The sequence below is a fragment of the Phyllostomus hastatus genome, unplaced genomic scaffold (assembly GCF_019186645.2).
Source record: "Phyllostomus hastatus isolate PE091 unplaced genomic scaffold, TTU_PhHast_1.1 phas_contig_118, whole genome shotgun sequence".
Taxonomy (NCBI): Eukaryota; Metazoa; Chordata; class Mammalia; order Chiroptera; family Phyllostomidae; genus Phyllostomus; species Phyllostomus hastatus.
Genome location: NW_025333543.1, coordinates 4924284 through 4996372, shown reverse-complemented (window position 1 = coordinate 4996372; position 72089 = coordinate 4924284). Strand labels below are relative to the sequence as shown.

The 72089-nt window shown below is 36.3% G+C and overlaps 1 protein-coding gene and 1 pseudogene across 1 annotated transcript; one reads left to right on the top strand and one right to left on the bottom strand.

Moving 5' to 3' along the window:
• The first annotated feature begins 32740 nt into the window (after window positions 1–32740).
• On the top strand, window positions 32741–33318 carry LOC123824191 (60S ribosomal protein L24-like). Its single transcript, XM_045847320.1, has one exon. The coding sequence runs from the start codon at window positions 32741–32743 to the stop codon at window positions 33272–33274; it is 534 nt and encodes a 177-aa protein (XP_045703276.1). The 3' UTR covers window positions 33275–33318.
• A 5284-nt stretch (window positions 33319–38602) lies between these two features.
• On the bottom strand, window positions 38603–40125 carry LOC123824183 (annotated as a pseudogene).
• Window positions 40126–72089: the final 31964 nt, after the last annotated feature.

Below are 72089 nucleotides of genomic sequence, written 5' to 3'. Positions count from 1 at the left end.
TCACATGTCATTCACATGTGAAAGTAGGAAGTTATTGGTTCTCAGTTCTTTTTTTGTTACAATTTCAATGACTGTTCCTCAGCCTTTTCTAGTTTGCTGTGCTTTAGGAAGTAGAGCATTCTAATTCCAAGCTTATTTTTGTTACCTCTTTTTTCTTTCACAAACACCAAGATTGCTTTTTTAACCTTTTAATGTAAACACTTTGCTGAGGTTGTGTAGAATAAATATTTATCTCTTCTATTAAAATTGCCCAACAGGTTAAGTCATTTTAGTCTGCAGTTTTTCTTTAGTTCAGGAAAGTATTCTAGTAAAATTGATTTGATTATCTCTTTTCTATTTGTTTTTATATATGAAAGGAAGATGTTTCCTGATCAACAATAAAATTACCCTTATCAAGTTCTGAATTTCTTCTGAGATCCTCAGGAGGCTATTTTATTATTAGTTATCTCTTTTCTTCTTTTTTTATCTTATCTATGCTAACTTTGTATTCATCATGTACATGTGCTTATGATTTGCACCATCAAATTATGCTTTAATGTATTTTATCATTTGCATACAAAAGTCATCTCCCTCATATTTCTGATCCCATTCAATGTACCTCAATTTCATTTCTAAAATAGCTTTCTTTGTTTTCTCAATGTTTTAAGAATTTTTCTTGACACTACTTTATTACTTCTTGTAAATCCACTATTTTTTTTATTCCTCTAGAAATCAATGGTAAATTTGTCCTAACTTCCTATGCAGTTCCTTTTCCTTCACTTCACTCAGCTGGTTTCCAAAATATATAAAGAATTCACATGACTTCCAGACTATTGGGTTTTCCAGAGTATTATTTTTAATTTTTTTCTTCTCTACACTTTAAAGTTTTCTTGGATGAGTGTATTTAATGGCATAGTTTTAAGTATAAAACAACTTCCAACTTAATAGGTCACTTAGCATGAATTAGTTGAGCTCCAACAGCCTCTTAAAATATCTCTGTGTGCAATTGAAAATAACTGTTGAAATGACACCTACAACCTTATCTTTGAAATCTGCTCACCTCTTTCATTCTAAATATTGAAGACTAATACTTATCTGAAGCTAATTTTCTGAACAATCACCTGGCTCCATTCTAGATATTCCTGTTTCAATAGCCTCACATCTAAACAACATCATATTATGCTGATTTCTACTTAATTAATAATATTTAACACCTTCCACTCTTTCAAAACATATCTCTAATGCCTTAGCTCACCTGGAATAAAGTAACATGGTAAAGTTAGCCTTTCAGTTTTTACTGTTGCTCTCTTTCAATCCATGCCACACACCAACTCCAGGATAACATTTGTACAACACAAAACTGATCATATCAATCTGTAAAACCTTGCTCAGTTGTCACTATTTTCTTCAGGTTAAAAAAATCTGAATTCTTTAGTATACTATACAAGTCCCTGTCAATTATGTTTACTGCCAATCTCTTTCAGTCCCATATCTTTCCACCCCACCTCTCAAAAGTCATTTCTCTTCATATTAAACATCCAGAATGGGCCATGTTTACTCTTGTTTTCATGTCATTGAACCTGGTGTTACATCTACCTGGAATTTTTTGTCCTTTTCTTTGCTTGGGTATCTCCCATTTATCCTTCATAATGGAGTGTGAAAACACCTTATCCAGGAAGAATTCCCTGATATCTCTTACCTTCTTACCTTCATTTCCCACACTATTTTTTGGTTATCAATAACTATCTTGTATTTCCATGGTACCTCTAGGGCATTCATTATCGGAACATTTGTTGCATGAAATTCATTTTTGTTTTCTGTTAATGTTTCTGTTTCTCATTAGACACTGAACTGTGTAATGTTCGAACTATATCTTTTTTAAACAGTTTAGTTGGAGATAATTTTAGGTTTATGTAAGTGCTACAAAAGTTATTCCCTAGCTTCCTTTCATATTAACATCTTATGTATCTTAGCATATTTATCAAAACAAAGGAATTAACGTTAGTATAATACTCTTAATTAAACTTAAGGCTTTTTTCAAATTTCTCCAGTTCCACTAATGATTTTCAGTTTGCATCTCTCTACCGCAAACTCTCTCTAGCCTCCTAGACAGTCGCCAGGTGAAAGCGTCTTCTGTCTCCTTCGATGTTCTTTCACCCACACTCAGTCTTTCAAATGTGTTTACATTGCCTTTCTACTGTTAGCCTTTTCCTGTTATGTTTTTCTTTCCTGATTTATAGAGTTTTATTCCTATATAATATCTTATTTGTGTTTCTATAAAGAAGGTAAATTGCCACATAGGATCAATCCACTATGCATAGCTAGTGGTGAAACTATGTAGAATATTGCAGAATAAAAATGAATTTGGCTAGGTAAGAAGGTATATAAAATAGGATAGAGCTAATTTGCTGATTGGGTAAGTTACTGAAGCAACGTAGATCTAGTCATGCCTAGGAACTCCATGCCCATATGAAGCTGAGGACATAGGAGTACATAACTAAATCTGTTATTTACTTTCACATGTAACAGTGAATGGAAATAGAGAAAGCCTTTCTGAATCTGACCCCTGCTTGGTATTTTTTTCTCCAAACAGTATGTAAATCAGAAAATAACAGGTAATAGAGAAAAAGCAAATGACCCAATCCATAAGGGAACCAAATTAAAATCATTTAGCATAAGAATGGCAATTTTTTTCTATAAAAACTCAGACAGTAAATATTTTAGGCTTTGCAGGCTATGCAGTATCTGTTACAACTATTTTACTTTGTCCTGCAGCAGAAAGCAGCTAGACAGTACCTAAACAGATGGGCGTTATTGTGTTTTAATAAAACTTTGTTTACAAACCAGGCAAAAGCTAGATTTAGCCCAAGGGTGGTAGTTTGCCAATTTGTAATATAGCAAATAAAGAAGGTATATGTTAGAGGAAATAGTTTCAAAGGTGCACTGTAATTTCAGGACGATGTGCTGGATGCTAGAAGCACTTAAGGTACAAGTGCTCTATCACTTAATTGACTATTTGTCATTCCCTATCATAAAAACAAAAAGAAGCCAGTTATGTATAAGTCATGGGTTTAGGAATAATGTAAAGGACATAAAGGAATTTGAAAAGCCATGAGAAATACATTTGATATAATGATCTTGCTCTCTCCAGCAATTACTTAATTTGGGTCATTTGTCAATGACTGAAATTTGTCCCTATTCTCTTCCCATTTCTATTTATTACCTAGCACTTGGCTATAAAGGGAGGGCCAAAGAGAAATAGTTTGTCTTTTTATGCTTATATATACATACAAAATCCCAATATATATATCTTTATATGTATATAATATATATTTAAATATATATTATATACATATAAATATATCTTGCTCCCTAGTCCTTCCAGCAAGAAGGCCACTGCCATCAAATTGCTTTTAAAGAGAAAAAACAAGACAACCTATCAATAGAAATATTTTTCTGTATGTTACCATTGCTCAATATTGACAAAAATGTTAACCATAGTAGGGGTAGGTGTTGGGACTAAGTTAATCTAATTTGTGCTTGAAGTTTGAGGAAGAGGAGAGGAGACTAATATATAGTAGGGCTAAAACTGGCATAAAATCTTTTCCATCTTGATTACATAGGGCTGAGTGGAGGAGGGCCAAGGTGGAAGAAATTGGCACAACTGTAATAAAATAACAATAAAAATACATTTTATTCTTTCAAAAAAGAAAAAGAAAATAATAGTACGATAATATAACATGTTGAACTTATATGCTTTGAACAAAATTTTGAACATGGAAGTACTCAAGTAGCATTATTCATTAGGTGGAAGCTCTATATTTGTATAAGAATGAACGAATTTCCATTTCTAAACACCAACATTTTTTTCTATTACCAAGGCTTTGGCTGTATGAAAAACTGAAAATGTTTTGAAGAAAACTGTGTGATATGTGAATTAACTGTTGATAAACTTAGATTATACTTCAAAATTATCTGCAAAAGTGAAGCATCCAGCCGTTAATTAGTTTAGTACGTTATTTCCTGAAATTTGCTATTCAGTTTCCTGTATATGGTATAGTTGTGAAAATCTTTGGGAGGCTAGGCCATTCATACAAATAGAAACACTGTGAATTGGGCAGAACCCTTCAGGGATAGTAATAATGTAGATACAATTAATACTGGGACTAACTTGGAACGACTTGGGGAAACCTCTAAAAAGAAGATAATGACATATATTTTAAAACTAGTGTTAAATACTTTTATATGAACTTGAGAAAGTTGAAAAATATATTTGTTTGAGTTTTAATATCATAAATGGATACTGGGAATGTCATGATGCTATGAAATGGATAAAATACTTTTTTTCCAGCTAAGCCCCTAACCACAAGTGACTTTTCCATCATGTATGTAAAGCACCCCTGTTTATAGCAGCCAGCAGAGGGAATGCAACCACAGATAGTGTAACCAGCAAAGTAAAATTCATAACGATGGAGACACAAAATATTTTAGAATTGTGCAGCTATTTTCTTTAGTGAACACTATTTTGCAAGTGTTCTAAGTGTTAATAAGAAGCTACCCTCAGTAATAGCCATGATGTGTACTTTAGTTAAAAGCAACTTTAAATTGGTTAGAACAAACTCTACACAAGTAACAAGGAGTCAATAATAAATGACACAAAATGAAGGCCCCAGTCAACAGCAGGCAGATATGGTGAATGAACCACTTGAGATCTCCTAGAAAAGACTGGGGGAATCTGGAATTGAGATGAATTCAAATAAAGACTTTTTTGATTTTCATATTTCATAAGAGTTTACACCAATTTATTAGAGAGACATAGGAAATTTAAATCTTAGAAATTGTTAAAGCTGTTAAATAATTGTCTTATAAGAAAAGAGAAAAGAAGTAATAACAATAACAATACACAACACACCAAGATAATTTCAATGGAAAATTTTATTATTTTATTTTATTTATTTTTTAAATTTTATTTTAATTGTTGTTGCAGTACAATTTTCTGCTTTTACTCTCCCCTTCTTCCTCCCATTTCCACCCTCCCCTAGTTTTTATCCATGTGTCTTTTATACTTGTTCCTGTAAACTCTTCCCCTTTTCACCTGAATTTCCCCTGAAATTTCCTCTCCTCTCCCCTCTGAACTCTGTCAGTTTGTTCTCTATTTCAGTGTCTTTGGTTATATTTTGCTTGTTTTTTGTTTTGTTGTTTAGGTTCCTGTTAAAAGTGAGATCATATGGTATTTGTCTTTCACCACCCGGCTTATTTCGTTTAGCATAATGCTTCCCAGTTACATCCATGCTGTGGCAAAGGGTAGGAGCTCCTTTCTTTTTGCTTCATAGAATTCCACTGTGTAAATGTACCATAGTCGTTTGATCCATTCATTTACTGATGGGCATCTAGGTAGCTTCCAACACTTGGCTATTGTAAATTGTGCTGCTATGAACATTGGGGTACATAGGTTCTTTTGGATTGGTGTTTCAGGGTTCTTAGGATATAATCCTAGCAGTGGAATTGGTGGGTCAAATGGCAGATCCATTTTTAGTTTTCTGAGAAATTCCATACTGCTTTTTCTATAGTGGTTGTACCAGTCTACAATCCCACCAACAGTGTACTAGGGTCCCCTTTTCTGCACAACCTCTCCAACACTTGTTGTTTGTTGCTTTTTATATGATGGCCATTCTGAATGGTGTAAAATGGTATCTCATTGTGGTTTTAATTTGCATCTCTCTGATAGCTAGCGATATTGAGCATCTTTTCATGTGTCTCTGGATCCTCTGTATGTCCCCCTTGGAGAAGCATCTGTTCCAGTTCTTTGTCCACTTTTTAATCGGGTTGATTGTCTTCTTAGAGTGGAGTCATGTAAGTTCTTTATATATTTTGGAGATTAAACCCTTGTCTGATGTATCATTGGCAAATATGTTTTCCCATTCAGTTGGTTCTTTTTTTTTTTTTACTTTAATACTGTTTTCTTTAGTTGTGCAGAAGCTTTTTATTTTGATGAGATCCCATTTGTTCATTCTTTTCTTTATGTCCTTTGCTCTAGGGGACATATCAGTAAAAATGTTGCTGTGTGAAATACCTGAGATTTTCTTGCCTATGTTCTCTTCTAGGACTTTAACAGTGTCAAGGCTTATATTTAAATCTTTTATTCACCTTGAATTTATTTTTGTGTATGGTGTAAGTTGGTGCTCAAGTTTCATTTTTTTGCATGTAGCTGTCCAGTTTTCCCAACACCATTTGTAGAAGAGACCGTTTTTACTCCATTTTATGTTGCTGCCCCCTTTGTCAAATATTACTTGACTATAGAGACTTGGGTTTATTTCTGGGCTCTCTGTTCTGTTCTATTGGTCCATGTGCCTGTTTTTATGCCAGTACCAAGCTGTTTTGATTACAGTGGCCTCGTAAAACAGTTTGGTATCAAGTATTGTGATCCCTCCTACTTTGCTCTTCTTTCTCAAAATTACAGCAGCTATTCATGGTCATTTATGGTTCCATATGAATTTTTGAAGTGTTTGTTTTATGTCTGTGAAATATATTATTGGTACTTAAATAGGTATTGCATTGAATCTGTAAATTGCTTTGGGTAGTATGGACATTTTGATGATGTTAATTCTTCCAATCCATGAACATGGTACATGTTTCCATTTGTTTGTGTCTTCCTTGATTTCTTTCTTCAGTATTGTGTACTTTTCTGTATACAGGTCTTTTACTTCCTTGGTTAGATTTACTCCTAGGTATTTTATTTTTCTTTTTGCTATTTCAAATGGGATTTTTTTCCTGATTTCTGTTTCTGTGGTTTCATTGTTATCATACAAAAATGCCTTTGATTTCTGAATATTGGCTTTGTATATTGCAGTTTTGCCAAATTTGTTTATTGGGTCAAGCAGCTTTTTAGCAGAGTCTATAGGATTTTCTACGTACACTATCATGTCATCTGCAAACAATGACAGTTTTGTTTTCTCCTTTCTAATTCAGATGCCTTTTATTTGCTTTTCCTGTCTGATCACTGTGGCTAAAACTTCCAATACTATATTGAATAAAAGTGGTGAAAGTGGACAATCTTGTCTTGTTCCTGATCTTAATGGAAAAGATTTTAATTTTTGCCCATTGAGAATGATGTTGGCTGTAGGTCTCTCATATATGGCCTTTATTATGTTGAGGAATGCTCCCTCTATTCCCACTTTGCTGAGTGTTTTTATCAAAAATGGGTGCTGTAAATTATCAAATGCTTTTTCATCATCTATTGATATGATCATGTGATTTTTGTCTTTGCTTTTGTTCATGTGATGTATTACATTTACTGATTTGCAAATATTGAACCATCCTTGCATCCCTGGGATAAATCCCACTTGGTCATGGTGTATGATCTTTTTAATGTATTGTTGGATGCAATTTACCAATATTATGTCAAGGATTTTAGCGTCTATGTTCATCAGCGATATTGGCCTGAAGTTTTCTTTCTTTATTGTGTCTTTATTTGGTTTTGGAGTTAGGATGCGGGCTTCATAAAATGAGTTTGGGAGTCTTCCATCATTTTGGATTTTTTTGGAATAGTCTGTGAAGGATAGGGGTTAGCTCTTCCTTAAATGCTTTGTAGAATTCTCCTGTGAAACCATCTAGACCCAGACTTTTATGTGTCGGGAGTTTTTTGATTACTGCTTCAATTTCATCTGCTGTTATTGGTCTGTTCAGGCTTTCTGCTTTTTTTTATTGAGTTTTGGAAGATTATATTTTTCTAGAAATTTGTCCATTTCACCTAGGTTTTCAAATTTCTTGGCATATAGTTCTTCATAGTAATTTCTTACAATCCTTTGTATTTCTGTGGTGTCAGTTACAATCTCTCCTCTTTCTTTTCTGATTGTGTTTATTTGGATCCTTTCTCTTTTTTTCTTGGTGAGTCTGGTTAAAGGCTTGTTGCTTTGGTTTATCTTTTCAAAGAACCAGCTCTTGGATTCATTGATCCTTAAATTGTGCTTTTTGTCTCTATGTCATTTAATTCTGCTCTGATCTTGGTTATTTCCGTCCTTCTGCTTGCTCTGGGCTGTTGTTGTTGTTCCTCGAGTTCTTGTAGATGTAGGGTTAGGTTGTTTGTTTGAAATGTTTCTATCTTTTTTAGGTAGGTCTGTATCACTATGAACTTCCCTGTCAGGACTGCCTTGGCTGTGTCCCATAAGTTTTAGGTTGTTGTAAGTTCCTTTTCGTTTGTTTCCAGAAATTTTTTGCTTTCTTCCCTTATTTCATTTTTGACCCATTCATTGTTTAATAGCATGGTATTCAATCTCCATGATTTTGAGTGTTTCAGGTTTCTTCCCTTGGGGTTGGTTTCTAGTTTCAGTCCCTTGTGGTCAGAGAAAATGCATGGTATAATTTCAATTTTCTTAAATTTGTTGAGGCTTGCTTGTATCCTATCATGTGGTCTATCTTTGAAAATGTTCCATGTGTGTTTGAAAAGAATGTGTATTTAAATTTTGGGGAATGAAGGGCTCTCTATATATCAGTTTAGTCCATTTCCTCTAGGGCATTGTTCCATGCCACAATATCTTTGTTGATATTTTGTTTGGAAGATCTGTCCATTTTTGACAGTGGAGTGTTAAAATCCCCTACTCTAATTTTGTTGCTGTCAATATCTTTCTTGAAGTCCTCTAAGATTTTCTTTATGTATTTGGGTGCTTCTATGTTGGGTGCATATATATTTACAATGTTCATGTCTTCTTGGTGGATTCTTCCTTTGAGTATTATGAAGTGACCTTCTGGGTCTCTTTTTATGGCTTTTTTTTTTTGGAAGTCTATTTTGTCTGATATGACTATTGCTACCCTGGCTTTTTTTTTTCCTGTCCATTTGCTTGGAAAATTTGTTTCCAGCACTTCACTTTTAGTCTGTGTAGATCTTTTGTCCTGAGGTGGGTCTCTTGTAGGCAACATATGTGTGGGTCATGGTTTCTTATCCATTCAGCTATTCTATGTCTTTTGATTGGAGCATTTAATCTATTTACAGTTAAGGTTATTACTGATAGGTACTTATTCATTGCCATTTTCATGCCTGTGTTCCTCTTTCTTTCTCTCTCTTTTCTTTCTTTTCGTTAAAGCAGGCCCTTTAGCATCTCTCCCAGAGCTGGTTTGGTGGAGGTGTATTCTTTTAGACTTCTTTTGTCTGGGAAGATTCTTATTTGGCGTTCTATCTTGATTGAGAGCCTTGCTTGGTAAAATAGCCTTGGTTGCAGACCTCTGATTATCATTAATTGGAATATTTCTTGCCAATCCCTTCTGGCTTGGAGTGTTTCCATTGAGAAGTCAGCCACTAACCTTATTGGGGCTCCTTTGTATGGTACTTTCTGTTTCTCCCTTGCTGTTTTTAAGATTCTCTCTTTGTCATGGTATTTCGCCATTTTAATTATGATATGTCTTGAAGTGACCCTCTTTGGGTTGCTCTTGATTGGAACTCTCTGTGTTTCCTGGATTTGTGTGACTTTTTCTTTCATCAAATTAGGGAAGTTTTCCATCATTACTTTTTCAAATACGGTTTCTATCCCTTGCTCTTCCTCTTCTCCTTCTCCTTCTGGTATTTTCATTATACAGATATTATTACGTTTCATATTGTCTTGCATTTCTCTTAATCCCTCTTTATTCTTTCTGAGCCTCTTTTCCTTTTCTTGCTCTTTCTGGGTGTTTTTTTTTCTACTTTGTCTTCTAGCTTGCTGAGCCAATCTTCTGCTTCATCAATCCTGCTTTTCATTCCTTCTACTGTGTTCTTCAGTTCAGAAATTGTATTCTTCATTTCCTCTTGGCCCTTGTTGATAGTTTCTATTTCCTTTTTCTTATTGATATAGTTTTCAGCCAGTTCATTCTAGCTTCCCTGTAGTTTCTGGTGGCTCATTGTGAGCTCATTGAGCTTCCTGATAATCATTGCTTTGAACCCAGTATCTGATAGTTGTGTTGCCTCTATTTCATTTAGCATTCTTTCTGAGGCTTCCTCTTTTCCTTTCATTTGGGGATTGTTTCTCTGTCTTCCCATTTTTTGTGAGACTCTTCTTGTTAGTCCTGACTTATTAAATTGATCTGTTCTGGCTCCCTGGGTTTGTGGTGTGAACTTCTGTGGTAGAGTACCATTGAGTTTCAGTGATGCAGTTTACTTGATCTCCCGAGCTCACTGGTCTTGGGCTGTCATTTAAGTTGGCTTTGTGTTTGTCTTTGGGTTTTGATTGTTGTTGGGTCTTTGTTTGGTGGGTCCTTCCCACCAGCTGGTTATATGAGGGTCACTCTGTCCACCACCTCTTGTATTTTGTTGTCCTGGTGAGGGCAGGTTGTGTTGAAGCTGGTTCTTCCGTGTGTACAAGGTTTTGAGGATTCTCTCTTGCTATTGTTCAGTCGTTTGTATTGGGTACTATCTCTACTCTTTAGCTGTATTTCCAGATAGGTCCTGGATTGAGGTTTGTGTGGTTTCCACTCCCTCCTTCACCTTCTTCTGTTGTTATCTGTTAGTGGTTCCTTTGTTGTTGGGTTTCTTCTTCCAGTGGTTATTGTGGTGTTCACCCCTTCCACCTACTCTTTTTTATGATCTGTTGGAGGGGGAAGGCAAATGGTTTAATAAAGCAAGAGAGTATTCTATGATATTTACAGTAGCAGCCAGTAGAGAAGAGATAGGAGAGCCATTGGCTATGTATAGTGTAACTGTGATCTTCCACCCAGCTAGCTGATTTGTAGAAAGGATGGAAAGAAGATATGACTCTTGTTGGGGAAGGAAGGATTGTGAGTTGGATTTATAAAGCAGGGAGGTTTTAGGAGGTCAGATTCTGAGGTAAGGTGAGAGTAAAGGATAGTAAATAGGTGTAGTGTGTGAGAGAATAGAGTTAACCACTACAGTAATAGAGTTCAGGAAACTTTGAAATGGGCTAAGATCTGGGGGTGGGGGGGGGGCGGTTTGTGAAGTATTTACAATTGCATGGAACAACAATTATTTACAATAATATTAGAGCAACAATCATATGACAGAATCTATGAGATCTAGATAACAAGAATAGGGAGTATAGAACCTTGAGTAGCATGTTAATGGGACACAGGTGAGTTAAAGGACAATAAATAAGCAATACACTATGAAAGAGATATCAGAGGAAACCTGTCAGGTGATACAATATAACTAGCCTAGCAAAGCAGACTATACAGAAAGAAGAGGAATACAAAAATACTATTTAAAAAGATGTAAGAATAATGGAGAAATAATAATAATACAAATATGGAATAACTTGAAGTTTCTCTGTAATAGCAGAGTGAAATTTGTCTCACTGTCACAGCTGTTGTGATGCCCCTTCTTTGGGTGCAACTCTGGTCTTTTCACAGTTCCAGGTTTTTGTCTCACTTGTAAGTATTTAAAAAAAATGAAGGCAGATGAAGAAAGGAAGAAGAGATAAAATTGGAGGAAAGAAAGGAGGAAGGAATAAAACAAGAAAGCAGGAAAGAGAGGAAAAAGAAATTAAAGGGAATAAAAATAATAAAAATTAAAAATTTAAGAATTGTTTAAAAAATAGGATAAAATTAAAAAGTCTTTTGGTTTCAAAGTGGCCAAACTGGTTTTTCTGTTCTTGCTGGCTGCGGCAGGCTGAGGGGTGATTGGTATGGCTTTTCTTCCTGATCAGCTGCGGGCACTGTCTGGGAAGCTATGGTGGCTCCTCGGCCCTGCGCCCTGGGTGTGGGAATCAGGCCTTTCCCCAGGGTTACTGCTGTGGACTGGGGTGCGGGGATGCTCTCCCATGTGCGCATGCCCTCAGCCAGACTGCTTCACTTTTCCCAGTGCAAAGGGGGTGTGCAGGGTCCTCCACAGAAGCACAACCTTTTGTGCAACCTCGGGGTTGCTGCCCGGCTGGGTGGCTGGGAGGCCACAGTGACTGCTTTAGGAGAATTCCCCAAACAATGTCTGTCTTTTCACTCTTTTCTCTTGAGAAATTCCTCCTATTCAAGCGTGCTGCTCCATACAATGGCCTGGCTTCTCCCTCAGCCCAACTGTCCAGCCAGACTGGTGACCGTGGGGATCAGGGCCTGCTCTGCAACCCAACCCCACCAGTGTTCACAGCCTCTGAGGGTGCTCACAGCCCTTGTGTTTTTGCTAGCAACTGGGTTCCTCCCGGTGCCACTCAGACCTTATTTGGCTGGGGAGGGAGCAGTTGTCCCGGTTCTCCCCCAAAGACTCTGTGGCAAACCCGGGCAGCGGGCGCTAGGCCTGGACCTGCAGCCCCCCGGACCCCACACTGGTCCCTGGGACCCTACCGTGTTGCAGCACTCCTCTCATCGTCTGGTTTTTTGTTTCTGCCACAATACTTGGTCCCCTATTTTCACTTATGCTGAGGTATGTTGGTTGCTTACTCTTCCACTCTGTAGATCGGCCAGGATCTTCTCCTGTGTGTATAGAGAGAAGCTGAATCCATTGCCTCCTACTCTGACGCCATCTTCCTTCTCCCTGGAAAATTTTATTAAACTTAAAAGATCAGGTAATTTCAATGCTATATTTCAAATTATAGAAGAAAATGAAAATTTTAAAATAAATTTTATGAAAAACAATATAGCATTGATAATTCAAGCAAAGCACCAAAAATTTATAGATTAATTTCACTATAAAATATTTATGAAAAAAATTTAAATTCCTAAAAAAAAAAAGAGCAAACCGAACCCACTCTCTGCATTAAGAAACAATGAATCTTCACTAAGTGGAAAAAGATGTTGACCAAAATCCACATCTATTCCTGATAAAAATAGTAAGCAAAATAGGAATTATTGGATACTTCCACACACATGCACATGCACAGGCATGATTATTTAGTGGAGAAACACAAGAGGCAATCCCTGTAAAGTCAAGGAAAAGCCAACATACCCACAAACTCCTCTGCTATTAAACAGTTTTTGAGATATTACCTTTAAAGATATTTCTCTTTAAAGAGAAATCACTAAAACATAATAATTGAAAACAGAGTGAAATAAGTTATATATGCAAATGATAAAACAATACACCTAAAACTTCATGACTAGCTCTTATATATAATAATTTGTCTATGTGCTGTTATATAAAATATGCCTACACATATCACTAGAGAAGCAACAGGCACTCCTACTCACTGCTGTCTCCCACTTTGGATGACAGTTACACAGTTTTTTTCTAAAGCTAAATATAACTTAGCACATGACCCAGGAATCACACTATTACCTAAGTAAATTGTGAGCTATGTTTACACAAAACTCTGTTTGCTGATGTTTGCTACAGCTTTACTAATAATATTAAAAAGAAACAAACAAATGAACCAAAAACCCAGAAGCAACCAAGATGTTCTTAAATAGATTCAGCATGGGAATGGATAAACAAACTATGGTATATCCATATAATGGAATACTAAGCAAGTATAAAAAGGAATGAACCATTGATCATGTCGTAAGATAGGTGAATCTTCAAGGTATTTTGCTAAGAGAAAGAAAGCCAAAAAGCTACATATTGTATGATTCCATTCATATGATGTTTTGGAATAGGGAGATCTAGAGGGGTAGAAAATATTTGTAGCTGCCAGAGATTGAAGCAGTAAGGTGGTTCACACCAAAGTGAATGAAAAATAAAATTTTAGGGTGAAGGAACTAATCCATATATTGCTGGGGTAGTGAACACCATACATTTTTCAAAACCTATTGAAATGTAATTACAAAGGAGTGAATTTTAATATGTGCAATCTAAAATAACACATCAGCCAGGATGTCAAGGGATGCCTGAATGAAATGGAGACTTTGACAAATGGCTCTAAATATATTATAAATGTTTGATCTGAGTATAAGAGGTTGGGGTGAAAAGGCAACTGACCTAACTGTCTTTGTAACATATTGTTCAGAGCGTAAACAGTAAGTGTAAACACTAAATAAATTATATACCTATACTCTAATAAATAAGTTATAAATAAATTATATATCTATACTCTAGTTTGGGGGTGTCAAACTCATTTTCATTGGGGCCCACATCAGCCTTCAAAAGGCCAAATGTAATTTCAACTCTTTAACAGTTAAGGAGTAGTTACATTTATACAGTAGGGCTAAAATTATTTCAGCCCTTTGAAGGCAACCACAAGACTGATGTGGCTCCCAATGAAAATGAATTTGACATCCCTGCTCTAGTTGGTAAACGTTTTGATCATGGGACTATGAGTTAATAATTCTGAGCTGCCTTATCAGTATGCTGAAGTTAAAATATATATACAAATAAATGGAAAATGGTGTGAGCCAGGCTTTTTACTGTTAATGAGGGAAGTTACAGGTAAGCTTGAAGAAAGTCTAGAATAAAATTTGTGGTATTGGATATGAAAGATACAAGTATGCACTCACATTTAGTTGAACAATTAAATATGTGTGTGTGTACATATGTGTTAATATCCAGTGATAGGGATATTAAGCAATGAAATTTAAGTAGCAACAAGCAAACTCAGAGTTCTGATCTTGGTTTCTAAAACCATCCTATAAAAAATGTGAATCAGGTCCTTAGGAAAATGATTGATTCCAGCATGGAGGCAGAAAAGTAAGAAGTAAGCTTGGATTCTCCTTTTACATCAGAAATTTGGTTTGCAACTTACTTTGGAAAGTAAGGAAGTGCTTAAAAACAAGAGGTGTCATCTTGAAGAACCTACCTTCATTGGCTCAATGTGGAACAATTTTAGCATGAAAATGAATTATGATAATAATATATTTTAACATAATGAATTAAAATGGAGCCTTAACCCACATGGATAATTTTAAGAACATAAACCATGAGGCAAGAAGGGAAAACTATTGGAAAGTGGGTAACTAATTAATGTAGAAGGATAGGCAGATGGATACTGAAGCCATTTGCTACATTATACTGGGAGAATGGGCTAGTCTCAGAATATTACCCCAAAGATTACATGTTGGGTATACTGGGAAAGAGACTTTTACAATGGAGAAATTTGGTGGATACTACCTTAACTGTTTAAACTTCCATCACTAATAATGGGATAAAATTGACATGTAACATTTTGACCAACATTTAAAAAAATTCTATCAAATCACAAGGAGATCTAAACAGATCTAATTTGAGACTGATTTTATAAAATGACCTGCCTGAATTCTTAAAAATATATGAATGTTGCCCTTGCTGGTATGGCTCAGTGAATTGAGTGCCAGCCTGTGAACTGAAAGGGTGCCAGTTCAATTCCCAGTCAGAGTACATGCCTGGGTTGTAGGACAAGTCCCCAGCTGGGGGTGTGCTGTTTCTCTCCCTCTCTTTCTCCCTCCCTTCCTCTCTCTCTGAAAATGAATAAAAATATATCAATGTAGTGAGAGACAGATGAGAAAAACCTAGAACAGATGGTGAAGGGGTTAAGAAGTACAAAATGGCAGTTAGAAATTAGTCATGGGGATGTAAAGTATAGCACAAGGAATATAGTCAATAATATTGTTAGCCCTGGCTGGCATAGCTCAGTGGATTGAGTGCGGGCTGGGAACCAAAGTGTCCCAGGCACATGCATGGGTTGCAGGCCATAACCCCCAGCAACCGCACATTGATGTTTCTCTCTCTCTCTATCTCCCTCCCTTCCCTCTCTAAAAATAAATAAATAAAATTTTAAAAAATATTGTAATAACTATGTATGGTGCCCAGTGGGTACTAGAATAATTGGAGGGTTAATTTTTAAAATATATGCATATATAAGCACTATTCTATACACCTAAAAATAATATAATATTGACTGTAAACTATAATTGAAAAAGAATAAAAATAAAAATAAGCTAAGGGGCTGTGACAACTAAATGCAATACATTACTTGAATTTTCCATAAAACTTCATGAACATTATTGAGAAAACTGGGACATTTTGAAGGTCTTTGTAATAGATCACAATATGCTAACAATTTAAATATCTTGGGTATAATCACTGTATTGGACACAGAAGAATGGTATTGTTCTTAGGAGATAAGTGATGAAATATGTAGGGGATGAGCTGTCATAGTGAAATGGGGTGCAAAGCAAGGGTCCCCTAAAATAGGAGAAAACCCCTAGAAACCTCAATGGGGGGATAGGGAAAATGGATTATATGGCTTAAGAGACTTTGCATAACAAAAAGTTTAGTTAATTGCTGTGCTACCTTCCTGGGGAAAAGTTATCTATGTGACCCTACGAGAATTCAAGGATTCCTGACATAGCTAAGGGAGGTGAATGCTCTCACTGAAAGCCCTTGTGTCATGGGAACTCTTGCCCTGACTAAAGATGGCAGCTGAGAGAATGTAAATGATATGGAGAGACTGGCAAGTGTAGCACATTATGGGAAGAGCAGGATTAGAGGTCACGTAGCAATCTCCAGGTCAGGATTTAAACTAAGGGATGGCAGAGAGAGAGAGGCTGGTCCTCCATGGGGTAGTAAGAAAGCAACAGGCAGCTGCACTGGTCTGTAGTGAAAAGGGAAGCCATGTGAGAGATTCTGCCATGCTGCCAGTAGTGAGAGAGGAGCTACATCTGTTTGGCCATGTGGCCTGGGCTAGTAAGAAAGAGATAGCAAGCAGCAATAAGGAGTAGCCAGGAGGGATTTGACCGTAAGGTCTAAGTAAGAAAACAGCAAGCAGCTATGTAGTTGGTAGTAAAGATGCCACCATGTGGCCTGGTATAATAAGGGAGCAGCAGCTAAGAGAGGAAAAAAGGTATGTTGCTGTTCTAATTGTGCCCACTCTAGGTGACTCCAAAGTCATCAAGTGTCACAGGTGGGCGAAGGTAACCAGGTTTTTGTGATCAGAATAAAGAATTGAACTGAACACCCAGAGTTTATAGCAGAGAACGTGGGAGCAGGCCAACTCCAAGCAGAGACTGACCTTATGGGCTGCAGGGACTCTATTCTTAAAGGGCGGATCCTTCCTGGCTAGTTTTGGTGGGCTTTTACTGCGTATGTACAAGTAGTGGAATTACTTTAAAGCTGCTGTGCATGTGGTCTCCCATTATTTTCCCTGATTGGACACTAGAGAAGGGGTTGCACAATGTTACTGAATGGACCGCCCCTTCTCCTGGGGTCCCCTTGTACTAAGTTCACCTTGCCCACTGTACAGGAATTATAGCTCTCCATGTCAGAGATTGGTGAAAAGGAAAGGAATTATTTATTCAAAAGTTATACAGGCATAAGTGTAATGACTTAATGTCTTCTTTAAAATCCCAAAGTCCCTTAAAACACCCACAAACACACACAGTCCTTCCTTCCCCACTTTGCCCGGTCCAGGGTTCCATATCTCAGGAACAGAAATAGAAGTCTATGGCTTAGGTAGCCCCTGGTTCTTCCCAGTAATTCGTGCTTAGCTGGCAGGCCTCCTTAGGTTCCCAGCACCATCAGCATCTGGGATCTCCAGTTCTTAATTCAAAACCACATGGCACCTTCCCCTGGCACACCAGCGAGTCATTTCATCCCTTTCCTTCCTGCATCATCTCTCCCACATTCTTCCAGACTGCTAAGAGAGTTCTGCATCACTGCTACATCTTGCTTTCCAGCTTCCGAAGCCACATGGCAAAGTGAGCCCCAAAGCCATGTGGTTCCTCTTGTCATGGTCACTGTGCCTGGGTTTAAATCACAGTACCAATCTTCCTCTGCAGCCCTATTTCCGACTCTTCCCACAATCAGCTATACCTGCTAGCATTCCCATTTTTTCTGGCTTTTCTGAGCTGTCATAGTAAGTCTGGCCAGGCATGGCTCTGTGGCATGGAGCCAATCATATCCAAGCTCTTACACAGGCTCTGTAACCAGGGGGAGTTGCATCCCAGTTACATCCTGGGTGGAAGTCACTCCCATCTCCCTGGCTCAAAGCATGGCCATAGCTATTTAACATATCCATTAAACCAGTCAAAAGTTATAGATATGTTAAACAACCATTATAGAGGTCACTTGCAAAACTGTTATGCAAAACAGTGCTCAATGGCCCTGCTTCATGTATCCCATCCCCCAGTTCAGACTTGTGGGGGTGAGGACATCCTATATTTTTAATATTTCTTGGACACTCTGAGTTCTGGACACCATTACAAATCCTTCTTTCGGGGATGTCCCCCAAATTAGTTGTATTTTTATATGCTAATAACAAAAGAACAGAAAGGGAAACTAAGAAAACAATCCCATTCACAACTGTCTCAAAAAGAATAAAATGTCTAGGAATAAACCTAACTAAGGAAGTAATAGTCCTGTACTTGGAAAATTATAAGATACTGAAGAAAGAAATTGAAGAAGACACAAATAAGTGGAAGTACATACTGCATTCATGGATAGGAAGAATTAACATCATTAAAATATCCATACTACCCAAAACAATCTATATATTCAACATAATTCCTATCAAGACTCCAGTGATGCATTTCACAGAACTAGAACAAATATTTCAAAAATTTATATGGAGTCACAAGGCTCCGCATAGCAACAGCCATCCTGAGAAAGAAAAAAATTGGAGGAATCATGCTACTAACATCAAACCATACTATAAAGCCATAGCAATCAAAACAGCCTGGTACTAGTATATATGTATTTTATCCAAAGTTAAATATCACTTCATTTTCTATCCTATTCAACTCAATATAGAAAAGCAGTTTCTAAACAACAAAGAAGTGGGTATCATAGAAATATCTAAAGGAGGTGTTCACAAAGACCACATGCTGGCAGAGCATCTGAAAAATATTGATCTTAGAAAGCAAATAGAAACAACACTTTGATCTGGGAAGAGAAAGGCACAGTGAGAGGCATAAAAACAGTTGGAGAGGATTCATAGCAATAAAGAATTAAAGGGATAGAGAAAATGTGAAAGTATAGAAATATTTAAGGTGAAATTGTCATGTAGTCTTAATTTAAAAGTATAGGGCAGCATCATCAGTGAATAGTAAATTGCCAGGGTTTTGATGAAAGCATAGAAATGGAGAAAAGCACTATGCTGAGTGGATTTTGGTTTCAGCTACGCCTCTAAACAGTGAGCATTGGAGAAATTACTATATACCATAGACCCTCAGTTTTCTTCTCTGTAAAATAAAGACCAGTGATAGCCACACTACAATCATAGGATTGCTGCAAAGACCTTTTCAGGATCTTGTTAAGCAATACATATCCTCGAGTCCTCTCAGAGGGACCTGTTTTAGGCAGCATCAGATTTTGGATCTCTTGTATCAAAAAACTGTTAAGGTCTAAATAGCCAACATACCTAAGATATGTTTTATTAAAAAGTTATAGAATTATGAAAAAGCCCCAACCACATTGAGAACTACATAATGTAGTAAGGTCCTCCTTTAGAAAATAAATAAAACACAACTGTGGTTCTATATTAATTGTATGCTTGTTTATTTCTCCCAGTCACACATTGTTATATAATCTATTAGCCTCAAACCTTTCCTGTGATTCTACCTCCCTCATCAACACCAAACACCCAAATAGAGTCAGTTCTCATAGTTTTACTCAATTATCTCCCAAATTTTTCCTGCCCCAATCCATAAATCTAATGCCTAGTTCCCAAAATCACAATCACTTATCTGGACCAGGACGATAATTCTCCACCTCTTTTCTCCACTTTTGATCTCACACCTCTAGTCCATTTTCTATTATTACCAAAACAATGATGTTTCCAGCCATCACAAAAGCTGCTTGAAATATTTAGTAACTTTGAATTTTTCATATGGCAGAGTTTTCATACTGTGGAAGGTGACCCACTGATGTGTCAGAAATCAATTTACTTGTTCAAAACCAGCACTTTCAATGAAATAAGAATGAAATCAACTAAAACATAGAGTAGAATATAAAACTTTGAGTATTTTACCTAATACGATGTAATATTTTGTCAGAGTACAATTTTATAGGTTTATGCTTCTGTAACATAAAAGTATGTTACTATGACTTGTGTTTAAAAAGTTTGAAAAACACTTTTGTAAATCATATTGATCCTTTGCAATCTTGCTTTTACTCTATTTTTACCCCAAACCTAAGACTTGTAGCCATTTTCTAGTTGAATGAATAAGTCACACTGCATCTTGGGACAATCTTATAATATTCCCTGATGAAATATTTCCTCTCACACGATTCTGTCAATTTGGAAAATTGCTACTAACTTTCAATATACAGTTCAAATATCTTCTGCTCTGTGAGTCTTCCCAGACACTATCTTCATGACCCCTATTCCTCCCATCTCCCATTGGTTGTTTTGAAATGGTGATGCAGATGATTAGGGTCTTATAGGTGATAGATCATTATTTCCCAATAACCCAACACTGGTTAGGCCATAATCGAATTTTCCACTCACATTCCCCAAAACTTATCAAACAGTCAGCTTAAAAATTCTAGAGTTTCCTTTTTTGGGGGGAAGAGGGAGGAGATCTGAAAAATCTTTCATGGAAAATTGCCTAGAATCAATGAGACAATATTCAAAATACATATGTGAAGGAGGGAAAATAATTTATCTTCTACCCTTCTAATTTCTCTGGCTGGTCTAATATTCAAATTAATACAAGAGAGATTAGCAGGAGAAAAATAACCAAATTCTTTATGTATGTACGTAGTACGGTTGCCTAAGAATATGGGGTCCTAAGGTAAATCAGATAATTGCCAGCCTGGACCAAAAAGAAGGAGTCAGAGACTTCAAAGAGTAAGTAGGAAATCCACAGGTAGATAAGACAGACAAACTTTTGGTAAACTTTTGGGACCATGTGGGGGTCGATTTAACAAACTGATTTTGCTAGATTCTTTCCTGTCTGCCACTCTTAGTTTATTGTGATGCTGAAGTGATAGCTCCCTTCCTTGGACAGGTTTTTTTTTTTTTACCTAATACCTGCCAAGAACTGCTTTTACTTCATAAATTTTAATCTCAGACCATCCTCTGTGGTTACTTTAGGTCTCTAAGTTTTAAGGTTGCCATGCATGCCTCCCTTGAGGTAGTTACATTTTGCATGTAGCCTCTCTTCTTCCACAAACCTACACCCCAAAAATGAATATTTTGGGGTGGCAAACTCTACTTCCCCTCATATATAAAGGAGACCAAGACCCATCTGAACCAGTTTGGAAATAAGCCTGGAGAGCAATGTGTCTGTGTACAGAACATAGTGTAAGCTGGCTAGATTTGTATGCATATGCATGCAGACAGGAAGTATGTCTCTAGAAATCTTTTCTCCAGAAGACATTTATAATATTATTAATTATATCAATGAGGATCTATGTGTAACAATCACTAGTTTATAAGCCACTGATTTTACAAATGAAAACTAATTAGTTATACAAAATAGCAAAACTTTTTTTGATCAAGTTAATAATTGATAAAGCTTATAGCTCTCTCCAAAGAGTGTGATTCAGTTTAAAATGTATCTAACTACCCTTGAACTATGAATTTTAGGTGTAGGATTCCTGAAACTAATTTATTTGTGATATCACCCTGTCTACGATTAAAGCATTTTAAATAAATCGTACACATTGTTACACCAAAAATAATTATAATTGTATGCCATTGGTTGTTGGGACTCAGTTGTGATATTTTTTTTAAAGTTTAGAGCTTCTTCCCTTACAAAGGATTGTCTTTCTTATTACAGAATCCCAGTGTCTACAATTCTGAAACATGTGGAGGCCTGACTGCCTGACACTAAGACTCCCAAAGCCAAAGTTTGGTAAAAAGGAAGGAATTTGTTTATTTAAACGTTATACAGATTTAGAATAATGACAGAATTCTGCTGCTAAGTCCTACTCCTTTTAAAATACCCACAAACGCACACACACATTCTTGCCTCCCTTTTGCCAAATTGGACCAGTTTCAGAACTGTGCCAGACAAAAGTACCACCTTTCAGCGGGGGGAAAAAAGAACACAAAACAGAAGTCCGCAGCTCAGCATCTCAGGCATCTCCCATTAATCTGTGCTTGGCTGGACAGGTCCCGCAACCCCAGCATCATCATGCCTTGTAACCATGTTATCCAGTTTTTAATCCAAAACTGAGTGGCACCTCCCAACAACGGGCTGGCGCTGGTCCTTCTATACCTTTCAACCCACATGGCCAAGAGGGCAAATGGCTGGACAGCCTAGTCCAAAGTCTGGCCTGGAGCTTCCAGCATGATCCCATTTCTATCTCCTTTTATAATGAGTTACACCTTCCCTTTCCCCATATTTTCTGCCTTTCTATGCTGCCATTGTTAGTCTAGACAGGTATGGCCCTGGTGATGCAGAGCAGACCACCTCCAAGCTCTCCTACAGGTGCAGCAAATCCCAGGCTATATCACCACTGAAAGTCACACCCATCCCCCTGACAGCACAGATTTTTAACATAACTATGAAGCTAGCCAAGTTGCCATAGTAATGCAAAGTAATTACCAATGGCTTGCCTCAGCTTCTCCATCCCCCCAAGCTAAGGCCCTGGAGGCATTTTTTCTAAACCTCACTCTACACCATGTTACATTCTCAGGATACAACATTTTAGGGAAAGCAGTATTCTATTCTCTAATACCTGGGTAAAAATTAAGCAGTCTTACAAAGACTTGAATATGATCTGGTTTTGTAGCTCACTTCACCGTTCTTTTAACATTGTTTCTGTAAATGATGACTTGTAAATTCACATGTAGCTACTGATAAAGAGCCAGTTTGCTTAAAAGATTCAAGGAACTAACCTCAAAGGAAGCAGACTCCAGCCTTTCGGCATTTCAGTTCCAAATTTGCTCAACTTCAAGGAAAACCAGACTAAGCAGACCATTGCTTGACCAGCTCCAAGAAGGTTATGGAGCAGACTGTCTGACTAGCACACAGCAACCTCAGTGAGAGCCCACAGCCCCCTCCCATTTCCTTTGTCCTGTCTTCCTCTTCCCAGCTCATAGAGACTCTTGCCTCAGACACTAAGATGGTCTTTGTGATGAGAGCCCACTACCTTCCCAAGATGCTAGCCTGCTTTCCTTGCATCAGGCTCTGTCTTTTAAGTATTGGCTTTTGAGCTGCAGTATAGCCAAACCCTGATTGTCTAAGTTTTATATTAATTTTTTTATTATCACCCTAATAAATTTAATTAAAAAAGAAAAACATAAAAATTTGCTTATAATTTTTAAATTACACAGATACTTGGTAAACTATTCTTATCATTACAAATATAGAGTTCCGTTATGTGGACTCTTTAACTGAGCCAGTTCATGAAACATTGACAATGACTAAAGAGCTTTTTGGACTTGACCTGGTAATTCTGTTTACAGACAAAAATGGAGCTTTGATTTTGTTTTATTATAGAATTAGTAGACTTACTAATGACTAAGAAATTGTTTCTGCTACACAAGAACACTTCATTGTAAAACAAGAATGATTTCTTGTCTCAGAAGTTCCCAAAATTTTTGCACATGTGCATCGTGTTGGAAATATTTTAAATTTCAAAGCTTAGCTCCACCCTAACAGACAAATTAAGTCATGATCTCTATCCCACAGCAATTAAGTCATAATCTCTGAGTGTGAGACTGAGACATTCATATTTATTTGTTTACTTTTATTGAAGCATTTCAGCTGATTGCAGACAAGTTTGGAAACCAATGGGTTAGAATATGGCTCAATTTTCTGGCTTATATTAGCAAGAAGAGCAGACACTCTGTAGTGATTTTAATACTTCACCAAGAACCATTAAGACTTTAGGTACTATTTTTAAATTTAAGAATGCATTATTATATAGTTATATTAGTTTCAGATTTATAGTATAGTGATTTGGCATTTTGTATCTTACAATGTTTTTACCCCTCTGATTCTAGTAATCATTGTCACCATGCAAACTTAAGCACACATAGCCCTCTGCAGGTCACTTTGTAGCTTATTCTGGGTTGCTCTGGACAGAACATAAGTGGTGGTTGACCTTGACCTACAGCTGCTAGGAAGCCCCAGAGCCAGCCAGCACACCCAGTGGACAGCTTCAGACCATATCAGAGCACCACTACCCACCACCTCCACAACTGACACTGTCAACGGGCAGACTCAGCAAGCACCAGACCCTGTTGAAGTAAATCATTCTCAGTGATGTGGGTCCTGAACATCTGATTCTCCATGGGAGGTTGGTGGTTAATCCTTGTAGTTGAGTGGCCTGGGTAAATCCCTGACATTGATGTGCCAAAAGCTATCAAGTCTCAACCACAAGAGGAGGGTAAACATAGCCCACTCAGTACATCTCAAGAACCCAGTTGGGTGATAGGGGAGGCTGTGCCACTGGACCCTACAGAATACCTACTACATTAGGCCACTTTACCAAGGGAGCTATGTAATACATAGAAACAAACACAGAGAGGCTGCAAAAATGAGGAGACAAAGAAATATGGCACAAATGAAAGACAGAACAAAACTGCAGAAAAAGAACTAAACAAAATGTAGAGATGCAATCTACTAGATTCCGAGTTCAAAACACTGGTTATAAGGATAATCAATGAATTCAGTGAGAACCTCAATGGCATAAAAAAGAACCACTCAGAAATGAGGGATACACTAATTGAAATAAAAATAATTTACAAGGAATCAATAATAGCATGAGAATCAAAGCGGTGATTGAAATATAAGTAAGTACAAAACACCCAAACAAAACATCAAGAAGAAAAAAGAATCCAAAAATAAATAAATAAGCCACGAGAGAATAGTGTAAAGAGCCCCTGGGATAACTTCAAGCATACCAACATTCCTATCAAGGTGTGCCAGAATGGGGAGATAGGGAGCAAGAAATTGGAAACCTATATCAAAAAATAATGACAGAAAATTTCCCTAATTTGATGAAAGAAACAGACATACAAGTCTAAGAAGCACTGAGAGTCCAAAACAAGAAGGATGCAAAGAGGCTCACACCAAGACACATCATAATTAAAATGCCAAAGGTTAAAGACAACAGGAGAATCTTAAAAGCAGTAAGTGAAAAGCAGTTACCTTTTAAAGAGATTTAAGCACACTGTTGATGAGATTCAGGAAAATATAATGAGGTAGCTGATGGTGATTCCAACAAAGGATTTTGTAGAGTGTTTTGAAAAATGGAAGAGATGCTGGGAGAGATTCCAACTATATGAAGTCCCAAGGTGCCTATTTTGAAGGAGACTGAAGCATCATTGTCCTATGTATAATGTTTCTTGTATCTTGTATTTTCTTCAATAAATGTCTCTATTTTTCATAGTTCATGGATGGATACTTTCTGGACAGAACTTTGGAGCTGCATAGCCCATTAAGACTTGATTGGTCTGTGGTCTTAAGGTCAGGGAAATAAATAGATAATAAATAACTATTATCATTGTTCTGGCTGGTGTGTCTCAGTTGGTTAAGAGTTGTCCCATAAACTTAAGGGTCATGGGTCAGGTTTGATCTCCAGTCAGGGCACATGTCCAGGCTGTGGGTTTGGTGCCCAGTCAGGGTATTTACAGAAGGCAACAGGTCAATGTTTCTCTCTCACATGAATGTCTCTTTCTCTCTTTCTCTCCCTTCCTTCCCCTCCATCCAGCATGAATGGACATGTCCTCAGGTGAAGGAAAAAAAAAACTATTAGTACTAAAAAAGAAAGAGAATGTACACTGTACAGTATATTAAGAAAGTAGAAATGAAACAATATAAAATTCTTAAAAGACAGAGAACATCAGAGTGCGGGCAACACTTGAATGAAATCTTAAGAAATGTGTGTGGGTATAGTTCATTTTCCAATTGTTGGAAATACATACTCCTAACGTTCTCAAAAACACTTCTGCCTAGAACACAGATGGCAAACATAAGGCCCATGGGATGAATCCAACCCTCTATCTTGTTTTATCCAACCCTGCACCTTGTTTCTACCCAGCAGCAGCGCTGAGCTCTTGCTTAACTGTTAAGGAGTAGTTACATTTATGCAGTCCTAAAATTACATTTGGCACTTTGAAGGCAACCTTGAGGCTGATTTGGCCCCCAGTGAAAATGAGTTTGACATCCCCGGCCTAGAACCTATTTACTGCAATAGGTTTAGATATGTCAACCCAAGAGTTAAAAACAAGTAATTAAAATGTCATTTCAAAATGTAATAACACATTGTATCCTAGGACTTAACTTTAATCATTCTCCTTAGACTTTTTTTCAATTGGAAGTATAATTATAACATTTGAAAAGCAAATAGATGAATCTCCTTTGGGAGTCACCCTGAAATCTATAAATAGAACACTATTTCTTTTACTGAAATGTTCTTTTAGATCTTATTGCCCACATACCTATAACCTATATAGTTATTTAACACAGCTACATGGTTGTCATACTTCCTGATCCTTTAAATGTGTTAAGGTTTGCCCTAGCCAGGTGGTTCAGTTGGTTGAAGCAACTTCCCGTGCACTGAAAGGTTGATGGTTTGATTCCTGGTCAGGGTACATGTAGGAGGCAGCTGATCAGTGTTTCTCTGTGACATCAATATTTCTGTCTCTCTCTCCCCCTTCCTCTCTCTCTCTAGAATCAATAAAAACATACACTCAGGTGACAATAAAATAAATGCAAAGATTCAATATGTGTGTGTTAAGTGATAACACTTTCTGATAACACTTTACTTCAGGCCAGGCCCTATGCTAAGAGATTTATATTCATGATCTCCTTTAATTTTTACATAGTCTTATAGCTAGTTATAATAATCATCCTCATAATGCAAACTAACAAATGGAAGCCCAAAAGTATTGTGATTTCCTAAGGTCACAATCAAGACAGATTCAGGTTTTAGCCTTGACAGGTGTAGTGTCATGCTTTAAAAAACCCAGGTTTATCACTCCCTCTTATTTCCAACTATAGCACAGGCATTCCCATTCAAACTAGAATTTTTACCTAATTAAATGTTATGTCTGCATCCTATATATTTAATTGCATATCATTTACTTATCATGAAATCAGACTTGGAAGAATTTTGTATGCTGTTACAACCATACTATAATGTTATTCCATAGACTTATACCCTTTGGTTAAAAAGAAAGTGCTATTTACCCACATATGGGATCTGTATGGTATTTACCTATATATAGCTTCATCACACATGTGCCCAGATGTAAAAATGTCACTTCTGAAAGAGGCATACATTCAACTTGATTACAAGCATCCAAAATACCACTTGTACCCAATATATATATAATGTACGTTTCAGGAATGAATGAATGGATGAATGAATGAATGTGTTATGCTGCTTAAGGGTCAATAAATACAGTGAATACATGAATGTATGAGACTGTGTTTGTGTATGCATTAATAGTTCAATAATTACAGGTAACTTTATCTTGTTTTTAATCACTCCTGTGATGGAAATATGCTACTTGACTTTAAAGGAAATGAATTATGGACATAGTCCATAATTCCTTTCTTCAGCACTCAGAGAATAGTTTCCCCACAAGCTAGGATGCTATCAACAGGATTAATAATGGTATGTATTAATATTAACATGAGGTAAAATTAAAAAAAATAGGTTAAGTGATGTGGGGAGATAAAAAATTTCAGTTTCAAGTATTGCTTCTCTCTATAGTGGTTAAAATGTTCCTAGTTTATATGAAATCTATGATTGATTCTCTATTCACTTGGAAGACTTTTACTATACCCAAGGGGCAAACTGTAAGCTTACCACTCTTACCATAATGAAAACATCAGGAATGAAAATTCACCTACTAGCATAATAACTATTTTAATAACCTATAATATATCCATAGCAGCAATAGTGCTGTAAGTTGTCACTCATAACACAGTTATTTCAAAGTTTAATTTCAATACTTTCTTATGCTTATGATAAAGAATTTAAATTCAGACTACCAAGAATCTCGACTTCTGTGTCAATAAATACAGATTCAATTTCATAAAGTATGTTGTTATTAATTTACTATTCTAAACATATTTTAATAACAACGTGACATTATTAGGCATAGATTTTATAGTTTCTTATCCCTCTCATATATTCTGTGAGAAGACTAGTATACATTATAACAATGACTGCAAAGAATGAGTTTTATAGACATTTATAAATCACTAAAAATTATTGCTTTGTTGGTGTGATGGTTCTATTAAGATATAAAAAACAAAATTATTTATTTTTCTAGGAAGAAATAAATAAGTACAAAAATAAGATGGAGAAAACAGGAATAAGGGTCTATTGCAAGATTTAGAAAGCTTGAAATATGTGTGATACTTTAAAATATTTAATAACAATTCCTTGTTATTAAATATGCAATAACAATATGCAAAGTCATGCATATTGAAAATCAATTGTGCTTTAGAATACTGTTCTGGAGAAACACAAGCTTAAAAAATGCCATTTACATCATCATTTGCTTGAATGACTTTAAGGACTTTTTCATTGTCCTTAAAAAAGTATCTGTCAAGTGGTTCACAGGACAAGTCAATATCTACCAACATTTATGGATGGGCATTAGTGAAACTACTTTTTGAGTCAAAGGATAATTGGGGCTAAGACAAGGTCTTCTCAACAATGGATTATATTCACAATGGGTTAGACTCACATAGACCAGCAGCTGACATATTTTGAATATGCTTTTCTGGTTGCTGAAGGGGTAAAAAGGTGCCAGGATGTGAAAAGGTGCCAGAGTGTGAAATGTGCAACCTCTACTCAGAACATTTCAATAGCATAGATTCTGAAATCTAAGAGCAGGAGCATGTATTTTATTGTTGGTGTTGATGCTGTTGGATATTTTCTACATTGTAATGAATCAGTAAAAAACTAATCCAACAAGTCTATTTGGATTCTTTCACCAATAATCTAATACTTCACTTGAATCTGATAACTTAAGGCATTCCCAATTCAAATACTCCTCTCAATTCTTCAGGTGCACACAGCACACAGAGTAGCAACTAATGTTCCTTTAGAGACTAGAGCTGGGCACAGCTGTTCCAGTCAGACTTCTCTGCAATAAAATAAAATGAACAGTACATAAATGGATGGACAATGTTTAACTGTTTTGTCCAAGAAATTCATATCTTATTCAGAACCCCAAATAATCATTTACAGAAGGTTGAAAATGACATTTCAAGTTGCACCAGCTAATATGTCATAAGCATTTTTAATTATCAAGAGCAGCAGAAAAAAACAAAATTGTAGACATGTAAAAACTCCGTTAAGGAGATTGCTCAAATATTGCTCTAGGATTCTTTTCTCCAATGGATCCCTTTCCTGCTTCAATAAGTAACCTGACATATGATAACATGTGTTTCAGAAGGATCAGCAATGACACACACAAATTGAAAAATTCAGTCTATCTGATGAACAGTATGATGTGGACAAGCATCAACTATCAACTATACGATGTAAGAAAAATGTATATAGGAAATATTAAATCATACAACTTCCAACCTCTTGGCATCTCTGGGCCACACTGGAAGAAGGAAATTTGTTTTGGGCCACACATTAATACATTGTGACACATAATCACGCAAAAAAATCTCATAATGTTTTAAGTAAATTTACAATTTTGTGTTGGGTTGCATTCATATCCGTTCTGGGATGCATGTGGCCCGCAGGCCACAGGTTGGACCCCCTGAGAGCCTTTTAACTTTTCTCATAAGATAGATAGCAGTGTTTCCCAAATAATAGTGAATTAGAAATTTCTACTCTTTTCTTTAAATATTGTATTTATTTATTTTTAGAGAGAGGGGAAATGAAGGAGAAAGAGAGGGAAAGAAACATCAATGTGTGGTTGTCTCTTATGTACCCCACACTGGGCACCTGGCATACAACCTAGGCATGTGCTCTAACTGGCAATCAGACCAGTGACCCTTTGGTTTGTAGGCCTGTGCTCAATCCACTGAGCTACACTGGCCAGAGCCGAAATTTCTACTGTTAAAAGAAAGTTCACAGCACCTTAATAAGAAGATAAAAGGACAAATTACAGCCTGACAACTACAATTAGATATACAGAAAATCAAACAGTGATGAACTTAATAAATTAATTAAAAAATAATAGCCCTCTCATACAGTAATGTTCTGACTACCTACCTCAGTAGCCCTTGAGAATGTGTTTATACAATGAAGAATATATTAGATGTTCAGACTGGATATTAATTCTTGCCATATTCAGTTATTTATTTAACAATCTTTCCTTGAGAGGCTACTATGTGACAGGCACTACAGAAAGGGCCATGATAAAATGACTAAGCCCCATATAAGCCCATGGAGCTCCTTGAGAAATCAATAGTTGAGTAAGAAATTGCAATAGATTCTCACCACTTCTAGGAAAACCTAATTTGAAAACTTGTGGTTTAGAAAGTAGAATCTCAGGATAGGTAAAGGCTCCGGGTCAATGGCTCCAATACAGTGTCTTAAATTTTATCTTTCATTTGATTGCTCATATTTCTGTAACTGCAGGTACTATAACTGTGATGTACACAAAATGCTTCCATAATATAACTGTGGTTCAAATAGTACAAAAGACTCCCTCATTTGTTTCCTAGTATAACTGACACAAATTGGCATTTCTTAAAGTCTTTTAAAAATATTAATGGAGGACTACTTGGAAAACACACACATGTTTAGTCCAAAAGACATATTCCTATGGCAGAATTTGTAGCTTGGTGGAATAGGAGCTATAAAATCAGAGCTTCCCAGGATTTCCTCCTGGGTTTCATCTTTTGTTAGAAAGGCACACAAAGCTCAGAAAAGCATTTACATATGCTTACAAGTTTAGGATAATAAAAACTATAACATAATATAGGGTATTTTATATGCTATAATATGAATGAATTAGAGGATTATGAAGATGAAAATCTGATAAAGAGTTACATAGGTTGAGGTCCAGAAGGGTCCTTAAACTCAGAATTATCTATCCCATGAAACTGGGGTGTATTACCCTCCCAGCATTTGGATGTGTTTACCAACATGAACATCATTGAATCTTATTGTTCCAGAGTTTTTATAGAGCTTAATCTCCAGCCTCTCCTCTGCCCTTGAAACTCTTGAGTAGGGCTAAAAGTTCCAACCTTCTAATCTCTTGGTTGTTCTGGTGACCAGCACCATCCTAAGGTTATCTAGGGGACCCACCCTCAGTCATCTCATTAGCATAAACTTGTATGTGTTCAAAAGTGGTTTCTTACACTAAAAAAAAAAAAAAAAAGACACTCCTGTGACTCAGGACATTCATACAGCTTTGGGAGCTTTGTGTCAGGAATCAGGACAAAAATCAAATACATTTATTAATACCACAGACTCTTACACCACATTATACACAAAATTAACCTATAAAGGATTGTAGTTTAAATGCAAGAGCTTAAACTATAAAACATTTAGAAGAAAACATACCAGAAAATGTTTGTGACACTGGGTTGGGCAAAAATATTTTAGCAACTTTTATAACATAAAAATAATAAATTGTACTTTATGAAAATTATGAACACTTAAAATAGTTCAACAAAAACCATCAAAAAAAGGAAAGAATAGAAAAGAAAAGACAAGACCCAGAGTGGGAAGAAACATTTCCAGCTCATATCTTGTAAGATGCTTTTATCCAGGATATATATAAAGAAGTCTAACACCTCAATTATAAGAAAAACTGTTAACCTAGGTAGTTACATATTAATAAAGAAAGAGAGGAAAGGGCATCAGACATTATTAAGCATGATAAACTGAGGAGCTGAATTGGATGGTGGGTCTGCTTTCCTAGGAAGTTGCAGCATTCATAGACTTCCCAGGTGATTGCCTCATTTCCCCACCAAGGGGATTAACAACCTTCCCTCCCCAACAAGGAAGAAAGAATCAACTTTCCAATATCTCTAGGGCACAACTGGTCCATTTGCTCAGATTATGGGCTGGAGGAATAGAACAATAATGAGGAAATTCTTCTGCTGGGTGCATGCCCAATAGAAGTGAAGATGGCACAGGGGGAGGTGCTTCTACTATGAGGCATTGTCAGTAGGAACTAAGATGGACCGTAAAGGCCTGTTTGTCTAGCCTAGGAAAAGGATTGGATTGGATAAATCACACAGAACGTTGGAAGCTAGAAAATTGATTAGTTAGAGGGAGGAACCAGCAGAAGGTCATGAAAGATCAGGAAGTTGATTGGCTAGTTTGAAAGGGTGCTTGGTTTTTCCCAACACTGGTGTAATATAACCCAAGCTTAATAAAGAATCAATCTCTCTCTCTCCCTCCCCCAGCCCCCTTTCCCTCTCTCTTCCTCTCTCTCTTATTTGGTAAAATGCACTCACCTTGTTCCCTCCCACATTCTCTTTTCATAGCAACCATGCAGCCCTAGCAGCTACCTGGGGTCCTGGGCTTCATGAGTACAGCAAAGCAGCACCAACCAGAATATAGCTGAGAACAGACTATACTAGCCAGATGAGTAGTGATATGCACTAAACTGGACTAAGCTTCAATATGGCACAGAACCTTTAAACCTTGGCCTTTGTTCTGAGTTTTATGAAGACAAAGCTGGATTTTTTCCATGGTAGGACAGATGGAGATGAGACACTGCAGCTGAACCCAGAATAGTCCTTTGTGTTTGTTCCAGCTTCAATAAACATTACCATTATACCACAACCTCCCATACACAGGTCCCTGAAGTGCTTTTCTTGAGACTCCATGAAACGGCCTCATTTCCACCAGCAAAAAAAAGATACAAATTAAAAATCCTATTATAAATTTTACCAAAGAAAATATAAGAATTGTTAATGAGCACACCAAAAAGTGGTAAACACTAGTCAGTAGGAAAATGTAAATTAAAACTACAGTGTGTTTCCACTTCATTCTGTAGAACTGGTACAATTTATAAGATAAGCACTATTGAGGATGGGGAGAAACAGTAACTTTTATAAACTGCCAGTGAAAATTTAAGATATTACTCCATTTGGAAAATATTTTATGTTTCATAAAAAGTTAATAGCTTTTCACCATCTTTCCTTCTTCCCGGCCGCCGCAGCCACGAAGGTCGAGGTGTGCAGTTTCAGTGGGTACAAGATTTACCCGGGACACGGGAGGTGCTACGCCAGGACCGATAAGAAGGTTTTCCAATTTCTTAATGCAAAAGGCGAGTCAGTGTTCCTTTCCGAGAGGAATCCTCGACAGATAAACTGGACCATCCTCTACAGAAGAAAGCACAAAAAGGGACAGTCGGAAGAAATTCAGAAGAAGAGAACCCGCCGGGCAGTCAAATTCCCGAGGGCCATCACTGGTGCATCTCTTGCTGATGTAATGGCCAAGATGAATCAGAAACCTGAAGTTAGGAAAGCTCAACAAGAACAAGCTATCAGGGCTGCCAAGGATGCAAAAAAAGCTAAGCAAGCATCTAAAAAGACAGCAATGGCTGCTGCTAAGGCTCCCACAAAGGCAGCACCTAAGCAAAAGATTGTGAAGCGTGTGAAGGTTTCTGCTCCTCATGTTGGTGGAAAACACTAAGTTGGCCAATCAGATTTTTAAATAAAGACTTACCAAGTTAAGAATTTAGGAACTGAAAAAAAGTTAAAAATAAAGTTACTGTATGACAAGGATTCCAACTCCTAGGACTCCACTTGAAAAAAATGAAAATACATGTTCTGTACAAATACTTGTACAAAGAACTTGTACATGAATGTTCACAACAGCATTATTTATAATAACCCCAGGTTGTAAAAAAATTTGAATGTCCATTTGGTAAAAAGATAAACAAGTGTGGTATATCAGACAAAGAGGTACAATTTAGCAATTAAAAAGGAGTGAACTACTGATACATGCTATAATATGAAGCTTAAAAACATTATGCTAAGTAAAAGAAGCCAATAGCAAAAGGTTATTTTATTATTTCACTTACATGAAATGTACAAAAAAGGCAAATCTATACACAGAAAATAAATTAATGGCTGTCTAGCACTAGGGATATGAACAGGGATTAGACACAAGTAGTCAGAAAACATATAATATTTTTGTGGTGATGCTAATGTCCTAAAACTAGATAGTGGTAATGATTGTATTACTGAACCCCAGTTTATGTGTTTGATACTTCAAAAGGCCAAATCACAAAAAATCAGAGTTTGAAATAAGGAAAAACATTGATTGAGAAGGCACTGACCAAAAAGATGGATTTCCTAATGCTTCAAATCCATTTCATTCACTGAAATAGCTGTTTAAAGAGTTTGGAGGAATGGGAATTCAGAAGTGCTGGTGGGGTGAATTTTAATTGAAGGATCTTGGAATTTAGCCATTCATTTATGGTAAATGGGAGTCAGCATAGGATCTTCCTGGCAATGGACCCTTTGCCTCTGAAAGAGTACTGGTTTTCAAATTCCAGGGTTACATTCTTGACTTTGGTTCTGTGTGTGTGTGTGTGTTTGGGGGAACAACATTGTGGTTCTAAGTGCAGCTGGAGGTCAAAATTTCTCCTCTGAGCATGTTTTGGCTTCATGGCTGTGGATTTGTGACTAAAAAGCAACTCAGTATCTCATTAAATAGGATAGGACCATTCTCAGTTGAATCTGTAGTAATAATTGTACAATACTGTTACTAAAAGCATTGAAGTGCATATGTAAAATGGGTGAATATTTAGGGTATATAATTTATAACTCAAAAAGCTGTTTAAAAAGGTACATTTATGATTTTCCAAAATTAATTTTTTTCTCAGAGCATGAGGGCCCCGTATTAATTCAGTTACAAACTAGACTGGTTCTCTTTTAGCTCCAAAGAATTTGAGATACTTGTTACTTTTTACTTCTTAACTCCTGTCCACTCTCTATATGGAAATTAACACCACACAAATTTCTAGGCAGAAGCAATCTCCTAGCAATAATGCAAAAATCACCATCAAAAGAATGAGATGTTTTTCTCTTTTTCTCAAAGCTTTACTTAGATTTCTTCTTAGTTTGGGTTTAAATTCTGTAACGCATTCTGTTTTTTCAATTAATGGACACCATGAATGATTTTTCAGAGATCCAACCCCAGACATACAAGATTTTGTCTGTTTTTTTAGCTCAGTGTAAGCCCAAATAAAACATGGGCACACACACACACGTGTGTGTGTGTGTGTGTGTGTGTGTGTATCCTCAAAAATAAAGTGCAGTCGTTCCTTGTTATATCGCAGTATAGCAAGGGATGACTGAATACTTCACTGGTGAGTTGCCATATAGAATTTTATATGTTTTTAAAATTATGTAGGTTTAAGACTGTAGAAAGTGTTTAAGAGCATATGAAGTGTTTATAAGAGTGTGGAAAATGTTAATCAGAGAGTAGGAAAAGTTTATAGGAGTGTGGGAAGGGTTTATAAAGCCTTAAAATATATGTAAGTAACAGAATAAATATAATGCCACTATTTTGTGGATTTTCACCTATCGTGGGGGTCTCTAGAATGTAACTCCCATGATAGGTGAGGGATCGCTGTATATAATAAAATATAATAAAATAAAACTCATGAAAGCATGAGTTATATATCTGGTAGTAGAACCTCATTCCCTCCTTCACAAGGATATAGACATATAATTAACAGTTATTATACAATAAGCAGGGGGAGTGCTATGGGATTTCAAAGGTAGGAAAACAGTGATGCTTGCCTACCAGAGGGAAATAATCTTGGGTCATGAAAAACAAGAGGGAGTTACCCAGCCTCTGAGTGGTAGAAAAGAGTATTCTAAGTAGATAGCATGCATAAAAGATTAGATGAATTGTTTCTTTATTAAAAATAAGATGTTATAGTAAAATGTATTTAGTGCATGGAGGCATTTAATGTAGCTAGAATATGAGGCATTATTGAAAGACAATAGAAAAAAATTGAGAGACTGGAGTTAGCTTGTTAAGGCTCTTATTAAGAAATATAGACATTATATTCCTTAGTTAATGTTTAAAAATAAGGTTTTAATGTTTTCACTTTTTTTAAGATTTTATTTATTTATTTTTAGAGAGGTAAGGGAGGGAGAAAGAGAGAGGGAGAGAGAGAGAGAGAGAGAGAGAGAGAGAGAGAGAGAGAAACATCAATGTGCGGTTGCTGAGGGCCATGGCCTACAACCCAGGAATGTGCCCTGGCTGGGAATCGAACCTGCGATGCTTTGGTTTGCAGCCCATGCTCAATCCACTGAGCTACGCCAGCCAGGGGCCTGTTTTTGCTTTTTAAAAAAATGATAAGTGGTAATTGATTTTATGTTGTAGAAAGATCACATTAGGTGTTCTATAGTGAAATTTTGGCATGGGTAGAAACATGGTATATTATAGACTAGGAGGCTGTTGGTATAGAGTGATGCATAGTTACTCTACATTATTATGGCCTAAACTAAACAAATACAGTTATTGAAGAGGAGAACAGACAACAGCCACTATTTTTAAAAAGCATTTTGTGTTTAGAATGTATTAATTATGAATGCAAAATAACCTATAATATATTCAAGATATTTAATAATATTTTAATAATAATTTTCCTAAAAGAACTAGGTTTTATGACCTTCCATTTTATACCCATTGGCAAAAAAATTAAGAATCCTTATGATTCACTTAGAATTCAACACAAAATTAAACATGATTTACATATACAAATGCATATGCATATATGTGTACAAACATGGAAATGGTACATAAAACTAGGAAAATATAGAAATAGGAGTACAGGAATTTTCAAGAGTTAAATAGTAAATTGAAGTATCTTTACACAAGTTGATTTTGCAAGGTATAGAATCTCTGTGTTTCTGAAAATGATGAGTAACATTTAGATTATTGTTTTCATATGGACTGATCTATCACACATCTGTCCTCCATAAGGACAAAATAGTGGACAAGGTCAGGACAAAAGGGGTCCTGTAAGACATACAGAACCAGGCCTACCTCCAAACTACTATCTAGTCTCATGCAAGCCATTTTAACACTCAGTAATTTTCCAGGTTGGCTAGACACTGTTGTTGCTTGTAAAATTTTTTACCAACGTACACTACTTCTAAGTTAAATGATGGCAAGAGAAACATTTTTATGATTCAGATACTATTTCCCTCAAGAAGATCCAACTTGACACTTCCATCAATACAAGATTTTTACTTACCATAGAACATTATGCTAAATGAAATAAGCCAGTCAGAGTAATACAAATACCATATAATTTCACCCATATGTGGAATCTAATGAACAAAATGAGCTAACAAGCAAAATAGGAACCGACTCAGAGAGTGAGCAGGTTGACAGCTTAAGAGTGGGTGCTGTACTATGGGGTACAAAAAGAAAAAAGGACCCATGGACACGGACGACAGTGTGGTGGTTATAGGGGGTGGGGTGAGGGTGGGTGGAAGTGGGAGAGGGTATAAAGGAGACAAACAGAAATGGAAAAAATATAATTGAAAGAGAAATAAAAATTTAAGATATAAAAACTTATTTTTCCTTTCTTTATTGTACCTGTCTTCAGAAAGTTATAAACATAATGTAGTTGAAGTTGAGCATTGGGATGCTTTATAAGCCTAAACATAATTCTTTCTGTTGACCACAGAATATCTCTCTTCTCTGGCCATGTCCCATTTTTTGACCAAAGCTATAGTTTTGCCAGTGAGCAATTTTACAAGGCCATAACACTAGTCAAAATATTATACCAGAGAAGACAGACAATTCAATGCATTGATCTTGTCCATGTTGTTAAAAACTGTTCAGAATACACATCTATGGAACCATGCGTTCCTTGAGTCAAGAATTGATGTCATTTTCCCCCCAAATTCAGCATGCCCAGCACTGAGCACATGCATGGCACAACATGTAAAGTCCTCCTTGAAAGAATGAATTATGGGCCATCATATCATTTATATGTAAAAGAATACCACATATTTCATGCAGAGTCCATTTTTTATTTTATTAAAATACTGGATTTATTTCACATGTATATTTTTTCACCAATATTTCTATTTGTCTTATGACTACTACTACCATGTTCTATTATAATATTCCATAATTACTTAAAACTAAGCAAAGCGTGAACTACCATCTTTAAAAACAGAATGGGCATTCCTTCTTTCTTTCTGCTATATAGTATTCCATTGTGTAAACATACCACAGTTTTTTGATCCACTCATTTACTGATGGGCACTTAGGTTGCTTCCACCACTTGGTTATTGTAAATAGTGCTGCTATGAACATTGGGTATATCAGTTCTTTTGAACTGGTGATTTGGAATTCTTAGGGTATATTCCCAGCATTATGCTAAGTGAAATAAGCTAGTCAGTAAAAGACAAATACCATATGATCTCACCTATAAGAGGAATCTAATGAACAAAAAATAAACTAATAAACAAAACACAACCATAGGCATGTAAACATAGACTCAAAGTGAATGGCAGTGAAGGGGGATAGTGGTGGAAAGAAGGGGAAGGGACTGGACAAAGAACATGTATGAATGACCTATGGACATGGACAATGATGTGGGGATTGACTGTGGTAGCAGGGGGTTAGGCTGGGTGGAGGAAGGCAAAGTGGTGGAAACTGGGACAACTGTAATAGAATAACAACAAAAAATGATTAAAAAAACTAAACAGGCATTTTGGCAACACATTCTTGGCAATGGAACTTAAACAACATCTATGGGACACAGAAAGTTCTCCCTCTGTATTTTAAAAAGGGCACCCGGACATCAATTGTTACAGAAATAAAGATGAAAAATTTTAACAAACTATTTAAACTATTTTCTTAAAGAGACTACTTCGGCTGCCAGAGGTCTTGAATAGTCTCATGGTCAGTCATCCAGAAGCAATGCTTCACATAATTGATGGAGTTGGCTTCCAATTTGATAAGTGAACCAACATTTCATGCTTGAAGTTTTGTTCTAATGTCTTTTACAGAACTAGGTCCTTTCAGTATTTTAGAATTTTTTTCTGTGTTTTGAAGGATTCTTGGCTTTTTTATCTTGGTTTGGTGGTTTTGAGTCTTTTCCATTCTGGTTTGATTTTTGTGCATTTTTGGCTACAGTATCTTAAGCAGATTTCTTTACTGGAGCTTTTTATTCATCTCACTCATCCCCAAAATCATCATCATCATTACCATCATCATCATCACAGTTCTTACTATCTTCATCAAACTGCATGTTTTCGTTTTTATTGTGGAAACTTGCTACCACTTCCAGGAGCAGAACACTTTCCAGATATACTCAGGAGTTTCACATGCTTTTCCCATTCATCTTCCCCTATAGCTACTAAGTGCTGTCCACTAATATGCAAAGGCCCTGTACCACAATTCAACTGTAAGGCCACAGGTAGTGTTATTTAAAAGCCATCAAGGGAAACTATTGGGTGTACATTTTCAAAGTTGTCAGAGTTACCTTAATTGGACTGCCTTCATAATTCATTCCCTCTGCTTTAACAATGTATAATTCATCCTTTGCACCAGACCCTAAAATGACCACTCATAAGAAAATTATTGTTCATTTTCATCATTATCCACCTTAAATTCATAATCTTTGTTAGCTTTTGGTTCACAACCATAGAGAAAATTCTGGTGCCTCAGAGGGCTCATGTCCATGTTCGTTGAATCTCCCTTTGGGTGGTGGCACCCACTCAGGTGCGAGAGAAGATGGGTGGAGATAAATGACTTCAGTTCTGCAGAACAGACACACAAGATGCTGGGATTATACCTTAAAAATCCTGAAACACCAATTCAAAAGAACCTATGCATCCCAATGTTCATAGCAGCACAAAATTTACAATTGCCAAGTGTTGGAAGCAACATAAGTGCCCATCAGTAAATGAGTGGATCAAAAAACTATAGTACATTTACACAATGGAATACTACACAGCAGAAAGAAAAAAGGGAGCTCCTACCCTTCACAACAGCCTGGATGGATCTGGGGAGCATTACATTAAGGAAATTAGCCAGACAGTGAGGGACAAATAACATATAATCTCACCTATAAGTGGAACCTAATCAACAAAACACAAGCAAGCAAAGTATAACTAGAAACATTGAAATAAAGAACAAATTGACAGTAATCAGAGGGGAGAGGGACAGTGGGGTAAAACAGGGGAAGGATCATCAAGGAACATATATAAAGGACACATGGACAAAGTCAAAAGGGGTAGGATCAAGGATGGGGTTGGTGGCCATGGTGGAGAGAAAATGTAAACAACTGTACTTGAACATCAATTAAAAAAATAGGATAATAAAAGAACAGATACACAGGATGCAATCACACCAGAAATGTAGTTTTTTACAAAAATTTTTATGTACTATTTTGATACTATGTCTATAAATATTTAAGTATAATTTGGTGGTAGAATATATAGATAGAAAATATAGATTAAGAGTCATATTCCTCTTTTTTACTTACTGATCATTTTAGCAGAGAGAAAAATTCCACAAAGATAATTTATTGATAGAGTTGGGTTAGTTCATTAAATACAGAAACAAAATTGACTTTTTTCCATAGAAATGAAGTACCACAAACCATAAAATATTCCTTCTGACATGGTTTTCAAAGAGGCTTTCATGATTTCCTTCTAATGAAATTTTTGAGTTTATGTTGAAATGGGTCATTCTATAAGATCTCTGATGTGCCTGGGAGAGCATTGTGCTAAGTGAAATAAGCCAGGCAGTGAAAGACAAATACCATATGATCTCACCTATAAGTAGAACCTAATCAACAGAACAAACAAGTGAGCAAAGCAGAACCAGAGACATTGAAATAAAGAACAAACTGACACTAACCAGAGGGGAGGGAGGAGAAGGGGATAATGGAGAAAAGAAAGGGAAGGGTTGTCAAGAAACATGTATAAAGGACCCATGGACAAAGACAAGGAGGGGTGGGGTAAGGTTGAATGTGGTAGGTGGGGGTGGAAAGAGCAGGGAGAGGAGAGTAACGGGGGGAAGTGAGAATAACTGTAATTGAACAATAAAAAAACAAATGAAATAATTAGGAGACAAAAAAATCCCAGATATACCTGGACCATAAATATAGCATCATGGGTAGTTATTTTAGTGATAATTAACATCCAAATAGAACTTCCATGTTTCTTACCATCTCACTATGCAGTTCTGCTATATAAATTGCTCACTCTAATTTCATCTTCCTTTGGTTTTCTTTTTCTTTTTGGCTCATATACAGGGTAGGAAAAAGTAGATTTACATTTATATGGAAAATAATATAATTAATAAATAATAATACAAAAATAAACTCTATTTTTTGTACAAACAACTATAAATCTATTTTTGTCCCATCTTGTGTAAGTCTTAGTTTATATAAGAAATTCAGCCCTGGCTGGTGTAGCTCAGTGGATTGAGCATGGGCTGTGAACTAAAGTGTTGCAGGTTCAATTCCCAGCAGGGTACATGCCTGGGTTGCAGGCCATGACCCCCAGCAACTGCACATTGATATTTCTCTCTCTCTCTTTCTCCCTCCCTTCCCTCTCTAAAAAATAAATAAATAAAATCTTTAAAAAAAAAGAAATTCATGTTAGGTATTTCCTCATATGAGATAGTATGTCTTTATTTTATTTGAAGTCCAAAGCAATGCTAATTTCTTGATTTGGATTATGAGCAAATAAATTGTTCTGAGCTTTCACTCAAAAAATGTCCTGCAGCAGGGCAGCTCAGAACAAGAATGTGGCTCTCTGTATCAGACCTTTGCTTTTTACTGACACTAGTTCATTAGGTACGAGGACATGTTCCACCTTTGTTAGCCAGTCTATTTTTCCTGCTAAATATCACATTTTTAAAAGGCCTTTGGAATTGAAAACAACCTAAAGCTCTGTTTAGATTTGTGACTGTTATTCTTCTGCTTAGAATGGCACATGGATGATGCAACAGTAGCAAAGATAAATGCACAATAGGTGTCAACCAGGATGGTCATTAAACTCAGTTTGCAATTAAGATTCCTGTGCCAGATGGCACCTCACGAACACTGGACAGAGAACCTGATGCTGCCAAGATTTGTACTGCACCTCTTTAACTTAAGGCTGATGGCAGAATAAACTAAAGCAGAAGACCCATGAGAATAAAACTCTTAGAAATAGCTCTCCAACCTCAGAACTTTTTGTTTGTATACAAAAACAAATCAGTCATATTTAGAAATATATATTTGCTCATTAATATCATATAAAACATTATTTAGCTATCTAAAATATATTTCTAATTATGATACTATACTTCAAATGGTAATTTTTTCTGCCTTTTGTGTCCTGTTTAGAAGTTATTTCCACCAATATTTTGGATCAATGTCTTCTTTTTAAGACACTGTTCTTTCTTTTTACAAATTTCTTCTTCCTTTTTATATCTTTATATCTGGAAATTGTAGTAAGCATGGATTTACAATCTAATTTTCTTTCAATAGGTAACTAATGATTTTGCAGGGCCATTTATTGTATATGATGTTCATGTTTTTAAAATTCCATATTTGTTATACTAGATTTTGCTACATATTGTGACCTTTCTGGGATAGTAATTGTGAATCAAAGCATAATATGTTCTTTTGAATACTAATACTATACTTTTTCAACCATTGTCTTTCTGAAGTATGTTTTAAAAACAATTCCTTTCTCTCTTTTTAGAAATAATACTCATTTTTGCTTCATCCACTTGTGAATTCTTCCAAATATATTTTTGTATTATTGTGAAAAGTTTTTTAAGATAATGGCCTGTTTGAATAATTACAGACATTATACTAAGTGCACATGCTAATTTTGTGATATTGGGAAGAAACAAAGAAACTTGTTGATTGAGGAAATAATCATTTTACATTGCAGTCCTCCTGGAAAATAATTTTTCCTTTTGTAGATGTATATATATCAAATTTAATAGTTTCAATATGGAACATATCTGTTGCTTAAACCTTACAGAGGTAAAAATATCATGAAGGACCTTGAACCAGAAGGAATTCACCTGCTCCACGTTAACTCTGCTGTCCTCCTTCAGTGAAAAGACATATATGGCAAGATTCTACCTGCACTGGCCTTTCAAAATTGCTGTGGCTACTTGGGGGGATATTACTTTGGACTTAAAGATATTTGGGGTTTTTAATGGGGCTTTTGGGAAAGTGGCGGGGGTGGGGGAGGGTTTTAAATCATGAAGTTATTTTAAGGGGCTGTGGTGATGTGAAGGGTTGCTTAATAAACATAGTTTTGCATAGAGATATTACCTTGTATACACAGGATCAAATACATAGTAGAGATACATTTCAGACTTAAAGAAATTCCCAATAATTAATAGCAGTTGAACAAGTTAGTAAATACATTAATATATTTTAACTTGTCCTCCAATTTCCTTCTAAAATAACCATAAAACCTGTTCATTTGTGTTTCACATCGGTGGTAATTGTGGAGGTACTGAAGGGGTAGCAGAGGAAGGTTAAGGAACAAATGTCTTATTTCACTCATTGACTCAGGAGTGGTGGGATCTTACTCTAAGTTTCTGGCAGTGACTAATGGTATAAAAGGGAACCCAGGAGAGAATTATCAGACTGCCCAGGGTTTCCATACAGAGCAGATATAATCAATATACTTTTCATCATACAGAAAATATTTTTAGACTTGCCATGTGCCAGCTACTCTGAGTGCTGGGAACACCGCAGGGGGCAAAATCTATAAAAATAGTTGTCCTCATGGAATTAATATACTATAGTAGGAAAGATACAATTAATAAGCAAAATATATTATGCATCATTTAAAATTGATATGGAGGATCCAAGATAGTGGAGGAGTAAGTGGAAGCTACAGTAATGTCCTTCCAGGACCAATCTGGAATTATAACTAAATTATAGAGAAATCATCCAGAATAACCAAATAAACACTAGCTGGAGAGAAACCTTATAACCATGAACAGACAGAAGAAACTATTTCACCACAATGTGACTGGTAGGGAAAGCAGAGGAGTCATGAAAGGGCTGGCTGGGCTCCCATAGGTGGCAGCTGAAGTTCCAGAGGAATATTTCAGTGGCCCAGTGGTTACCCTTGAGAAGAATGGGGTCCAAACCCCAAGTTGGGCTCCCCAGCTTACAACACCAGAGCTGGAAAGGAACCCAGATAACATCCAGCTGTGGAAAGCAGCAGGGATTCTACATGCCAAGGAGAGATAGCTGAAGACCCAGAGAGCCTTTTTAAGGGCCAAAACACAAAATTTCACTTACAGCAACTTACCCTAGTCTCCAGCAAAGGGAGAGCAAATTGGACTAGAGACACTTGAGGAAAGTCTAGGCTTGGTGGCTCTGGGAAGAGAACAGAAGGAATAGCGACTAGGATCCCTGAGTTGAGTCATTCTCCATACTGCAGGGGTCATTGTTCACAGGTAGAGCCTCTTCTCTGAGTGGCATCAGCCTGAGGGGAAGCAATACTCCCACCCACAGGAATTACTCTGCCCCATCCTGTGGTGCTTAAGCCAGGCTGCTGATTACAATATGATTATATTAACAGCTACTCAGTTTAATGAGTGTTTAGTGTAACATCTTAGGTGAAAAATACAAAACAGCAGCCAAAATGGGAAGACAAAGAAAAACACCCCAAACGAAACAAGAGAATTCTTCAAAAGAACTACACAAAATATAGTCAAACAATTTATCAGATACAGTGTTTAGAATAATGATTATAAGAATACTCAATAGCATGAAAAAAGACATAGAAACTATAAAAAAGGGCCAGTCAGAAATGAAGAATGCAATATCTGAAATACATAATACACTGGAGGAAATAAACAGTAGGTTGGATGAAGAATATGATTGAATCAGTGTTCTAGAAAACAAGGTAGAAAATGAAAAATAAAAACAGGCAGAGCAACAAAAGGAAAATCAAGTTTGAAAAAATGAGGAGAGCTTAAGAAATATTTTGGACAACATGAAGAGCTTAAGAAATATTTTGGACAACATAAAAAAATCTGTATCATGGGAATACAAGAAGGAGAAGAGAGTGAGCAACGGAGAGAACCTATTTGAGGCAATAATGATGAAAACTTCCCTAATCTGATGAAGGAAGAAAATATGCAAGTCTAGGAAGCTCGAGAGTTCTAAATAGGTTGGGCACAAAGAGGCCTCCACTGAGACACATCTTAGTTAAAATGAAAAGGCTTTAAGACAAGGACAGAATCCTAAAAGTCACAAGAGAAAAGGAGGTAGTTACCTACAGGGAGCACCAATTAAACTGGCATCTGATTACTCAACAGAAACATTTCAGTCCTGAAGGGAGTGGTGTGAGATATTCAAGGTGATGAAAAGCAAGGACCTACAACCAAAGCTACTTTACAGTGCAAGACTATCACTTAAAATTGAAGGACAATTAAGGCTCTTCCCAGACAAGAAAAAAAATTAAAGGAGTTTGTTAACACCAAACCAGTACTGCAAACAAGTTAAAAGGCTTGTTTTAAGAAGAAGAAGAAAAAAAAAAGAGAGGGAAAAATCCAGAGGAAAACAGTTTAAGAATAAATGACATTACATATGCATCTATCAATAATCATCTTAAATGTAAATGGTTTAAATGTAGATGGTTTAAGATTGTTTGGAAAGAGCAGAAATCAGAAGATTGGTTTGGGACAAGTTATATTTCAGTTTCCTATTAGATATCTAAGTAGAGACTTGCAAATGATTTGCATATCTGAGTCTTATATGTTAGGAGAGGTTCTAGATAGAAACACATATGGGTATTATAATCATAGAGAAGATATTTAAAGGCATGAAACAGGATAAAATCACCAAAGGAGTAGACAGAGCTGAGTTGAGGGCTGAGGAATGCGCCAGTGACACTTTATGAATGAGACTGGGTTGACAGAATTCATGCAGCAAAACAAGGTGAGAAGGAGCATTAGTGGATAAGAGAAGACCAGGACAGGGAAGTGTCAAGGAAGCCAAGTGAATGAATGAACACTCCTTTTATTAAGTGGTGCTGATGGACAAGTAAGATGAGGACTGAGAATTTATTATGAATGATGGCAATATGGTGAGCACTAGCAACTGCACTAAGATTGTTGTTAGCAGAATGGGGAGTTTCAGAGGGAATGGGAGAAGAAAATCAGAAATGATTATTATAAACACTGTTGAAGAATTTGGGTATGGGACGGTACCTGGAAGGAAAAGTGGGGCTAAAATTACTTCTTGTTTGGTTTATCTGGGGTTTTTTTGTTTTGTTTTGTTTTGTTTTGGTATATTTGTTTGCTTTCTAAGATAGAAGTAACACAGTTGTATGCTGATGAGGTGATCTAGTACAAAAATAAAAATAGATGATGCGCAGAGTGTGGTAAAGGAGTATTGCTTGAATAGTGTCTTGTGTCTGTTAGAGGAGAGATCTGTGGAAAAGTGGGAGTTTTGTTTAGTAAATAATAGAAATTGTAAATCTATATACTTAAGTCACTCATTGAGCCTGAAAAGAGAAGGAAGAAATTTAAAATTTCAGATTAGTGTTTTATTTTTTATTCTCTTCCCTTCATTTCTAGTCATTGGAGGCATTTTACTGCATTTTCTTTTTGTGCTATTTTTATCAGCTTTTACATCAGAATAATGTTCAATTCATAAGCTCAATTTTCAAGCTACTCTGATTTGTTCCTCATTGAAAAACTTTTTCCATCTCATAGCAACATATGGGAGAGAGTTTATTTGTGGGAGAGAAGAAGGTCCCATTTATCAGTGAAGCATGAAGTAAAATTATCCCTTGAGAAATAGTGAAAATTGATATAAAACCCTAGATGACTACTCTGTGTTCATTAAGTCCTGGTATGCTATAAAGATGTCTGCCTTACTCCACCAGGTAGAGATTGTATTTTACTCTCTGTGTGTTTATATAGAGAGTGAGTAAGTGATAGTCTCTCACCAGACAACTGTATGTGTAAAATGATAGTCTCTTACCCCAGTCATAGTGATTAGATCAGAGGACAACAATGACTCAAGGTGAAAGTTGTTTCTTGAAAGTTAGGAAATTTCATTCATTCCAGTATTGGCCAGTTTCTTAAATAATAATGTAATAGCTCAAGATCTGTGGAATAACTATATATTATGTTTAGACAGGCAAACAAAAAATTCATCCAAAAGTACATGGGGAATTCCAGAATTACTGAGGAAGCAAAAAAGATGAAGAGAAAAACACTACTGAGATTACTGTTGCTGTCCATTACCATGCTCAAGTACATTTCTCAAGCCTGATCCAGTATTCTACAAGATATACTATGTCTTCAGGGAACTAGGAAAGGAGAAGAACACTGTGACTAATGGCACAACACACTCATGTACAGGGGAAATGTTCCAAATGACTGTTAAATGATACTGACATGACAGGCAAAGGTGTATAAATGGAAAGTCGAGTTTTAATTTTGCCTAGGGTTGAAAAAGAGCTTTCAGTCAAGGAGTTGAGGATATAAGGGGCTTGAAAAAAACACAGCTAAGAGAATAAAAAAATAGCTAACAACAAAGTAGTTAACAGCATGGAATTAATGAGAGGGGAACCATAGAAAGGCATTGGAGATTTATTACTGGATTATACAGATAGAAGACAGGTTGGCATTTTTGTAGGTGAAGACTGTTAATATACTAGAACAGCATGTAGTTACTAACTGCACAGTTGAACTAAGATAATTTTGTACTATTAGAAGAATCTGACAAAAAGTCATTGTTATATATAGTAATGTCACAACTTGTCTCCCTTGGTTGCCTAAAGAAATATCAGCCCTTGTGGTCCCAGTCACACTCATTTTCTGATTTCTGTAGGAAACAGATTTGAGGACAGAGACCAGTGAGTGTTGTTCTGATTATAAAGGATGAAAAGGCTGAACTTTGGGGAGGGATTGCTTTACTGTAACATACATAACTTCTGTAGAATTTTCTATTAAGGCAAAGCCAAATACCTGAAAATGAACTCAGCTCTATTCAATCCACATTCTATAGCTACTTCACCTGTGAACAGGCAGGAGGGAGGAGAAACGGCACTTGGTATCATTGTTGTTTGCTTGTAAATTAAATATATCCAATAAAAAAGCTCTTTCATTTTTCCATTTTTACAGCCCAGTATTAAATCATTGGATGGACCATGGGAGTGGGCAAAAGAAAAACAAAATAGACTTTATGTAAATTGTTATCCCTCTATCTAAATCATCCTCAGTGCTATCCTAGGTCAATCATTCAGTGCTTAATTGATTATTCAATATTTTAATTTGAGATCAAATTTTGGACATAGCTGTGGAACAAAGAGAACTTTTCAATCTTCCTCATACACTATGGTAAATTATAGAAGCTGTAGAGACTTGGTGTCTCTATCTATTAAAAGAGGTCATTCCTAACTGATAGATTTTTCCCAGGAGTCAGTTACTTAGTGCATATAATACTCCTTACAAGAAAATCAACCCAAAGTAACCCTTCATTAAATACTTGGTTCCTTTTCTTATTTTTTATGCACTAGCCACCGGTCATGAGCAGCACATATACTTTGTGGATGGGGCTGACCACTGTATGCCCACATGTTTTAATAGTGGTCAATTAGCCTATAAAGAGACAGGTTCTTATGGACCCATTTATTTAATTGCTCAGTATCTATAATGTTTAGGAGAGAGATGATACTGTGGAAAAATTAATTACATAATTTTTATCATAGTTCAAAATGTTCCAAAATATTTAAATATTGCTCTTTTGCTTAAACAAGAACATACTATTATACTTATGTCTTTAAAGATATTCTGAAGCTTAGAAATTCTTTCAGTCAGCACAATTCAACTTGCTAATCATTCACTTCTTGTTATTGCCATTATTTCAAATAGTTTTCTAACACCTTACTATGCAAATATATCTCAGCCTATTGGTATAGTTATTAAAAGAAAATAATTTGAGATTATGATTATAGATATATATGAACTAGGAAGTGAAAGCATGGCAAATATAATTGGCAAGACATTTGCCTCGCCTTTTCACAAATGGAAAAAGCCATGGTTGCTGCTATTAAATTGACTTGGTTCAATTTTAAAATCACAAAAAGTAATCAAGTCAGGTTTCCTTTTCATTATGCAATGCTCAATGAGGTTTTACAAATCTGAAAGCTTTACCTTTCCATTCATTTGCTATATGAATTAAACATTAACACGAATAAAATGAGCTTAAAGCTAGAAAATGCTCAATATATTTTCTAGGAAAAACTGAAGGTGATGACTTTATATTTCTATAGCTCTCTAACTCATCACTTAAGCAATGTAGATGGAATATTGACACAGCCATATGGGAGAAGTCAAGAGCAGCCAGCCCAATTTAGTTTCTAAAAATTTAGTCTCTTTCATTGCACTTTTTACAAAGCCTTCTTTGACTTTTCTATGTTTTTAATTCTATTAATGGAAAGCCAAACTTATGTTTTACTCAATGATAAAAATTTTAGCCACAATTATAAATAACTAAGACAGTAGCTTTGCCTTCGCTTGAATAAAATTACACTGGATTAACTGTTGTATTTGTAAAGCCCAGGATTGAAATATGAAGATAAAATCATTCTTCTTAGTAATAATGACTGAAACTGAGTTACCAAAGTAGTAAAATAATTTGGTATTTTTCTAAAAAATATCTAGAACAATCTGTTGAAAAGTGTTGTTGAGAAAAACTAATGTTTATAAATCTAACAAGAAGCTTTTATTAGGCTAGTGAGTTATTTCAATATTTGAATTTTAAAATCAATTGTATAAAAGTATGACTCATTTTTTTTGCTCAGTTTTACCCATCATCCCCACCCAGAGCTGTCAGCCCACTCTCTATGAGTTTGTCTCTATTTTGCTTGTTAGCTCAATTTGTTCATTAGATTCCACATATGAGTGAAATTATATGGTATTTGTCTTTCTTTGACAGGCTTATTTCACTTAGCATAATGTTCTCCATCTCCAAAAGAAATAGGACTCATGGACAGCAGTGTGTTGATTGTGGAGGGAGGTATAAGGGGGAAATTTGGATAGTATACAATAGTTTGAGCATAGGTATCCATTTCTAGTCAACCCAAAATTCCATTTGATACAAAATATGTTAAGCAAAAATAAGGGGAAAAGGCCATGAAAGTATTGAAAAATTAAAAAAAGGTAACATTAGAATAATTCAGATTTGGAGGAATTCCTATAAGGTAAAAAACAAATGGTAATATCCTTGAGAAAAAGCAAAAGAAACCATATCCAGTAAATCCCAGAAAGCAGTCTTGGCTGCTGTGAACATAGAAATGACTTACAGCTGGACGGGGTTAACTTTGGTTTTATCTCTAGTGAAGCTTGGATTCCCAGGTTTTTATTCTTTGCTAAAAGTACAATGGAATTTATAATAAACTGTTTACAACCTGAAACTCTCCTGGAGTGGCCATGGGATGGTCTACAACTGGCCTAACTCATTTCACGGCATGAAAATAATCAGAGATACAAAGATCCATCTCCTTTACATTCAGATAATTATCCAGTTGATAATAGATATTTCTATAAAAAATTATTTCACCAAGAATTGCTGTTATGGGCTGAATGTTTATGTCACCCCAAATTTGTAAGTTCAGACCCTAACCCCAGTGTGATGCTGTAAGGAGGTGGGCCTTTGTGAGGTGATTATAATCAGATGAGGTCATGGTGGTGGAGGTTTCATAAATGGGAACGGCGTCCTTATAAAAGTCAAGAGAGAGCTTGCTTCTCTTGCTACTTACCATGTGAGGATACAATGAGAAAACAGCAGGCTTTCACCAAACCCAGCAATGCCAACATCTTGATCTCCACATTACAGCTTCTAGAACTGCAAGAAATAAATTTCTATTGTTTACAAGCCACCCAATCTATGGTAGTTTGTTATAACAGCCTGAACTGACCAAGACAGTTGCTGTTTTTCTCTTTGCTCCCCTACTTTTTTTTCAGGGTGAATAATAGCTACATTCTTTTATATTAAAAAAAATGACTAGCCCTGGCTGGCATAGCTCAGTGGATTGAGCTGTGAACCAAAGTATCGTAAGTTTGATTCCCAGTCAGGGCACATGCCTGGGTTGCAGGCCACGGCCCCCAGCAAGTGCACATTGATGTTTCTCTCTTTCTCTCTCTCTCTTTCTCCCTCCCTTCCCTCTCTAAAAATAAGTAAATAAAATCTTAGAAGAAATATCATCAAAAAAATTTTTAAAAAAAGATTTTAAAAAAATTCCTTTTTTTTTAGGAAGCAAAAATATGTCTAATTAAGTAGAGTTTAGGTAATTAATTTTTAGAGAAAAGCAAAAAGAAAAACAATAAACTATACTTATAGGCAATCATGTCTGTTTCTTTAATACATTAATTTTTTAATCTTAAAATCTTATCTTAATGGAGAAAGAAAACAAATTAAAATGAATTTTAAATATAAAATTCAATCTTTAATTCCTGGTGCAGGAATGGTCAATAAATAAACAGATTTAATTGGGAGCAAAATTGTGCTTTTCAAGAACAGCACATTTTAATTATTTTAATTAATTGATTTTTTACTATTCAGTACTATCCAGCTAGTGATAAAACTTTACTATAAACAGCTCTTGACCAATTTTCCAGAGGTGTTTGGGGAGAGTGTTTAGTAATATATCTATCTGAAAAACAAATTCTATATATATTATATAATTATATTTTGAAATATATAGCCTATAACAAGGTCTTGGTATCTATATATAATGACCAATGAGATCAGGAATATATTTCTGTCATCACCTGTTAGATGACATTTACAATTTGCTGCTATTTACTGTTACATTTTCAAAAAAAAAATATATATATATATATATATCACTTCCTTGAGAAGCACCTGTTGTTTTGTGGCATATGTTATGTAGTCTTACATGTATTTCTACCCTAAAAGTGATTAATGATTAAATATTTCCTGTTCTTACTTGAAGACTTATAGTATTTCCTATCTTAGAAGGCAAAACATAACCTCTTCTGAATTCTACAATCTGTTGCATTCTTCTCTCCTTTTTAAATTAATCTCTGTTTCCAAAGTACATACCATCCACTGATACTTTTTCAATGCTCAGGATGAGTCAATCAAATGCAGATGTGTGATGATAAAAAATACAGAGGGGTGAAAGTCAAACTATGTAATGATCATTTGGAACAGTCCAAATCTTATCAGAGCTGAGCACTAAAGAAATCACTTAACCAACTTGGCCATATTAGTGCACACTGACTAGATTATACCTTTGAAAATATAAAGTTAATAGAAAAACAAGAGAATTACAGAGAATCATTTCTGAAGACCATATTAGTTTCCTAGGACAATTGTAACAAATAATCACAAACTAGACAACGTAAACAAGAAAAATTTGTTCTCACAGTTGAGGAGGCCACATCCACTGTTGACAGTGCTAATGCTCTCTAAAGCCTCTCAGGGAGAATCCCTTCCATGCTTGTCTTCCATCTGCCTCCTCTGCTGCTGCGTCCAGGGTGCTGAGGCTGAGCATGAGGTGCCTCTGGGTGGCAGGGTCAGGACCACTTTGTCCCCAGGGCTGCAGGTGTGGGCAGCTGGCTTCTGCTGCTGGGGTGGGATTGGCAACCACTGGGCCATGGGTAATAGAGTGCACTGTCCCCGGGGCTTTGGGCATAAGTGCTCAGCCTCTGCTGCTGTAGCAGGGAGTGCAGCTGCTGGGGCCAGGTGGGGGTAGGGGCTCAGGAGGTGGCGGCAGCTGCTGCTGGAGAATTCTCTAAACAGCTGTTGAATGCCTCTTCTTCTTCTTCTTTTTTTTTTTTTTTGAAAAATTCCTCCCATTCAAGCCTGACACTCCAAACAATCACCTGGCCTCTCACACAGCACAACTGTCCAACCAGACTGAGGACTGTTGGGTCAGGGTCCGTCATGGCCCAACTCTTCCCAGCTGGCATCCACAGTCTGTGTGGGTACACACTGCCCTTGTGTGTTTGCCACTTTGTCCTTATTCCCCCTTGTGATTTCAAGCATCCAGATCCATCCTGGTGCTGCTCAAACCTCCACTTTTGACAGGGGAGGGAGCTATTGACCTGGCTCTCTGCCAAGTACCCTGTGGCAGACACTGGTGGGCGCTGGGCCTGGGGCTGCAACCAACCTGGTCCCCATGCTGCTCCCAGGGACCTTATTGTCCTGAAGCACTCTCCTTACCATCTGATTTTTCAATGTCCTCTACAATTTCTGGTTTCCAATCTTCATATATTCTGGGATACTGTTGGCTGTTCTCTCTGTTCCTCAGAAGATTGGCTAGGTGTTTCACCTGTGTGCAGGGATAAACAGACTCCCCTACCACCTATCTCACTGCCATCTCAGAAGTCTCTTAATTTAGAAACAATACAAAATTAATTACAGAAAATATTGAAATTTGGAGACTTCCAGCCAAGAGGTAGATGTAGTTAGATATACTGTGCCTCTTTACACAAACAAAAGAAGGACAGCAACAAATTTAAAATAAAAAAATAGAACTTCCAGAAAATTGAACTGTTTGGAAGTCTGACAATGAAAGAGTTAAAGAAACATTTATCCAGACTGGTAGGAGTGGCAGAGACAGGCAGACTGGGCAGAGAGGATGTGAGGCTAGGCATTGGCTAGAAGAACAGGTGGTCGCACATTTGTGTGTGGATAAACTGGTAGGAACAACTGGTGAGCAAGACAGAACCCACAACCCAGGGTTCTAGCATGGGGAAATAAAGCCTCAAATCCTCTGACTGAAAAAACCTGTGAGGGTTGAGGTGGCAGGAGAAACCCCCAGCCTCATAGAAGAATTCACTGGAGGAGCCATAGAGTCCTAGAATGTGCAAAAACCTAACTACCCAGGTATCAGCATCAGAAGTGCCCAATTTGCTTGTGTGTAACAGAGGAAGCGCCTGAAAGCTGGACAAGAGCCAAGCAAGTGGCACTGCTCAGTCTTGGACCCTTTCCCCACATACAGCTCCACAACACAACAATGTGGGTTGCTCTGCCCTGAAGAATACCTAAGGCTCTGCCCCTTACTACATAACAGGCACACAGAGACCAAAAATATGGCCCAAATGAAAGAACAGATCAAAGCTCCAGAAAAAAAAATGCAACTAAGTGATGAAAAGATAGCCAACCTATCAGATGCACAATTCAAAACACTGGTAATCAGGATGCTCACAGAAATGAATGAGTATGGTCACAAAATAGAGGAGAAGTTGAAAGCTATGCAAAGTGAAATAAAGAAAAATGTACAGGGAACCAACAGTGAAGGGAAGGAAACTGAGACACAAATCAATGGTTTAGAGTAGAAGGAAGAAATAAACATTCAACTAGAGCAGAATGAAAAAAGAAGAATTCAAAAAAATGAGGACATGCTTAGGTACTTACAGGAGAACTTGAAATGTTCCAACATTTGAATCATAGGGCTGCCAGAAGGAGAAGAAGAAGAGCAAGAAGTTTAAAACTTATTTGAAAATATAATGAAGGAGAGCTTCCCCAATCTGGAAAAATAAATAGACTCCCAGGAAGTTCAGAAAGCTCAGAGAGTCCCAAAGAATTGGACCCAATGAAGCATACAGCAAGGCACATCATCATTAAGTTACCCAAGATTAAAAATAAAGAAAGGATCTTAAAAGCAGCAAGAGAACCTACAAAGGAGTGCCTCTAAGGCTATCAGCTGTATTCTCAAAAGAAACCTTAAAGCAAGAAGGGGCAGGAAAGAAGTATTCCAAGTCATGAAAGGCAAGAACCTACCTCCAAGATTAGTTTATCCAGCAAAGCTATCATTTAGAATGGAAGGGCAGATAATATGCTTCCCAGTTAAAGTCAAGTTAAAGGAATTCGTCATCACTGATCCCTTATTATATGAAATGGTAAAGGGATTTATCTATGAAAAAGAAGATAGAAAATATGAACAGAAAAATGACAACAGACCCACAACTATCAACAACCAAACCTAAAAACAAACAAACAAACAAACACAAAAAGAAACTAAGCAAACAACTAGAACAGGAACAGATTCACAGAAATAGAGATCACATGGAGGGTAATTAGAGGAGAGAGGAAGGGAAAGGATGGGGGAAAAGTTACAGTGAATAAGTAGCATAAATGGTAGGTACAGAATAGACAGGGAGAGGTTAAGAACAGTATAATATATGTAGAAGCCAAAGAACTTATATGTGTGACCTGTGGACATGAACTAAGGTGCTGGGCAGGATGTGGGTGGTGGGGGTGCAGGGCAGTGGAGAATAAAGGAGGGAAATGTGACAATCATAATAGCATAATCAATAAAACATATTTTTTAAGAAGAAACTATTAAAATTTGATCCTTTGAAATTCTCCAAGTCCCCTAAAGGAACTGTATATAAAACATGACCCCAGAGAAGTGCCAATAAAAATAGTCTTGTGATATGCTTTGACTTTGTAACTTTACATTACTTTTAGGGGTAAATATATTTTCCTCATTGAAACAAACCCTTTTTTTAAAACAGTATTTATGTTAGAAAATACATTGTAAACATGTATATATATCCTCAAGATACTTTTTATTTACAGCCTAGAGGAGATTAAGTTATTAAACTTTTGCAGTTTGAGTTCAAGGTAACAATAAATTATATATATATAATGATAAATTAGTGTCCTAATGTTTAAGGTTCGTAAAATGCATTTAAATGAACTTCAACATTACAAACATGACTAGTATGTCTGCTGTATCCAAAAGGAATCATATACCTAACTGGCTACAGGAAAGCCAGTCATATCTTGTTTTATTGTGCAGAAACTGATCCTAAGCTGCAAATGCGGTCTCACTTTTCAGCTATAGCAAGTAGCCCAATTATTTTTTCACAATAGTTTTGGGGATCATGCACTTATGTCAGAAAAAGAAACCAGTATTCTCACAACTGTGATATCTGAAATGAATGCCAGGATATTTATCCCATATTTTTAAATTCCTGTACACTTCAGTCTTTGTACATAAAAACTCAGACATGATCTTGTGTGCATACACAATACACACATGAAATGTAGAAACAATAGGTGGTTGTACTTCAGGTTGCAGCCATCTGACCTCTGTTCATTTTTCCTTATCTCTCCTCAGCACTCTTTCCCCTCCTCCTTCTCTCTTTTCTTCTTTTGTTTATGATACTAAACCTGGATAGGAAAAACTAACAGAATATTCAGAACATATTTCTATTCATGCTTTCATGAAATGCTAAATATTGGTGTGGCAGGGTGAAATGCAGACAACTGTACTTGAACAACAACAATAAAAAAAGAGAAATATATTTATTCCTTCCCTCTTCCCCAAAAAAGAATGCAGTGAAGCATGAGTCTCAACCTAAAGAAAACATTTTTGTGCCTGCTATTCTTTTAAAGGTTTTATGTATGTATTTTTAGAGACAGAGGAAGGGAAGGAGAAAGGAGAGAAACATCAATGTGTGGTTGCCCCTTGAGCACCCCCTACTGGGGATCTGGCCCACAACCCAGGCATGTGCCCTAACTGGGAATCAAACTGGTGACCCTTTGGTTTGCAGGCTGGTGTTCAATCCACAGAACCATACCAGTCAGGGCATGTCTGATCTTGATGCATCTACTTTTCCTTTAAAAAGAGTTTTGGAATGAATAAGAATTCAAGCTCCTTAGAACAAAAGACATTTGTAGGAGTTAATATTTGATAACTAATATCATTGTAAAACAGGTGTTTTTTATTTTTTACTCTATTTGTCTTCATTAAATCATATAACATAATAGTTATTGTAAGATAAAATATAGTTCAACTATTGTATATTTTATAAAGACCAAGACTTGAAAAATATCAGGAATAATTTCAAAATTTTTATATTGGTTTTAGATAGCAATTGTTAATAAGATACTTCCATTTATCTAAATGAGAGGCTAGAAAAAGAAGAAAATAGTTCATGAATACCCATGTAGAAGGTCCGATCTTTAAATAAGAGTACAAAGTAGAACATGTAGTTTAATAATGCAATTCCTCTAGCCAAGAAATACCTTTTATCAAAATAAACCATTTCAGTTATATTAGGACATGATTAAGATTGTTATTTGGAGCTAATTGTCAAGGTGTGAGATTAAATTAATATGACAACAAATTCACAGTCTCGTTCATTGTTTCAAATTGGAACAAGTCATTTGATAACTAATCCAACAGGGCTATCTCTAACTGAATCAGTGTTTACTAACATGAGTTGACTCAAGAACTTCCAGGACAAAAAAAATATATAACACTAACTAACTGAGTCAGACAGAGGAATAATCCATCAGGCTGAAACACATCACAACAAAATTATTCCAAAATCACCACCTGGATTTATAGATCTGGGCCAGTTGAATAATCATTTTAAATACAATCTAAAATGTTAATACCATCCCCTACTTTTATTGATTATTTTACAGAAGAAAGACCAGAATAAGTGAGAAGAAAATTAAAGACTGCTTTAAAATGTCAGGCAGACACTTTCTTTCACTAAATATATACAAAAATGACTCTTGTTACTGAATAAAAATTAGGTGAACACCATAACTGCTTTTATTTATGGGTAAATTACAGTCCTCACATCTGGTTATGTCAAGCTTATATTCTTTGTTCACATCATGACAGTAGTTAGGGAATGTCTTAACAGAAATAAATGTTATTTTCACTGAATAAATTAACTGCAGATAAAAAAAAACTGCAGAGTACTAACATACAAAACAGTCATTGCCAAAGGAAAAAAACATAAGGCAGACAGGCAGAGAAATCACTAACTTTTGCATTTTTACAAAGCTCTTCAGAATTTCCCTTTTACAAGCTGCTAAAGTAGTAATAAAGTAGAACTACTTTTTTTAACCTTCACTTTGTTCCCTAAATTTAATTTGGCATAGAACAAAGCCTAAATGTGTCTTTCAATATTGTATGGACAAAAGAAGCACTGATTTCTGGGAACCCTGTGGCTTACATCTAAAAATAATATATTAGGTATGTATCTATTCGCTTTGGTTAACATTTTTCTGAAAAGTAATTCATAAACCATGTTTACAACTTAAACTTGAAAGAGGTAGCCGGGTAGGAAACTTTCAGGGGCTGATAAATTTGCTTTATTTTCACACATTTAAATACAGTCTTTAGTAGGTTGATTATCTTATGTGAAGTGTTTTCTGTAGTATAAAAGTGGGAAGATACTGATACTAAGCCTGTTATATCATACTTTACAAAGAACATGACTTAAACAGTTAATTTCCAATCATTTTATTCAAAGCATGTTTTTCTGTGAGTTGCATATTCAAGTGGCAGTTTCTGAATTATATCTGTCAGATGCTCTCTAGGTTGTCTGAGTGGCCTGTCCTACAGTACTTTTGTCATTCCTTTGATTTTTTATTCAGCAAGCATCAAGTACCTGTTAGGGGATAAGCTAACCTGGGAAGAGAGTATGAGTAATAAATATTCCATGAGTTTGAGAAGTTTAGTTTTGTAGACAAGATAAACTTATTAGAAAGTAGTCATGATATGACAAACACAAAGATGCTGGTAGTGTAAAGACATCAAAAGATAAGATCCAGAAATCGAGATTACTGAATCATTGAATGTTATTCTTATTAAGGCACTTATTATGTACCTAGGGTCTGAAAGAAAGTCTATGGACAAAGAGTGTGGTTAGTAAACAAATGAAAAATCTCTGTTTCTCCTTGAGGCTTTGTCTTAAAACCTCTACGTTGACCCTGACATGACTGTGCCATACAGAAACTTCTCTTTCTAATGACAGTGACCTGATGGTTAAAATAGGCAAAAGGTTGTCTCCTGCATGTTTCTTTTCCATTGTACACCTGGACTTTGACTCTTCATATTTCACCATCATGTTGTGAGAAAATGTCTGCCCAAGAAGAGCTGATAAAGAAAAATCCATAAAGAAAACACAACTGTAAAAAGAATAGAGTCAGCACGTGTTTTTGCTCCATGCCTTGGTCTTTGGCTTTTAATCTGCATATTAGAGTTCTGAGCCTCGGTCTGCTGAATTTAGTTTCAGCCTGCTCATTTTTAGACAGCATGGGATGAAGGATCGCAATAGGCAGACAAGAATAAAGCTGAATCTATCCAACCTCCACCATTGTTCTAGGAAAAATGCAAGTCCCCTAGGAGACTAAAGCACACATGAAAGGCAGATCATAGCACTTAACTAACTGAGAGAAATTTCTCTATTCAGGGGTAAAACAAGGGAGGAATGAAATAAAGGGGAAAAAGGATGAGTGAACAGATTATAATAAAGATATATACTAAGTGCTATAGTGGTTTGATTGGGAAGAGAAGGTTACAGTGATTTTCCTGAAAGAGTTAGTAAAGTCATCAGCTAACAGAAGAAATTCCAGAGCAGGCATCTCAAGTACTCCCAGTGTTAACCTGAATCAAATCTGGGCATCTCAGCAAACAGATCTGCTAACAAGAGTCAGCCCTTTGAATCTGCTGAATATTGAATGTCTACCCTAGTATGTAATGATTGTCCATCCTATTACTTTCACATACTTCCTTATTGGAAACTGAAGTTTATAAACCAAAAATAAAAATCAAGGGAATTTCATGTAGATGATTTTAATTTCTGGCGCTGCCTTTTTCTTCATTTTATTATGATATCCCATAAGAACAGTAGTGAGGGCAGGTTTATTAAGGTAGAGACCCAAAATATTAAAAATGCATTGGCATTATTATGAGTAAGACAGTGAGACCATTAGATATAATTGCCTCAATTCTACCCTCAGATCTTGCCACTTGGATATTTCTTCATGTTAAAATGAAATCAGGAATATATTGAAGTCACTGGAAATCTCAGGAAATTTCAGCTCATACTTCTAGCCTTATACATTAGGAATTTGTGAAATTTGTATCATTCTTCTGTCAAGCTTTGTTTTATGGTGTGATTATTTCTCACAAGGTTGTCACAGTTATCAAATAAAAGAAACTTAGATGAAAGTTAATAGCAGCCTAAGCTAGTTTATTGCTAATAGAACAGAATTCAAGATATTGTCACTTTTTTCTTAGCTTGTTTAGAATTATGTATATAAAGTTAATTTTGAATACTATAAAATGTATCTAAAGGACATTTTTCAAGTTAGATGAAAGATGGGATTAGGCAGAGAATTTGGATGTAGGTGTATAAGATTATAAATAAACTTTGCCTAAGATTTCTTCACTAAAATATTAAATGTAGCCAAGTCTTTTATTTCTAAAAAATAAAAGTAAGAAGGAAAACTGGGAAAAGTACTGTAATAATTACAATATTGTCACAATCTTTAACAAAAGTATACTTTTAATAGGGTAAATATTGGCTTTGAGTTTTATTATATTTTGTTCACTTAAAGATATATTTTAAATAAGAGAACTATGTTCAAATATACTGTGAATATCTACACAACTAAAGCAAAGGGTTATAAGCATGCAGTAATCATAGAATTATACAAATGTATCAAACTGTTAATTGAATCTGTTTCTGTTTCTACACATAATAAAAAGTATTGTGTGTCTATCTCTTCAGTCCTGTTTCTTTTTGTTGTTGTTTTAAAGAGGACAATCTTCATAAATAAAATTAAAATGAAGTAAAAATTTAAATAGAAACCTCAGTTAAATGTAATTCACAATTTAATTCCCACTAAAAATATAAAGTACAGGGCTGTGATTTCATCTGCAGCTCAAGGTTTGTCCTCTTCCAAGCTCACTGGTTGTTTGCAGCATCAGTTCCTTTTGATTGGATCATGTGGCTCTCGGCTCTCACAGCCTGCCCCTGTCAAGTCACATGGTCTTCAATGTTGGGAACCACCCTGCCTGGTTTCAGAAGCTGTAAACACCGCCTCCCTCATGGGGAAGGCTGAGTGAGCAACCTTTAGACCTTAAACCACTAAGGAGACAAAGCTTATCTCCCTGCCAGGAGCACCCCTTCTGCTCCTTTTACTTCACCCTGCCTGACCCCCAATGCTTGATCAGTTAGCCAATGATGGGTAAGATTCCCCAAGGGGGGAATGATCTAAGATAGGCAGAATCACAGGGAGGCCCCAGGGAAGGACTTGGGGGCTATAACAAAAGGGGGTGATGGACTCTCATCCCTCAGCTTTGACATAGCCTGAGCCCTCATTCTGTCTGCAAGAAGTCTCTTAATCTCTTGGCTGCCTTACTCCCCCTGCCTGACTTAAGCCTGAAACAATGACAGAGGGCGGTACAGCCCTGTGCTGGAAAGGGCGGGTTCCCTGGGCCATCAAGCCTAAGAAAGAATATGTAAAATCCTGTGAAATCTGCTTTGCTAAGAATGCTCTCAATTAAATGATAAGGGTCTGAGCAGAAAATGAGTTTGTTTCCCAAAGTTCTGTAGCCCTTCAGCTAACAGACCCTGACTCAGAATAAGCCCTCATAGTTCTCTGTATACTATCTATTGCTTGATCCTTACTGCCTGACAATGATTAATGAACTTTACCTGTATCCCTGTGCTAATTGAAACCCAATAAAAACCTGTCAAGGCAAGGGTCGGCATGCTCTCCTCTTGAGAGAGTAGCCAGGCTGCTCTGAGGCATTCTTCCCTTGAGAGACTAGCCCTGCTATCCCTTTTCCTCCACTGGACTTGGTAGTCCATGTGTGACACAGATACTGGCCTACAATATCTGCGGTGGTTCGGATGGTTGAGATACAAGAGACATACACATGGACTACTGAGTCCTTTGGAGGAATAGAGACAGCATGGCTACCCTCTCAAGGGGAGGGTGTCTAGGGGTGGCCTGGCCACTCTCTCAAAGGAGAGCACCCTACCACTACCCGAACAGGCTTTTATTAGGTAGTTTTGGGTAGGAATACAGATATAGCTTATTAACCATTGTTTGGCAGTGAGGATCAAACAAATAGATAATGTTCAAAGAGCTAAAAAGGGCTTACACTGAGTTGGGGTCTTATCACCTAAAAAACTATAGAACTTAAGGGCCTAAATTCATTTCCTGCCTGGGCCTTCATAATCTAATTAAGAGCATCCTTAGCAAAGCAGGCTTCACAGGATTTTACATATCCTATCTCAGGCCTAATTATCCTGGGAATCCTGCTGTTTCCAGCATAGGGCTGCATTGCCCCTTGTCACTGTTACAGGCTTGAGTCAGGGAGACAGAGCAGCCCAGAGGTTTGAGACTTCTCGCAGGCAGAATGAGGACTCAGGCTTTGTCAAAGCCGAGGGGCAAGGGTCGATCACCCCCATTTTCCACAGCCCCCCAAGTCCTTCCTGAGGGCCTTCCCACGTGATTGTGCCTGTCTTAGATCCATCCTTCTCTGAGGGATCTTGCCCATCATTGGCTAACCAGACAAGGAGCAGGCAGCACTTTTGCCAGGGAGATAAACTTGTCTTTTAAGTGTCTCCTGGTCTGGATGTCTCTCACTCAGCCTTAGTCATGGGGTGTTACAGCTCCTGAAACCAGGCAGAGCGGTTCCCAACACGTGTGAATGTGTCTCGTCTCATCCGTAATGTTGTGGACACTGTGGACCAGTGTTACTTCTCCCCAACATGGTAATTAATTTCCTCAAGACCAAAAGGAAATCTCTTTTCAGGCTTCTAAGATAGAGTTTTACATAACATAATTCACCCAAGAAGGTAAGTATTCAATCACCTTCACCATATTCCACTGGCCAGAAAGAAGTCATATTTACCTATAGGCAAGGAGAGGTGATTATACAGAGGTGTAGATACCAGGAAAGGAACATTGAAGGCCCTTTTAGAATTCTGTCTGCCACAGTTAGTTTCCCATGGTACTCACAGTTTCTTCATCATAGTCTGCTGTTTCAGTGAGGATCCAAGAAAAAATATAGGCTTCTAAAAATGGCTTTAAAACCAGGTCTTATTTTTTTCTCACATGATTGTGGAAGCTTACTGACGATTGATAGTTTTATTTGAAACACCGTTTCTTATTTTGATGAACTGAAACTATTTTTTCTTTTGTTGCTTATGTTCTTGGTTTTATATTGAAGAATCTCTCACCAAATTCAGTGTTATGAGGATTTACTCTTATGTTTTTTCCTAAGGGTTTTATAGTTTTAGCTCTTATATTTAGGTTTTGATCCATTTTGAGTTACTTTTTTATTATCTGAAATAAGGGCCCACTTCAGTTTTTTCCAAGTTTCTATTTAGTTGCCCCAGGATGTTTGTTTAATTTTTCCCAAAACTATATTCTGGAAAGTTTTACCAGGAAAAAGCTGAAGTAATTATAGGGCTTACCTGTTACATTTACCTTCTCTGAAGGAAAACAGCATTCCAATTTCCAATTGTCTATTTTACCCAGTTTTATAGTTGTTAATTGTGGGAGAAAAGCACTAAAATAAGATACGTGGTCATGACCCTTTCATACTACTTTTAAACATTAATAGTTATAAAATTTGTTTTGTAAGATTTCTGGTAGGTCAATGAGATAGTTTACACAAATAATATTTAAACAATTTTAGGGGAAAATCTGACATGTACCACCATTAGGACTTTTTGAGAATGAAAAGGTGATGATAGGGTTAGGTGTCAGACAAAATATGGTTAGATGGGCATGTTTCCACTATCAGAAGGGACTCACAAAATTTAAGTGTTATCAGCATTTCAAAGGTCACTGATTAGACTACCAAATTGGGCACCAAAATTGATTTTAAATAGTGGAATGCATAAGAAGCAGCTGAAATAAGGCTCACTTAGGTGAACAAGAAAATATTTTTTTAATAACTAGGGAATGATTCAGGCCAGTGATGAAAACTGGGAAATTATCTTCTTGAACATCCTTAAGGGAGAAATGATTAGGCAGTTAGCCTCAAAATTGAGTTTTCATTTTGTTTTTCCTTATTTATTTATTTATGCATTTGTTTATTTGAGGTTCTGTCTGAGGTACAGATTGGTGTGAGAACTGTAATGGTGATGATTACAAGAAGGAATTTAAAACCATTGAGGTGAATTATGCAGAAACAGGGAAAGAAAAACACTGAATAAATAAAACTATGGGGCATCAGGTTGCATGCACATCTTAGAATAGCAGTGTAGATATCTACCCTAATAATGAGTTAGACAGAGTATCAGGGATGCCAAGTAATACCTGACCTCTTCTCTTAGGACAGGTCTATACAGTTGGGCTACCTAACTAAAACAGACCCTGGAATGATCATGAAAAACATATTTTAATATCTAAGTCTTAGGTTACAAAGGTGTTCACAGTGGATAATTCTACATGTAGAGTTTTTGTTAGAATTTAATGCAATCTATATAAAGTACTTAACATGGGTAAAAACTAGATAAATATAAAGTGTATCTAACAGAATGTATGCATCATATGACAAAACAAAATAATTTTATTACGGAAATGTAGTGATAAATTTTCAGGGTAGAAAATCAAAATATTATGATTTCATTAATTCCCATGCCATTAGTTTATTGTTTTAGAACTTCATAGACTGTTTTATACAAGAAAGAATGTGTTAGTAAAGGCCCATCTAATGAAAAACTTCATAACAAAATATTATTTTTGACCAGCTGTGGTTTACTTTATCTTAGGACATATATTTTAGATAATTTTTCTGCCTTTTGAAAACTAATAGATAGAATAAAATAGTTTTTAAAACTTCTATATAAAATAGTAATGGATATACACTGAAAAGAAAGAAAAATGAGTAACTACTCTCAATGATAAATAACTTACTTCCAGCCAAAATGGGGGCATAGGTAGATACACTTTGCTTCCTCAAACAACCAAGAGAAAGACAACAACAAATTTAAAAACAAAAAACAACCATAACTGTCAGAAAATCAAACTGTGTGGGAGTCCAACAACCAAGGAGTTAAAGAAACATTCAGCCAGAACAGTAGGAGGGGTGGAGCCAGGGCAGCCAGGGCAGAGAGGACTCACAGGAAGGCAGTGGAGGAATGCAGCAGCAGGAGCAGAGGCTGGTGGAGCAGGCAAGGGGGCTGCTGGCAGAGTGGGCAGTCCCACATTTGTGTGCAGATAAACCAGGGGGAACAACTGGGGAGTGAAATAGAATGTAACAGGGTTCAGTCAAGGGGTGGCCCCAAATAGGGATTTGTAATGGGGCCTAGAACTTGGTGTCCAGGAAATATTAAAAAAAAAATATATATATATATAAATAAAATGTCCTCACCCCAACAAGTCTGAGCTGGGGGGAGGGACACATGGAGCAGGGCCATTGAGAGTTGTTTTGAATAGCAACAGTTTTGCAGATAACCTCTAGAATGATCATTCAACATATCTATAACCTTTAACTGGTTTCATAGATATGTTAAACAGCTGTGGCCATGCTTTGAGTGACTTCAACCCATGATGTAACTTGGAGGCAACTCCCTCTGGTTACAGCACCTGGGTAAGAGCTTGGAGATGATTGGCTCCACACCAGAGGGCTACACCTGCCAAAACTCACTATAGTAGCCTAGTAAAGCTGGAAAAATATGGGAATGCTAGGAACTGTGGCCAGTTGTGTGAGAGTTAGAAATGGTGTGACAGAGGAAAATTGGTGCCGGGATTTAAACCCAGGCAAGACAGCCATGTGGGGTCTTGGGGACCATGTGGCTTGGACAGAGAAAAACCATGGACTTCTACTTCTTTTTCTGAGATACGGTATCCCGGGCTGGGCAGAGGGGGACAGAAGGACTGTGCATTTGTGGGTATTCTAAAGGACTTTGGGATCTCAATGAAGACATTAAGTTATTACCCTTAAATTTGTGTAACTCTTTAAGTAAATAATTCCTTTCATTTTCACCAATATCTGTCATCAAGAGACATGTTTCTCTGGTGGCAGGCAAGGCAAACCTAGTACGAGATGGGGGACCCCTGGAGCACAAGGGTGAGTCCATTTGGTAATAGTGTATCACTCACCCCACCTCACATGGTCTGTTCTGTAACAAGACCACACAACCCAGGGTTCCAGTGCAGTGAAATAAAGCCTCAAAATCTCTGACTGAAAATACCTGTGGGGGTTGAGAGGGCAAGAGAAACTCCCATCCTCAAAGGAGAGTTTGCTGGAGAGACCCATAGGGTCCTAGAATGTACACAAAACCACCTACCTGGGAATCAGCACCAGAAGTGCCCAATTTGTTTGTGGGTAGCAGAGGAAGTGACTGAAAGCTGGCCCAGAACTGGGTAAATGGCATTTTTCCCTCTTGGAACCCTCCTCCTGCACATACAGCACCACAATGCAGTGATATAGGTTGCCCCACCCAGGCAAATACCTAAAGTTCCACCCCTTACAATATAATAGGGGTGCCAAGACAAAAAAATATGGCTCAAATGAGAGAAGAGATCAAAGCTCCAGAAAAAAATACAATTAAGTGATGAAGAGATAGCCAACCTCTCAGATGCAGAGTTCAAAACACTGGTAATCAGGATGCCCACAGAAATGATTGAGTGTGGTCACAAAATAGAGGAAAAAGTGAAGTCTATGTAAAGTGAAATAAATAAAAATGTACAGGGAACCAACAGTGAAGGGAAGGAAACCGGGACACAAATCAATGTTTTGGGGCGGAAGAAAGAAATAAATATTCAACTAGAACACAATGAAGAAACAAGAATTCAAAAAAATGAGGAGAGGCTTAGGAATCTCTGGGAAACTTGAAATGTTCCAACATCTGAATCATAGAGCTGCCAGAAGGAGGAGAAGAAGAAGAGCAAGAAGTTTAAAACTTATTTGAAAATATAATGAAGGAGAACTTCCCCAATCTGGAAAAAGAAATAGACTTCTACGAAGTCCAGGAAACCCGGAGTCCCAATGAATTTGGACCCAATGAAGCATACGGCAAGGCACATCATCATTAAGTTACCCAAGATTAAAAATAAGGAGAGAATCTTAGAAGCAGCAAGAGAAAAGGAGATAGTTACCTACAAAGGAGTTCCCATCAGACTGTCAGCTGATTTCTCAAAAGAGACCTTGCAGGCAAGAAGGGGCTGGAAAGAAGTATTTGAAGTCATGAAAGGCAAGGATCTACATCCAAGATTGCTCTACCAGCAAAGCTTTCATTTAGAATGGAAGGGCAGATAAAGTGCTTCCCAGATAAGGTCAAGTTAAAGGAGTTCATCATTACCAAGCCCTTATTATGTAAAAGGTTAAAGGAACTTATCTAAGAAATAGAAGAAGGTAAAAACTATGAATAGAAGAATGACAACAAACTCACAACTATCAACAAACCAACTTAAAAAAAAAACAAAAACTAAGTACGCAAACAACTAGAACAGGAACAGATTCACAGAAATAGAGATCACATTGAGGATTATCAGTATGGAGGGGGTAGGGGGAGAATGGAGGAAAAGATACACGGAAAAGAAGCATAAATTGTACATATTAAATAGATGGGCAAGGTTAAGAGTACTGTGGGAAATGGAGAAGCTGAAGAACTTACATATATGACCCATGGACTTGAATGTAGTTGGGAGAATGATGGTGGGAGGGGCAGTGCAGGGAATAGGGAAATAAAGGGGAGAAAAGAATGAGACAACTGTCATAGCATAATCAATAAAATATTAAAAAGTAAAAGCATAAAACATGATAAATAACTTTATCCAAGACAACCAATAGTATATAAATATTAAAAACAACAACAACTAAGCTTAGAACTCTTGAAATTCTAGTGGAGTTATTTTTACAATAACAACAAAAATGATTTTTCATCAGTATAAACAATGTTCAATCATCTACCAAACACTCTGTAGGTATATTTGCAGAGATATGATGAATGTGTTTATATATTATAACCAATAAATAATATTATACAATTATTAAGGTATTCTTTTTTATTATAAGCCATCCTTCTTGTGAGAGAAAAAGACAAATTGTTATACAAATCAATTAAGAAGCTTTAACATTATAAAAAACAAATAGAGGAACTGATTTCTTCACTGACCAAGCAGCTAAGAAAAAATCTAAAAGAAACACATAGTATCAAAGATAAAAGAAAAAATAATTATACCTTTTTGAATATTGCAACATTCTATTGGTGGCAAGTAATGCTATTATTTCAAGGAACTGAATGATTTCTTATAAAGCTTACATTATGAGATACATGAGATACATTATGAGATTTCAAGATTTGGTTTAAATGTAAATTCAAGGCCACAAAGATAACTGTTATTTATTTTTGGCAATGTAAGCTGGCCATTTGCATTTTTAAGAGAGAGAGGTTGATAGGAACATCTAGTTGTCTTTACTTTCTTATTTTCTACATGAAATAAAGTTAATAAAACCATTTGTTTGCCATGAAACAGAGGAAAAAGTATAATGAAGACATAAAGTACTGTGTGGCCATAATCATAGCTATACTGAACTAACCATAGAATAGTTAATGACTTTTTAAACAATACATTTTATTGATTATGCTATTACAGTTGTCCCATTCCCCCCCTTCACTCCCCTCCACCCTACACATCCTCTCCCACCCACATCCCCCCCTTTAGTTCACATCCATGTGTCATAGTTATAAATTCTTGGCTTCTACATTTCCTATACAATTCTTACCCTCCCCCCGTCTATTTTCTACCTAGTATCTATGCTACTTATTCTCTGTACCTTTTCCTCTTCTCTGCTCCTCCCACTTCCCTGTTGATAAACCTCCATGTGTTCTCCATTTCTGTGGTTCTGTTCCTGTTCTAGTTGTTTGCTTAGTTTGTTTTTGTTTTTGTTTTAGGTGTGGTTGTTAATAATTGTGAGTTTGCTGTCACTTTTCTGTTCATAGTTTTTACCTTCTTCTATTTCTTAGATAAGTTCCTTTAACCTTTCATATAATAAGGGCTTGGTTAAGATGAACTCCTTTAGCTTGACTTTATCTGAGAAGCACTTTTTCTACCTTTACATTCTAAATGAAAGCTTTGCTGGTAGAGCAATCTTGGATATAGGTCCTTGCCTTTCATGATTTGAAATAGTTAATGACTTTTATGAACAGTTATGTATGTATGTATGTTTGTGCATGATTATTTACATATAGAAATGTAAATATACAAATACGTATTTTAATTTTATTTTTCATTGTTTTTCAAGTATAATTGTTGCCATTTTCCCCTCTTCACTCTCCCCTCCCCCACCCATCCCTATTGTCCACCTTCAATCCTACCCCCTTTGGCTTTATGCATGTGTCCCTTATATATGTTTCTTGATGGCCTTTTCCCTATTGTCCCCCATTATCCATCTCTGCCCTCTCTTCTGGTTACCATCAGTCTGTTCTTTATTTCAATGTTTCTGGCTATATTTTGCTTGCTTGTTTTGTTGATTAGGTTCCACTTATGATACATAATATCATATGGCATAGGTGGCAAAAACAAGGTCTGTGGATTGAATTCAGCCCTCCACCTTCTTTCTACCTGGCCGTAGTGCTGAGATCTTGCTTAACTGTTAAGGAGTAGTTACACTTATTTATACATCCCTTTGAAGGCAACTGTGAGGCAGATGCAATCCCTGGTGAATATGAGTTTGACACCCCTGTCATATGGTATTTGTCTTTTACCCCCTGGCTTATTTCACTTAGCATAATGCTCTCCAGTTCCATCCATGCTGTTGCAAAGTGTAGGAGCTCCTTCTTTTTTTCTGTTGCATAGTATTCCCTCATGTAAATGTACCATAGTTTTTTGATCCATTCATTTACAGATGAGCACTTAGGTTGCTTCCAGCATTTGGCTATTATAAATTGTGCTACTATGAACATTGTGGGTGCATGGGTCCTTTTGAATTGGTGTTTCAGGATTCTTTAGGGTATATTCCCAGCAATGGAATTGCTGGGTAAAAAGTTCCATTTTTAGTTTTCTGAAGAAATTCCATACTGTTTCCCACAGTGGAATATTTTTAAATTCTTATGCTATATGGCTAACATTAATTACCTGCTAAAATAATTGCACAATCATAGAAATTATAGATTACCAATTTGTTCTACATTAATTTCATTTAATTGAAAAAGTAAATTGAGAAAAATCTTCAACACTATTAAAATCACCCTGGCTGGTATGGCTCAGTTGTTGAGTGCTGGCCTATGAAATAAAGGGTCTCTGGTTCAGTTCCCGGTCTAGGGCACATGCCTAGGTTGTGGGCCAGGTTCCCAGTTGGGGGCACATGAGAGGTAGCCACACATTGATGTTTCTCTCCCTCTTTTTCTCTCCCTTCCCCTCTCTAAAAAATAAAATAAATAAAATCTTAAAAAAGAAAAATATTAAAATCTGCTGGCACAAAAAGTTTTCTGATATCTGACATTATAAATGTATACAGTGATACATAAAAATGAAGTCATTTAATATTCTTTTTTAAGTAAAAACTATAACCCAATGGAGACATTTTGAAAATAAAGTAACAATTGTACAATAAAAAATAAATTTTCTATTTTTTAATAGAAATATTTTTTACTTTCCTTTATGGCTATCACTGTCTTGGAATTCAATTGGGATTGACACACAATTTGGACATATTTATTGAGCACCTGGTATTCGTTATTTGTTCATTCCCAAGGTTAGATTGCTGCCGAATTTCAAAGAACTATATTTTAAAAAATGCGCTGATGAAGAAAGCAGGGAACTTAACTGTCTTTATTTCACTTTTTGCTAATTTTGGACATAGACAGAAATAAAATTGCAAAACAATTACAAATTAAAATCAGTGTTACTAAGAAAAGAGCTTAGATAGAAGGGGGGGGGGGACTAACTAGATGGTCTAGGAAAGGACTCCCAAAGATTAAGAGGAATTAAGCCTGTGAAACAAGAGAGAAAATAGTATTCAAGTTGGCAGTTCATCGTATATAGAGAACTCAAAATGAGAAAGAACAGAGTTTTTCAATTAATTGAAAAATAATAATATAATGAGTATATGATGAGAAAAGGGAGATTGGCAAAGATCACAGTTAGAATGCTAGGAAGGGAATTGATTATCCAGGGCCTTGGAGGTTGTTGAAAAAATTTAAGAGTTTTTCATTTCTCTTGGTGCATTGAGAAGTTATTGAAACTGCTTAAAATAATGAGTGAAGATATGATATATTTTATGTGAAGAAAAAATATTTCTGCTATTGTGTCAGAAATTGGTTGGAGTTAGGCAAAGAGTATCTAGGAAAAATTGTAGAGGTCAAATTGAAGAGGTTTTTAAGCATTGCTTTATTACCAAATGTGCACCACCAAAATTTTAAGCAAATCTTTTAGGACTGAAAAGATTTGTGTTTAAGTCAATAACTTGGAAAGCAGTTGAATATAGACAAGATTATCAACTAAGACAGTAGATGAGTTTAATTATTTAAGCTTGAAGACCAAAAGAATGACAAAAAGCAAATTTGCAAAAGCAGGTAATAAAATTGTGAATGAAGGCACAAAGAAATGAAACAATATTATGTGCTTATGGTATGGAAGAATTAATATAGTTAAAAATCCAAACCACCCCTAAAAGTCTACAGTTCAACGCAATTCCAATCAAAATCACACTGATATTTCCTCCAAAATAGAAGAAAACAATGCTAAAATTTGTATGGAACCACAAAATATCCTGCATAGCCAGAGAAATATTGAGATAGGAAAACAAAGACTGAGACATCAAATTTTTTTCAAAGCATATTTCAAAACTATGTTACAAACTGTAAATATAAGTAGTAATACAAACAGTATGGTATTGACATAAAAACAAACACAGACCATTGGGACAGAATAGAGTTCTGAAATAAACACACCCATATATGTTCAAATAATGTGTGACAAAATAGCCAAGAATATTCAATTGGGCAAAAAACAGTCTCTTCAATATATCATTTTGGAAAAATAGGATAGTCACATACATAAAACTTAAAGGACCCTATCTTATACCATACATAACAATTATAATGGATTAAAGACTTGACTACAAGGTTTGAAATAATAAAACTCCTAGAAGAAAACATAGGGTACATTGATCTTGACAATAATTTGGGGGGATTTAAACACCAAAAGCAAAGGCAACAATAGCAAGAAATACACAAGTGGGACCACACAAAACTAAAACAGCTTCTGTACAGCAAAGGAAACCATCCACCAAATAAAATGCAGCCAATGGAATGGGAGAAAATATTTGTGAATCATACATTTTACAAAGGATTAATATGCAAAATATATAAAGAATTCATACAACTCAATATCTGATTTAAACTTGGGTAGAGAAACTGAATAGAGAATTTTCCAAAGAATAAATACATGCGTCCAATAGCCACATGCAAAGGTGCAGGACATCAGTAATAAACACGGAAATGTAAGTATAAATCTCGATAAGATATTGTCTCACATCTGGTAGAATGAATATTAACAAAAACCAAGAATAATAAGTGTTGGAGAAAATACAAAGAAAAAGGAATCCTTTTGTACTGCTAGTGGGCATGTTAGTTGGTATAGCCACTATGGAAACAGGATGAAAAATCCTCAAAAAAATTAAAAAAAATAACTACCATAAAATTCAGCAATTTCATCTCTGGGTATATACCAGAAAGAAATGAAAGC

Coding starts and splice junctions, on each gene's coding strand:
- LOC123824191 (XM_045847320.1), top strand. CDS start 32,741: ATGTTTCATAAAAAGTTAATAGCTTTTCACCATCTTTCCTTCTTCCCG.